This window comes from Typopeltis vanoorti, chromosome 18 (genome assembly GCF_054136105.1).
Source record: "Typopeltis vanoorti isolate ZY-2024b chromosome 18, IOZ_Tvanoo_1.0, whole genome shotgun sequence".
NCBI classification, from domain to species: Eukaryota; Metazoa; Arthropoda; class Arachnida; order Uropygi; family Thelyphonidae; genus Typopeltis; species Typopeltis vanoorti.
The window spans coordinates 70,196,836-70,268,924 of NC_143566.1; the positions used below are offsets into that span (position 1 = coordinate 70,196,836).

General features: G+C 34.5%; 1 protein-coding gene across 2 annotated transcripts; it reads left to right on the forward strand.

Moving 5' to 3' along the window:
* Positions 1 to 17,703: 17,703 nt before the first annotated feature.
* Positions 17,704 to 40,175, forward strand: LOC150096761 (adhesion G protein-coupled receptor E1-like). Of its 2 annotated transcripts, none has more exons than XM_090407860.1 (2): positions 17,704 to 17,940; positions 38,561 to 40,175. In XM_090407860.1, the coding sequence occupies exons 1-2, from the start codon at positions 17,886 to 17,888 to the stop codon at positions 39,853 to 39,855; spliced, it is 1,350 nt and encodes a 449-aa protein (XP_090263986.1). In that variant the 5' UTR covers positions 17,704 to 17,885; the 3' UTR covers positions 39,856 to 40,175. The 2 variants fall into 2 exon arrangements, with proteins under 2 accessions (XP_090263986.1, XP_090263987.1); XM_090407861.1 differs by lacking the exon at positions 17,704 to 17,940 and adding an exon at positions 33,582 to 33,709.
* The last annotated feature ends 31,914 nt before the right edge of the window (positions 40,176 to 72,089 follow it).

Genomic DNA, 72,089 nt, shown 5'->3' on the forward strand with positions numbered 1-72,089 from the left:
TCAAATTTTAGCCTGTGACTAAAAAAACTTTCAATTGTGCATTTTAATTCGAATGCATAATTAATGGTAATTCTTAGCATCAAACAATATTAATTATTCGCTGTCTTTTAAGAAAGTATCGTCAGTTGATAAAATTAGTGAAACTGCGCCTATAAATACTCATAAAGTATTTAAGAGGGTCATGGAAACATTGTGCACATTACAATCTTACTATTAAAATTAATTTTTAACGACTTCCTATCATCTAGATTTCTTATCACCTTATCCCAACGTTTAGGTAAGTCATGGTCCTTCCGTAAATAGCTATTGTTGAATTTTACAATGAATTATATTTATAAATAAGCAATAAATCTTCGAGATCTGCTAATAGGTGTTTATTTATTGCAGATATATAATATAACCAATTTCTTCAACAATCCCTGACTTGTGCTTCTGGAGTCTGGTTTTTGTTATTTTGAAGAAACAGACAAGAAGATGGATAAATTATATTATTGTAGGAAGTACTTATTAATACTCCTCCTGCTCATTCCACATGCACTATCACAGGTTGCCGTTATCACTTCTAATTTGGTTAACACTCACCAGCACTTGGAAAAATCATCTGTGTCATCTGCAGTTCCAAGCACATCCAATGCCACAGAGCAATCATGGACATTTAGTGAGGAGTTCGAAAATTGTAATTATATAGAACTTGAGAAAGATGAATACTTTATTTTACAAAACAAAAGCGTATATGTTAATGGATACAGACATATATATAATCCTGGAGATTTTTACATTGATAAAGAGAACGAGGAAAAACTTATAATATGTGTTCCCAATTTTAAAATTTCAAACGATGAAGAGAATCGATCCTACGTCAGAAATCTTGGTTTGATTATCTCCGTAATATTTCTGTCATTGCATTTAATAATATTCTGCATTGTTAGAGAAGTGAGAAATCTACCTGGATATTGCTTAGCATTTCTTAGCGGTTCTTTGATAATAGGCTTCATATCTTACCTAATGATTTCTAAAGTAAAAAAGACGGGTTACTGCGCATGGTTTGGATACTTTATCCTGTACTTTTTCTTGTGCTCTTTCGTTTGGATGAATACTATAGCGTATAACATCTATCGAGCTTTAAGATTATCCCAGAAACAATTGAGAATATCCCCGAATAAAGTACCTATAAAAAGATTAATTGGATATTGTGCATACTCCTTTGGAACACCATTGCTGTTTGTCTTTAGCGCTTTCATAGTTGATTCTAGAGACAGTGTACCAGAGAAATATCATCCTTCATTCAGAAATGACTGCTGGTTTCAATACAGAGATGCTTTCCTGGTGTTTTTTGTCACTCCTCTTATTATCGTTATGGTTCTTAATGTTTTCTTTTTTTCAGGATGCGCGTACATTATTATGAAGTCGTCCATGAAAGCAAATCAAAATCACACGATGGGTCTGAAACGTCGATTTTTGATGTACTTGAGATTGATCTGCATTATGGGTTTGGTTTGGCTGTTTGCTATTTTAAGTAGTGTTTTTGATAATATAATAGTATCGTATATGTTCACGATATTGTGCAGTTTACAAGGACTGTTTATTTTCATAGGATTTTCGTGCACAGACAAAGTAAAGAGAATTTGTTTACAAAAAATAAAGCAACAATTTCCGTTTCTATTATCATCGAACGATTCAGTCCCGGATGTGTAAAAAACGGAGACTGGTTAATTTCCATTACTTCCTGTAACAAAGAGATAGGATCCCGCAACTTTTGGTAGCTACCACCTCTCTGCATATTGCAAACATCTGGTGGCTAGAAAACTCTGAGCTGTATTGTGGTTTAAAGGTTTGTGTTTTAAGTTATTGAATGTTACAGTTGCTTGTAGAATCTGCTGCTGAAAAGGTACACGTTAACTGCTGGGCATAATATTTCATGCCAAGTGCATGCAAATTAGTTATAAGTCCTGTTATTTTCCCGTAAGTAATATTCACAGTTCTGTTTTGTAACTTGTGCCTTGTATGAACATTTTATATTAAGAAGTAATTCAAAAGAACAACAAAAAAATTCTACTCGTCGCTAAGATTATTACAAATATTCTGTGGCTACGAAATCCAGAATTGAGGCTATAAACTGCGACTATTCTCTGTCTGTTTAATACCTAGGAAAAAAAACCCAAACATCGAGAATAAAATTCTATGAAAACATTTATTATTGCTTAAAGGATACTTAGAAGAATAGTAACAATCAGTGTAAAATAATAGAAAGAAGACTAAATATAAAAAGAAGAATGGATAATGATGAAGCAGATTTGGAATAAGAAAAAATGGGAATGTGATGAGAATTATTCATCAAGAAAAGTGAAAGGAGATGATCATTTTATCCAAGTTTCAGAATAAATGTAAGGTATGAATCTCATAGCTTTCTTGGAGATTCAACAAACAGCGAAATGAATCCACTATTTTTATTTCAAAATTATATTTGATGGTAAAGAATAATTCATGAAATGTAATGATTCAACCCACTATATCTTAATTATTGTGTATATGAGAATTAAAGGTTCATCATTTATGTACTCATGCAATTGGGTTTTTTATATGTTCTTAATTTTGGATTTATTTAACTGAGTGAAGTGATAACTTAGTCTAAAATATTATGAGAATTTTTCCTTTTTCGCTTTCAACACAGGTTTTAGTAGAGAGATTATTGTTTTATCTTTTTCCATTCTATTGATTTTATTTACAAACTCATGATTGTTGAATATACCACATATTTGCCTTTGTCCTATTACAAATAAAGTGAGTTTGGAGTGAATTGCATGTTAAAAGATAAACAAATATTCATGTTTACTGTAAATATATTTTAAATAATTACAGATGATTTTCATAATTATAGAGTAACAGAAAAAAATTCCAGATCACTAAATTTTCAAAATATCGGTAATGAACATCACGATATTTAGCATGTTGGGATTGCTGTGATCTCTTAAGTAGTACAGTGCTCATCAACAAGTCTAAATGTGATCATCAGTATACAAAATTGTGCAATTGTACAAAAAAAAAGGGAGGTCATATTGCACACATACCCTGCCTAATAAAAACTGCGGAAAATAAAGATTTGCTCACATTACCTTCACTTTCAATATAGTTTTTCTATATGTGTGTTGAATATCTAATATGGGTTTTCTAAATGATAACTTTGAGAATGTGTTAAAAAATGAAGTTTGCTTTCTGTTATATTATTCTTCAATGAAAATGTCTAAAGCTTACTGAAGTCTTTGTGTCATTATTGGAGCAGAAATAAAGTTTTTTTTTTAAATCTTTTCTCCTATCGTTGAAATATTTATTTATACTGTGTGAATCCAGTATGAAAGAAAAATAAATGAGACCAAGAAGATTTCAGGTACGTTTCTTTCCACAAGTCGTCCAGATGGAGGAATCGGAAAGAAAAGTCGTTTATTACTATGCGAATATACAGAAATAAAAAACGGGTAAAACACTATTGCAAAAGGGTAATAAAAATTGGTATGCGTAACTATCAACCTACGAGTATCTCTGCAGTGAATGGGAGTATTTTAGAGAAGTCCGTAAGACCTCGCCTACGGAAATAGGTAGAAAAGAAAAGACAACATACTTTGCAAGCAACAACGTGAGTTTTATGAAGGGTCGTCATGTCCAATTTGATTTTAGTAATGTAAAAATATGCAGTGCAATCTTATTACTCCAGAAATAGTGTATTTACAGGGTTCAATAGGCAGGAAGCACGTGTGAGCGAACGATAATGGCAATCGATTCAATGTAATTGTAAAATTATGCTCTTTGGCGCGAGGAGTTATCCAACGTCATATTATATTGGCTAGGATTACGCTTGGAGTGACTGACGAGGCTAGAGCACTTCTATCAAATGTGGATAGGAAGTTGAGATGAAGGTCACAAAGTTAAAAAAGCAATTGGAACTCTGAGGATTAAAACAGGAGTGAAAGGACTGCGATTTTGAAACAATCATGAACATTGAATGATTAGGAAGGATAAGTATTGTTATTTTGCTTCTTTTCAAACCCTTGATACTACCTGAATATTATGATTAACTGGATATTATACATACTTCTTTAGTGCTTTGATAGTTCAGTCCACAGACATTGTATGGAAAACATATCACCCGTTATTCGGAAATCTCTGCTGATTTCAGCATAGCGATACATTGCTAGCGTTTTTTGCATGTGCACAAATTATCATTATGATTCCTTCTTTTTTGTCGTTAATTTATTTCTTTAATTATGTTGCCTTCATTATAGGATGCACATATATTATAACGTATTCATACTTGAAAACAAGTCAAGACTAGACGATGAAAGATGATGAAGCATCGACATTTTATCATCATGAAACTCACCTGAGTTACCTGAGTTATGGGATTGTCTTGGTTGTTTGGTATACTAAATAGCGTAATAAACAACATCGTTTTATCGTATATTTTCACAATATTGAGCTGTTTACAAGGAATGTTTAGTTTCATATGTTTTTCATGCACAGCCACAGTAAAGATCTTCTTTACACATAAAATAAAGCAAGGAAACATATATGTACATCGCCTTCCTCCAGTTCGGTCTCCAAGTATAAAAAATGAAACTATGTAACTTCTATTACTTACAGAAGTAATATTCTAGCCCCTTCTTCATCTTTCAAGCAACTATGATTATCTCTTACGAGGATTTCGTAATTATTACTGTACTAAACATGCGTCCTAACACTCATGGACAAAAAATTGGCTGTTGCATAAGAGTATCTTTTTCGTCAAAATATACCCGCCTGAAGATAAACGTTTGCTCACATTATCTTCAGTTTCATATAACAATCTGCATCTGGAAAATATGAATTAAAATATTTTTTCTATATGTATGTTAATTACGAAATATTTCTTTCTTTTTTTTTAAATGATAGTATGAAGTATATGTAATAATAAATCTGCATTTCCTTGTGCGTTATGTTTTTTGTTCAGTGGAATGTATATGTGTAAATAATATTGGAAGTTTTGTCTAAATACTGAAGAAGAATAAAGCTTTTCCTCTCGTTTTCATACTTGAAATGTTTATTTTCATTGATATGAATCCACTAAGAAATGAGAAATTTTGACAAAGAACTTTCAGATTGATTTCTTCCTGGTTCGTGTATCTCACATAAATGCCAAACATCTTTTTTGAAAACCCATGAATCTCTTCTTCAACTTCTTCAATTTCTTTACGATTCAAAGAAATTCAACTTTTCTTTGAATCGTAAAGAAAAGTTGTTCATTACTGTAGGATAGAGAAATCACAGAAATTTCTTTCCTACAAATAAATTTTGCAATGAGTTATGCATATCGCATTGCAAATGCTATACCATGATTTAGTATAAGAAAATGACAATTATCATCTTTCATATATTCAGGGATAATAAATTCAAAATATTCCATTTCTGTTGCTATGACAACTACAAAATTATAAATAGATGTTTATAATTTTAATTCTTTCACGTATAACTTTAATTCAAAACTACGATTATACTCAACAACAGCTTTCATAAACTTTGGTGACTAAAGTTGTTCGCTAGTTGACAGTCAAAAATATTCAGATACTTCAAGGATAACGTGATTGGAATTTGTTGCATGCATGCTTTTTGTATGAATGTAACAAAGTAAATCTCGAATGTAACAAAATAAATATCAATCAACGTGAATCACAAGCAGCTGTCAGGATATTTTTTACATTGCGATGGATATGTTGACTCCATAATGAAAACGATTCAACATTATCTATTAGAATGGCAATTATTTTTCAGAAAATCAGATTTTGTTGTTTTACGAGTATATCATCTTACATCGTTATGTCCCTCTATACCTGATGCTACTCAACCACTGGAATATAATCATGATTGATAACTCGAATACCAATATTTACCTCATTGATAGTACGTGTTCAACAATCTTGCTAACAATATCAGTAAATGTGAAATTTCTGACTACATGATGATATGAAGCTTGCGTCAATATTTCTATGCAAAATATGCTTTGTTGTTAAAGAACAACTTGTTTTCTTGTGCTCTCTCGTTCTGAGCAAAGGTGCCAAAATTCTGTGCTTAACAACAGACTGTTGGTTACGGATTATACGATTCAGATTTTGAGGACAGATTGCGAGTATGTGGATTGCAGAACTCAGGTTAACAGGATAAAGAGGAGTGATATGATAGAGGACTATAAACTTTGAATGGTTATTAGAAGATAGTGAATGATAAAAGTTTTTGTTATATCGAAATTGGGGAGAGAACACGAGGGCGTCCATGGAAGTTAATTTGTTCACAGTCAAGAAAGGGGTTTATAGGTGTGAAGGAGTGGGATAATTTGCCTTTAGGGGGTAGTGGGTGCATCTAGTGGGAATGAATTTAAGGGAAGATATGACAGGTTTGGGTGATTTATAGCCTCTCTCGATGAGTCCTTGACTCCCTCTGGTGGTCTTGGATAATAATAATAATAATAATAATAATAACAATAATAATAATAATAATTCTTTGGAAAATATTATTATAATGATACCTTCATGTTGCATATAACGTTTGAGCTATTCTGCGTATAAAGTCCTGAAAACGTCTTAATTGTCATGTGATGTGTTTCGATTCATGAAACAAACTTAAACTGTAGGGGGAAAATCACCTGTTCTGCTCTAAGAAACACAAGTTCAGCGAGTGCCCACGATATGAGTCCGCGACGAACTGTATAAATTGGCAAAATCATAACAAGCATACCAAACCGAAAAACGACTGCAAACTCATGGCACTAAGCAAAGACTGTCTGACATACTCCTCCTATAGACAGATATTGCTCGAGCATTGCTGAACCCTAGAGCGTTATTCATTCCGTGTTCTACGAAGGCAAGTGCAACTTCGTAAACTTGTTGAGGAATAATCAGTTTGGGTCTTCGTCCTGACCTCACTGCTAAAGATCCGCTAGTTTCGAATCAAAGAAACATTTTTCTAAGCATTGCACGTTCCGGTAAGGTGAGATCCAAAGCACTTCAGTGTTATCAGAATGACGCGAATCCGTTTCGGTCTTCCTTATATCCACCACCTCGTCAGTAGAAACAGTGAGATTATGCAAATATCAAAAGTCAGTTGTCTCCACTGGAGGTAGAATTTTTTCTTTTTTTTCGAGCAGGGGTGGCCAACCTTTACGTTCCATGTGCCAATTTGTTTCACGTACGAGTTCAGATGCACCATACAACTCAAGTACAAAACTGCAAATGTTGACAAAGAACAAACAAAGCACAACTCCGTAGAGCACGCGAATCAATTGTAAACCGACTGACAGAACGTGCTACCCACGGCTGATGCTAACGCGTGGCGCTTCAGGATTAAATAAACAAGTGAATGCGCAAAAGAAGTGCAGAAAACAATAAAAATCGCTAAAAATAATTACTAAGTTTTATATTTTTTTTCTAGAAATCGGTTAATACGTTCTGCATAAATAGGCTTACTTTATTATTTTTATCTTTGGGGTCCAATGTGCCAATTTCAATAATCCAGTGCACCATAGGTTAGCCATCTTGTTTTTGAGTGTACTTATACCAAGTCTGGTTGAATTTCATCCAATACAGTTTTCTCTACAAAGCTCCGACAACCTCCTCTCTCACTCTCTCTCTCTCTCTCTCTCTCTCTCTCTCTCACACACACACACACACACACACACACACACACACACACACACACACACACACACACACACACACACACACACACACACACACACACACACACACACACACACACACACACACACACACACACACACACACACAGAGGAAAGCTCAAAATTTCACGTAAAAACTTTGATGGAGAACATCAAAATCAACCATATTCACATAAGAAAGCATGACCAGAAACGTCGCCCGAAAGTGATAGGTGGCGCTGTTCGTTCGCCAGCGCTCCAGGTGAGCAACTGGGGCTTCCTCATTAAAGCTTTCAACGTCGTGCAAAGAACATGCGTCGTTTTACGAATGTTGAGATGGCAGACATCAACTTCGTTTACGGGTTAGCTGACGGTAATGGACGAGCCGCTGTACGAATGAATCGCGAAAGGTACACAAACAGACGTGTACCGTATCACCAAATGTTTGCGCATTTTCATCAGGATTTGTGTGACTATGGATAGATCAGGGATCGCAGGCATAATAGTGGGTGGCCACGATCGACGCGAAATCTCGCCATGGAAGAGGAACTGTTGCATGCGATTGACAGTAATCCAGAGACAGCACACGTGCCGTTGCCCCTGCTATAAGAGTATCTCGATCCAGCGTATTGCGCATTTTGCACTCAGAGTCCTTACATCAATTTCATCTGCAACGTCTCCAGTTACTGATGGCCGAAGATTATCCTCAACGTGTGGAATTCGCGCAGTGTTTTCTGCAGAAAAGTGCCGTAGACCCGGATTTTCCTGCTTGTGTTTTGTTCACGGATGAAGCTTCATTTACCTGCGAAGGGGTCTTCAATTGCCACAATGCTCATGTGTGGGCCCATGAGAACTCACAAGCTGTGCGATCACATGCTGCACAACAACGCTTCGCCATTAATGTATGGTCAAGAATTGTTGTTGACTGTTTAGTCGGCCCATACTTGTTACCACCCCGACTGGACTCCCACAAGTATCGGACCTTTCTGGAAGAAGTTCTGCCGGATTTACTGAACAATGTTCCAGTGACTGGGACAATGGCAGATGCAAATCGAACACGACCAGGCTCCAGCCCATTTTGGCATTTCGGTGGGTCAGTATTTGGACAAGTCTTTGGGGGCTCGATGGATTGGGCGTAGTGGACCCGTCGCATGGCCCTCACGCTCACCTGATTTATCGAGCATTGATTTCTTTCTGTGGGGGAGGACCCTTAAAACCATTGTGTACGAAACGCCTGTTGCCTCTGACGTTGACCTCGTGGCAAGAATCGTCATCACGGCTACTAATATCCGGGAAACTTCAGGTATTTTCGAAAATGTACCGCAATCAATGCATCGTCGGTGTCACGCAAGCGTCACAGCTAATGGTCGTAACTTTGAGCACCTGATGTGAAACCATATTATGTATCCAACTACTATTGAACTGTTCAGTTACTCCTAATAAAGTTTTTTACACTACTTACTGCCTTGTGTTATTTCTATATCTTCGTATCCCTGTTAGTACGTTTCCCGTCATGCTTTCGTATGTGAATATGGTTGATTTGGATGTTCTCTACCTCCCGTCAAAGTTTGTATGTGAATATGGTTGATTTGGATGTTCTCTACCTCCCGTCAAAGTTTGTATGTGGAATTTTGAACCACTCTGTTATATATACTCTGTATATATATAAACCACTCTGTATATATATATATATATTTGTTTTGAAGTAGATTAAATGACTAGAAGACGAGAGTTTAAAAATATATAAAAACATTATATTTTATTTGAATAATCCTCTCAACTTGTTTCGTCTTCTTAGAAGACTTAATCAGGTGCATTATATGAATAAGAGAGAAATACAAACATTGCGAGAGAATAGCTATAAATTATTACGCCAACTTATTGACATTTGAAGGTGTTCCATGTACCACGATATTGGTGGACACGTGCAGTCGTACATGATCAAATGAACGCCAAAGCCGGATAACAGAGCAGCAGGCTTTAACGTGATCACGAACAATTCACGAGCCCACCAATATTGCGGTACACGGAACACCTTCAAATGTCAATAAGTTGGCGTTATAATTTACAGCTATTCTCTCGCAATGTTTGTATTTCTCTCTTATTCATATAATGCGCCGGATTAAGTCTTCTAAGCAGACGAAACCACTTGTGCAGTTCTACCAATAACTGTCCGGACACCGCTGTTATTTGAAATTATGGAACATTCCAGATTTGTTAAGAACATAAAAACCGGTGTACAGATGGTAAGGAGCAATATTTCCTCGTAGCAATTGAACACAAGTTTGGTATAGCAACACTATGCGAACTCGGTGACTTCGAGAGAGGTGTCATCTTGGGCTGTCACACTGGTGGCATGCCACACGTGCCACCGCCGCTGAAGTGGAGCATCTGAAATCAACGTTGGCGATGGCATCAACAAATGGAGATATTTAGCACCGGTGCAGGAAAACACCCAGGCGACTGCCGAAAATGACTCACAGGGACAGGAAGGTGTACAAACGGGTGGCACCTAAAAACCGGCTACAATCGGCACACAGCATACGTGATGAATTCCAGAGTGCCAGTGTCACAATGATGAGCACTAATACTGTACGAAAAGAACTCTGTTTATTGGGTTTCCAGGGAAAGGCAGCGGTACACAAGTGCCGTGTTGTGAACTGGACAATTCACGAGTGGAAAACGGTACGCAGGAGCGATGAATTATAGGTCATCTGTTTCCAGTCTGATGGCAGGGTGTTGGTGAGGAGCCAGCCTGGTTAACTGGAGGTAACTCTTGTTACCATAGTATTATACTCACAGTAACATTTGTTGATGGAGGAGTAATGGTGTAGGGTGTATTCATTTTGGGGTGAGGGGACTACAGCCCGTTGTTCGTAGTTCCATGAAGACATCTCAGTATGTTGATATTATGAATAATCAGATATTGATTATTCAATATCTACCTACGTTGCGGAGGTTTTATAGAACATGCCGGTGTCACTATCAAGACGACAATGCCCAATGTCTACAAGTCTACAGCTGTTGTGGAATGGTATGAAGAGATGGGTATTATTCTATTGCCCTGGTGTGCAATACAACCTCCCATCATCGAAGACCAGTCGGACGAACTGGAGCGGTGATTGAGTTCCAGAGTAGCATATCCTTGATCTGTCGCTGAATTCAGTGCTGCTTTGATGGAGGGATAGAGACAAATGAGAATTGAACAGAATCGATACTGACAGTCGCATGATTATAGGTAAAATAAAAGATTCTAATTCACTAGACGGTATGTGAATTTGTTAGCAGATGTTTGTCAGTTTCGCATAAAAAACAACTACAACTACGTTGATCAATTACAAGAGACTTTCTTCTCTTATAATTGATCTCATTTGGGGTGAATGTTGCATATATCAGAAGAGTTCTTTTAAAGGAAACATATATATATATAAAACTGTTCTTCGAAAATCGAACACGTGTTATTTTATGCTGCTCATTTATCATTTAGGCAGAGATTTAGAAATGGGAATAGGAATTCAAAAGACGTCTCCATCCAAATAAGATCTGTTAAGTAATAACAAAGAAGATTTATTTAGGAAGAAGGAATGATGAAATTTTATATGAAGAAAGAATAAAGTTTCAGTCTTTGAAAGTAAGGTGTTATACAATTTTGTTGATTTAGGTTATTCACTTTTTTTCACTGACATATTTTTCATCAAATACTTCAGTCTTACCTTTTTCAACGATACTTTTCAAAGTATCACAAATATTCAGTAAAACACTTTACACATGCATGCAGCTTTGTAATGAATTAGTTTATATTCTCATAATTCAATTGAATTCACCTGAAATATGATTATGATTAATTTCTAGTACTTTACAAGAAAGCTGTTATTCAGTGTATTTCAATATTCTTGCATTCACTGCTGTAATATTTCTTCAGTGACGTGTAAAATATGTCACATCGGAAAGGAATACATCCTGTCTGAATGTTATCGGATGGTCTACTAGAAATCCGGGATGTCTTCCTTTTTTTATTCTTACGATATTAATTTAGGAATCTCTCTATTGCTGGACACAAAAATCAAAAACGATACAAAAATACGACGTTTTACTTTATTTAAAAAAAAAATTATCCGCACTTTAGATTCGCATGAAAAATTAGTGAAAATGAAGGCGCTTTCTAAAGGATGTAACAAAATAAAATATACTACAAGCAACATAGTCTAGGGCTCCAGTGTTAGAATTACAAAGTCCCATGCTTCAATGGCTTTCTTTACAACGTACGAAAGATTTAATTATGTTAGCAAATATTGAAAAAAAAAAGGAAAGAACATGATTCATTATTAGAGGATATTGTGCCGGTTTCTGGTTGGCCGTGTGGTTAGGGTACAGCTCTCCAAGCAAGAGATTGTGGGTTCGAATCCTTGCGTGAGCATAGATGTTTGCGATTGGCTTTAGGTGGGAAATGAATGTCAACGCCTGGTATGAGGGCATCCCGCTTATTGATTACCTGAAGTGGCTTGAAAAAATTCCATGTTTGATGTTTAGAGCGAGGTGTTTAGACTATGTAAAAAGAAATAAAAAAATATATATAAAATTGATTGAATAGACATAAATGATAAATGACCTTATCTCATACATGATACAAAGCATATTACAGGTTTTCAAATAACCTTTACTGGGATTGGGTAACATAAAAAAAAATAAAGAAGAAAAAATACCAAAACGTTTCTCGAAAAAATTCTCCAATTAATTATTTTCTGCCAGTGATCAAGAAAATACATTAAATAGTGATATTCTCATATATTAATATTAGTATTTCAGTATAAATATTAAACGCACATAATTATAATAATTGTTGCGCACAGCATTGTCCGCCTTCATGGCTGAAGGTATAACGGAAGGAAATTTTATCAAATGCGACGTCAAAAATATTACTAAACGAGGAAATCGCTCACAGTCGAAGATGTGGCGACGGAGTAATGATTAATACGTAGATATAGTGATCATCATTACGAAATCAGATATGCTAGTCAGAGGGAAATTTTGTTGTGAAACTGATATTGGGAATACATATAAAAAAGACTCCAGGATTACATCATTCTCTAGATATATTGGTTCCATTACAGCCTTTAGAATTGTTTTACAGCTGGTTCTATAAATTGGCTCTTTTCTGATTGTGATAAATCAAGAAGTGATAAGGCGAATTTGGGATTTGCAAGGGTAATTGTTTTTTTCACTTAAGTGCATCTAAAGTTTTCTGAAATCTTTAGGCCCATGAGGTGAAGTGTTCCGGACACCATAGGCAGGATGTGATGGTCAATCCATAAACGGAAAATTGACCTTGACTGGAGTTGAGTACTATGAAAGGTAAGGAAGATGAAAACCAAGATCTTTCTTCGAAAAATAACAGTCTTGAGTTTTGATTGGTATCAATAATGAGAATTTTTCCGATGTCCATCTGGTAAAAAGTTGAAGACAACATGCGATGACACATTCATCTCATAGTTCAAAGTGAAGTTTCTTGGTTGTTTCAACAACTATAAGATAAGTTAATAGTACCAAGAAATGGCACAATTAGAGAATAACTTTAGCAAGAAACCCTATGAGGTTCGACTGTTATTTAACGGGTCACGTTTATTATTATTTTCTTGCCTTTTGCCTTTCAAAATCTAATTTCGATTTGTTGATGATGTTTTTCAGTTCCTATGGATTGTGATGTATTCTAAATACATCACAATCCATAGAAAGAGAACATCCGTAGAGATACAAACCTTCGTTGTGAAGCGGGTTTATATTCAACCTAGTCATTCTCGCGTTTGTGTTGCAAGCAATATCTATTGGTGACGCAGTCAATTCAAGTTCTGTAAATGTTTCGGAAGGAAATGTTTCCGTTTCGAAATTCCCTTCATAAAGTGACTGCCTAAAGTAGAAGTGAGATCATTATAAGTTATTTATTCAAGCTCAAGGTAAGTTCTTAGCCAGATGTAGTTAGACGTATCCTTGAACTAATCGCATAACTGACATTACCGAATGGATACCGTTCCCACTTTGCTTAATGTTTATCATTTTCTGCTTTCGTTTCTTTATATACCCTTATGCGTATTATTTTTGAATTTACTTACTATGTTCTTGAAGAATTGTAATAATTTTATACATAAAGATTATTCATTCAAGGACATTTAAAAAAATAATATTAATAATAACTGCATTTCTGATAGTTGCAATGCTGTTGACCTTTCATGGATTTACATGCTGGAAACTTAATCCTTACAATATCATTCTAATAGGTAAAATGCGCTCTGAATTAATAAACAGGTGATTCACAACCAACCATAATGACTGTTACACAGTAGTTGTCTCATCGATTTCATGTATTTGATGATTTCATTTAGGATTAGTGGTTTTTACTGGAACGTAATATTTTTTTGAATGGAAATAAAATTTCTGTAGCTAAACGAAAGATTATAACAAACAATTAAAAACTTAATAATTCAGCATTCTTATCTTATCTTTCATTTATTTTCTTTCTTTTTTGCTCCTCCTTGGGCATAGTGTATAATATTTATTATTTTAATTTAGAAAGTAATACTCATGAAAATTCTTTGAAAGATATTTCACGGTTAATATAGACAGCTCGATTAATATTTCATTCAGCGCGTTCATAAATACCTTATCGGGATGCAAACTAACAGATGGAGACAAAAATGACAATTATCCACTCATTCAGCAAGGATCAAAAATCGCTTGTTAAATCACTGATATTTATTTCACAAAATTCATTGCGGAATTTCAAATAAATAAAATTTCTCTGCCAGAATTTAGATGAAACTGATCAGAACTCTCTTTTTTCAACAATTTTAGAAAACCGTGGAAAATTTTAAACAACAATAACCACGTGACTGCGAACGATGTACGACGTTTATCTGAACTATCGCAGAATTCTGACAAGATAAATGCTTTGTAACGTTTATTTATTAAATTTGTAATGTGTTTAAAGTATTTGTTTTAAATAAATTTGAGAAAATTAATCTGTCAAAAAGAGATAAAAAATTATATCTATATCTTAATTTAATTCATAAATTAACTCATACATTAATCACAAATTAACACATGTAATTGAATCACGATTCGAATTATCGCTCATTTGTATTTGTTTTTAATGTAATTAATCTCATTTATAAGATAAAATTACAACAATGGGATATGTTCAATAATCTAAATTAATTCACAAAAACCTTTGGTGAATATTGGCACAAATGCTGTCGATAACATATCCCCGACAAATTCAGAGAATTCTGTATAGCAATCAGTTATTATTTGCTTAATGAAAGTAGGATGGGGTAATATAATACAGGATAAAAAACGAGTTCTCTCCCGTGTGCTATTCCACATTAAGAGGCATACAATCCTTTGGCATATTTTCTAGACTCATATTAAAAGAGGCATGCTATCCATGCAATCTAATTTTTTTTTTGATTTTAAGATATATGATATTAACGTATTGAGATAATACACTCAGTATTTTCAATGATTAATCATATCCATTGTTTTATTATTTTTTTATTTTCGAATATCGTTATTGTATGAATATCCTGTCGTAAAAGTATTGCTATAACAATAACGACAAAACTCAACTGCTTAGATAATGTAAAATACCTGGGTAACCAGGTTCTTACAGTAAGACTATAAATCGCCTTTGTTCTCTGGTCGGTTACTTTATTACTCAAGATGAAAAGCTTCAGAATCCTGACTTTCCTGGCAATTTCTATGAAAGGTAAGAAACCAGAGAATTCAGAAAATATCAGTCTGTTGTTTCTTTCTCCAAGAAAAAAAAAGATATAATTATTTTATTTTTGCTAATTTTTCTATGGGGAAATATATCATTCCTTAAAATATACTTTTCAGAGCATCGTGAAAATAATAAAAACCCAAGAATAAAAATTAATTAGGCTGAAATTCACACCGAAAGATAAATGAACTGTTTATTATAAGTACCTTGTTTAAATTATATATTCAACACATTTAATAATGGTAAATAAAAAGGGAAAACAAGTACTGATCACTATCTATTCAGATGTTTTCACCAGAAAAATCACCACGATGATCTCTTCTACAATTCGTAGAAACGTGCCGACAAAAAAGGAAATCTACTTTGGAAACTTCCGTACACACCAAAATTTCCTAATGACGTAAGCCTGTGAGCGGATCTAGTCATTCTCATCTTGTAGCCAGCAATATTTAAGCACAGGAAAAAAGGTCGTAGTACTTCGAAATCCCTTGGATGACATCGAAAGCGCTGAAATAAGAGGGTCACTAACAGCTCTTGACTGTAGGTCACAAGGTAAGTCTCATGCAGACGTAGCCTCGAACTATGTACAACTGAATTTATCGAGTCGATAACGTTCAGTTTTACATGGAATTCGATTACTCGCATGAATGTCTTTGAGTATATTTAAAGTAAGGAGTATATGTCACCGTCGGGTGCAAGAACACCGACCCACTTATTAGCGGTCGAAAATGGCTTGAAAAAATTTTCATATGTGATCTCCAGATGATGAATTTTTGATAACTAATCTAAAAAATTACTTAAATTAAATGAATACGCACTCTTTATCTATACTCTTAGCCCTCGCACTGGTCTAGTAGATTTACGATCTGCCATAGGTTAGGGTCACTAAAGGAAAAAAAATTGTGTTCGCCATTATTTTTTTCAAACGCTATTACCTTAATTTCTGTTACATTTTTCACAGTTTTACTATATTTTGTAGTTAATTAGTGTGTGACATTTTTGGTCATATCATATTTACCTTTGCATAAATTATTTTTTTCTTCACTTAATGCCTTGGTGTAATTGTACTCATTTTGCACGATATTCTAGACATATTACGAATATATTTGCTCATTAAGAATACAGTTATACAGTTATTTAAAAAATAATATTAATTGTAATTACATTTTTTACCGGTTGTAATGATCTCGAGCTCTCATGAAATTAACAACTGGAAACAGAAAACAATTATTCATACTTTATATATAAAGACCATATCTTGTAATATGTGAGGATATTATGTATTCAACTGTGTAATCAGAAAAAAAATATTGTTAATATTGCGTAATGAGGTATCATGTATCACATTTATGATAATTTCAGTTTAATATATTGAATTTTTTTTTTTTTGGACTGAACCAGCAGTAAGTGTAGCATAATAAAACGTGTTAGTTTTGTACATTAAATTTAAGAATTTTTAAATTGTACTTTTGTTTATTTATCAATTAACACTAGTTTAAATTATCACGTTTTATTTAATACAACAAAGAGAGGATAATATTTCTTTGGTTTATATAAAATGTATAGAAGATTTTATAATCTCTTGCAGGGTTCTTGTTGAATTTTTGGCCCCTTCATATAATTTTAACCCGTGTTCTAGTTTTGATAATGCTATTCTAAAAACCGTGATATTTGATTAGAAATTAATAAAAAATAATACTGGAAATTCAATCAAATTTCAATTAAAGTTATTACTAACTCAAAGAGGATAACATCGAGTGAATATTAAAGCATAGTTTTTCATCAAAATATCAGAAAGCCAATTTCTAGAATCAGCATGAGCTTAATATTTAAAGGTAATCGGGCAGGCTAATGCTTTCTTCAAATGCAATCCAACACTTCTTTAAATAACGCTCTTTCTAGTATAAGCCACATTGTTAGAATCGTTAGTTAATTAAATTAGTGACAATTGTGATAATATTACTAATAATGTATTTAAGAGGGTCATTTCTAATATTCAAACACCCTAAAATCTAAACTCTGAAGAATTTCCATTTTCCAACGTTTGGATCATGCTCGTATTCCTGTCATAATTTATTTAAAATTTAATTTTAGAAGGAATTACATTTAAAAATAAACAACAGTCATGAGGCTCGACTAATATGCGTTTTTTATTTATTGCAGAATGCAGATATAACAAACCTTGCTTGCTTCAGCAATCCCGGAGTTGTGTTTCTGGAGGATTATTTATTATTAGAAATAGACAACAAAATGGAGAAATTATTTTACTGTAGGAAGAATTTATTAATAATCATTCTCCTGCTCGTTCCACTTGCACTGTCCAAGGAGGATGTCATCGCTTTAACTTCCAATTCATTCACCACTCACCAGCGTTTTGAAACATCATCTGCATCATCTGCAATTCCAACCATTGTCACCTCCACAGATCAATTAATGACATATAGTGAGGAGTTTTTAAATTGTATTAAATATATAAAACTTGAGAAAGGTGAATATGATCTTTTAGAAAACAGAAGCATATCTATTCCTGCGTACAAAAGTATATATATTCCTGGAAATTTTTACATTAATGAAGGGGAAGAACTAACGATATGTGTTCCGAATTTGTCAAAATCAAAAAATAATGATAATCGATCAGACGTCACAAGAATTGGTTTGATCATCTCGCTAATATGTCTATCATTGCATTTAATAATCTTTTGCATTGTTAGAGAAGTGAGAAATCTACCTGCATGTTGCTTGGCATTTCTTAGCAGCTGTTTGTTAATAGGTTTCGTAGCCTTCCTAATGATTCCTATTGTAATGAAGACGAGTTATTGCGCATCGTTTGGATACGTCATACTGTACCTTTTCTTGTGTTCTTTCTTTTGGATGAATACTATAGCGTATAACATCTATAGAGCGTTAAGATTATCCAAGAAACAAGTGAGAATATCCAGGAATAAATTACCGATAAAAAGATTAATGGGATATTGTGCATACTCCTTTGGAACACCATTACTGTTTGTCTTTAGTGCATTGATAGTTGATTCCATAGACAGTGTACCGAAAATATATCAGCCTTCATTCGGAGATCGCTGCTGGTTTAAGTATAGAGATGCATTGCTGGTGTTTTTTGCATTCCCTCTGATTTTAATTATGATTCTTAATGTTTGCTTTTTTTCAGGATGCACTTATATAATCATGAAATCATCCATGAAAACAAGTCAAGGTCAAATGATGGTTCTGAAACGTAGATTTCGTATGTTCTGGAAATTAGCCTGTATTATGGGATTAGTATGGCTGTTTGGTATTCTAAATAGTGTTCTAGACAATATAGTCATATCGTATGTTTTCACGATATTGAGCAGTTTACAAGGACTGTTTATTTTCTTAGGATTTTCATGCACAGCCAAAGTAAAGAAATTTTTTATACAAAAAATAAAGCAACGATTTCCATCTATATCACTGTCGAGAAATTTAGACTCAAACGTATGAAAAAGGAAACTATGACTAACTTCCATTACTTCCGATAACAAAGAGATATTCTCAGACCATTTTCACTATAGTAGAGAATCCGCAATTGATTCTTACAGATATGGGAGAAAGTGCTGCTGCATCTTGAAAACATGAATTTTCGTGTAAATGTTTGCTGTTTTCTTGTAAATGGCGAGGATCTCAGTCCTAAACGTTTGAATGTTTTTATTTAAAATATTTAAACGTTTCTTATAGAGCATCTGATCCGCTTTACTGAAGTCGGCTGTATGTATTGAAATTACTCTTTGTTACAATTGTTCGTCTGTTTAAGAAGTGAAACATAACTGAAAATTTGAGACAGTAAACGGAGTGTATTATCTTTAGTATAAAAAAAATCCATTTTTTAACTACTAAAGACGTTTAGTTGAACTACTAAAATCCAACAATCCTCGATTGTCGGATTTTAGTCGTTCCTGACTTCTCATGAAAACATTCATCCGGTGGAGTTTTTGCAAATCATCCCTGAATTTGTTTTGTGAAACCGTCTAGCATTTCTTCAAAGATACGTAGACAACACAGTACACAAAGTAAGAAGAAAACCCAAAACAAAGGTTATAGCCCTTTCTTAGAAAGAAAATACAATTGGACAAACATCCAGTCTGTTTGTAATAAGAAAAAAAGAAGTAATGAATAGCGAATTGTTCATGATGGAAAGGAGAAATGTATAAGGTATGAATCACGTAGTTTTCTAACAAATGTTTCAACAAACATTCAAATGAATCCACTCGTTGTATTTCAAAATACTATCTGAAATCGATGATAAGGAATAATGAATGGAAATATATTGACAATTCGACACATTGCTTCTAGATTATTGTGGTTATGTGAATTAAATATTCCTTATTTATGCGCTCATGTAGAGCGCATGATGTTATGTTCTCAAGAGAGCTTTCGGAACAGAGACACGAAAGCAGTTGTAAACCTTTTAAAATGAAGCAACCTAAAAAATCCATGTGTACATAATTTGAATTCGGATTGTCAGTTGAAATTATTTTTAGCATTGGTTATGTTATTATAATGAAAATAAACTGAACTGTATGATAAAGAGTGTTAATAATTACAAAATAACAGGAAAAATTCCTGATCACTAAATTTTAAAAATATAAAAATTAACGGCATGTTATTTAGCCTTATGAGAGTACGATAATGTCTTAATTATCACAGTGCAGAGCATAAATTCAAAATGTGATCACAAGCCTAATACTTATGGACAAAAAACGTGGACATTCTTAAAAAACATTCTAGAAGATGAAGATTTGCTCAAATTATCTCAGTTTCAAAGAATATTCTACATGTTGAGAAGATGAATGACAATATTTTCTTCTATATGTGTATTAAGTATCAAATATATATATATATATATATATATATATATATATATATATATATATATATATATATATATATATATATATATATATATATTTACTATGTTAGCATGGAACGTTGTAATAAATATCTACTTGTCATCTTATTTCAACTTACAAGAAAATTTCGCTTAAGGCGAATTCGATATGCGCGATAATCTGTTAACGCGATTGAGTGAAATGATACTATTTCCCCCTTTAAGTGAGTAATTAATCAGTTAACGCGATTTTTTTACGCTATGTGAAATTTTTTGTTGATAGTCTGCGGTGAGTGGCGGCACTTGTCAATGTAGCAGCAAGTGAGCAGTGGCAGAGCTGCGGGCGGTGACCAGAGGCACTCGGCATTTGACTTAAAACTATCATTGTAAGCGGACTTGCAAACTCTGTTCTTTTGCTTAATCACTTTTCCTTCATTTTGCTTTAATTTAGATATATATAAGGCTTTGTTATATGCAATCCCTGATATGGAAAAGATAAAGAAAGCTGAATAATTAAAAAAAAAGAGAAGAAAATTGATTACGGTAGAGTAAAAGCTGAAAGTCATTAAGAGACATGAAAGTAGATTTGTAATAAAATGATTGTGCGGCATTCGAGATAGAGCTAGTCTACAGTTTGGAGTACATTAAATAAGAGCAAAGAATACAAATAACAAGGAAAAGTTGCTGCTGCTTCTTTAAGCATGCAGATCATCCGAAATAGAAGCCATTAAATGATCGAGATGGAACGTCTTCTATTACTCTGGTTGAGGATTGTAACCAAAAAATACCTCTTAGTACAAGGAATATTCAGTCAAAGCTCTCAATATATTTACCTCATTGAAAGTGACCAAATTTCAAGAGGAATGTGAAAACTTTACTGCGAGTTTAGGATGGTTTGATCGTTTTAAAAATCGAGCTGGACCGCATAATGTAAGAATAACTGGAGAATCTACTAATGCTAATGACGATTCTGCGGCCAAGTTTCGTGATGCAAAGGATAATGCAGGAGGGTAATTATAACGATCGGTAAATATTCAAAGTGGACGAAATTGGTCTTTTTAGAAGCATATCCCAACAAAAACCTTCCTAGCTAAAACTGAAGCATCTCAACCAGAAAACAAAGTATCTAAAGCTCGTCTTACGCTCTTATTAGGAGGAATGCAGAAGGCGACTTTAAACTAAAGCCTATATTAGTTTATCGTGAGCAAAATCCAAGATCATTAAGAAGATGTAACCAACAAAAACTGCCAGTAATTTGGAAATCATATAAGAAGGCTTGAGTCACCAAAGCTCTTTTCGAGGAGTGGTTCAACGGTTATTTTTGTCCTTTAGTTGCAGACTACTTTAAGAAAAATAATCTTACATTTAAAGCTCTTTTGTTATTAGGTAATGCTGCTGCTCATCCAAGGTGGGCTTACCAATCTTAATGAAAATCTGAATTTTTTATTTTGCCCCGAATTCAACTTCTTTACTTCAGGATGGACCAAGGGATTATATCATCGTTTAAGGCATACTGCCTTTGTAGAACCTTTGCCTAGGCCCTTGAAGAATGAGTAAAGAGAATGCAATTTCGTTACCCGAGTTTTAGAAAAAATATGATATCATGCATAGAAAATATTCATTTAGCATAGTTGTAAGTCAAATCAAGCAATATGAGAGCAATATGTGGCATATCTCACTGCGCAAATGATTTCGCTACTTTTAATAATCCATCTGATAACATTAATGAATAAATTAGCACAATTGGAAAAGAACCTGGATTTAATAAACTGGATAATGAAGATGTTAGAAACTTGGTTGATTCCCATTCAGAACAGTAAAGCGAGAATGATCTCCTTCGACTACAACAGCATGCATATGAAGAAGAAGATGATAAGGAGTGCAAACAAGAAGAGAATGTTATGACTAAGAAGCTAACTGCGAAAGAACGAACTAGTTTTCAATCACATTAAGCATGCTAAGGAAATTTTGTTTGATTCTGATCCAGATATGGAACGAAGCTTCGAAGTCCGCCTAGATCCTGATAAAGCGGTCGCCAGCTCTCGTAAATTGCATGACAAGATGAAAACGTTGAGCACGATTCAAACATCTTTATTTGATTTGTTTTGCTAAATAGTAGCTCTAGCAAATGTTTAGACTTTAAATAAATATTTAAGCACTTGATTAATTTGATGATTTTATCCTCTAATATAGCTTATATTGTTTTTTTTTTTCAAATTTACGCTAACTGAGGGATGAATTATCATTATTCCTATTGTTTATTGTATTGGCTTTACGCGATTTCGCTTAGAGCGCATTAATTGATGGATTAATCGCGTTAAGCGAGGTTTTCCTGTATTTTTAAAACTTACTGAAGTTGCTTGAAATATTGAAGTAGAAATGAAGTTTTTTCTATTTTATTGCATTGATGAAATATTTATTTACACTAATTGGAATTCACCAGGAAACAAGGAAATGAGACTGGATAAAACCCGTAGGCATCTGCAGAAAAGTAGGTGGGAGGCAAAGACTGGAGACAAATAATTAATTTCATCATTTCTGAAAAATTCTTGTCAACAAACATCCAGAACAACCAACAAACAAATGATCGATAGCAAAAAAACCAATACCTTGGTGGAATGACAAATTAAGTCTTACGAAAACGCATCAATGCACTCAGACGACTCTATGAAAGAGTCTACAGTACTCAGAGATAAGATAGCTAAATACAGCCATCAGTACAAAATTACAAACGCGAAAACAGGGTCATGGGAAAAACTGTACTGTACGACATCGTCCAATCCTTGGAACTGTATACATGAATTAGCACTAAGCAAAAATAAATCAACAACCATTTTTTTATAAAGAACCATCTGACGAAATTAGTAAATACAGTGCACTAGAAAAACACCTGAAAACCGAATAATGCTCTACTCAAGAGCTTATTAAGCAGCAAACACTCTTCATTCAGGTCTCAATTAAGCAGTGTAGACGCTTTTATGAAGATTAAAGAGTTCATTCAAGGCAATCTCCAGCAAAAAAGTTACGTACGAATGATCTAACTCGATGTGCAAGACAGGTCGATGCTGCATGGTGGACAGCCATAATTACTCAACGTCATGTGTCCAAAACGCCTACTCTACCTTACAGAAAAACATTTCCCACACAGAGGGGCAGGTGACATACCACATCAGTAGCGAAAGAAGTCAAATGAGACTGCCCGAAGGTTCTTGCTGTGGATCTGGTTTCTGGAGCAGCCAGTACGACTGGTATCGAAAGTCAGAACCTTGGCCGACGAAGTGATGATAATGATACGATAACGCCACAGCCTTTAGTTAGACGTAACGGTCAATGAAGAGCTTTTAAAATTGCAAAGTGGGCGCATGAGAGTTACTTTGAAAAGCACCAGTCTAACGTGCTCCACACGTCTAGTAAACAATTGAGAAAACCTATAACGGCCTTCCTAACCCGCGAAGGTATAAAGGTAGCCAGTGAGTTAAAATAACTAGAACTAACAACAGACAACAAGTTTAACTTCAATAAACACATCTCATTTGTTTCAAGAAAAAACTTGAAAATTGTAAACGTTCTAGCTAAGTTGGCAAGAATAAACTGGGGTCTCGGGGAACGAGCTAAAAACAATATATAGCGGAGCTACACTTCCATTAATATCGTATGCCGAATCGCTTGAAAAGATGCAATAAAATATACGAAAAACTAATAAACGTTAAACATAGTTCAACACCTTATCGTCATAAGAATAATTAAAGGATACAGGTCAATATCGTTCTACGCAGCTTGCTTTATTGATGGTCTATCACTGGTCTGCCTGAGCGTGCAAGAGCTCTGCCTAATATATGAAGTCACTTCCAAAAGATATAACGGAAATGTCAACATTGATCCAAACCACTGCCAACTTCCTCCTATAACAAGTAGCCTTGTCCAGTAAAGAAAACACATCTTAAAGAGAAGGAAAGCGTTGAAACGACTAACTCATATACACACTGACGGAGAAAAACAGAAGAAAATATCGATTGTTCTCTCATAGTATATTACAGACAGTCCATTATAAAGACTCTGTTTTAGGCTGAATTCCATCTGTTCAAACAACCAAGCACAACAACTTGCTATAGTATATTCACTCACATATCTCCGGGAATTAAAACTGAACACCTCTCATCAAAAGACAGCAACAATTTAAAATGACAATAGAACTACTGTGACGACATAGATAAAAAGCAGAACAAGCACATATAATTAATATAGCAGACACGAAATCTGTTAAGGAATCTCATTGTAGAGAGATGGGAAATTAAGTTCTTCTGGGTGAAGCCGCATCCTGGGGTAACAGGAAACGATTTTGCGATTATTTGCCTGAAGAAGTGGCTATCCACGACCGGTTAGTAATAAATTGCCTAAAGTACTCAAAATCAGCTTACAAACACTTGTAGAAGAAATAACCTAAGTTTGTAGGTGTCAAAAAAAAATTCTTGCCACGTATCGGAAGGAAACGCTGGATGAAAATGCACGTGATCTCTCGAGGTTTAACCACGCTACTTAGGAGGACAAGGGAAATTAGTCATTAGGTAATTTGATTTCATATTCTAGAATCACCATTTTTCATCTGTTGTCAATACCTTCAGAAGCGTGTCGATCACTTACTGAATGACGTGAACTTCTGGACTCCATCCGGATACCCGATCACTTCAAGAGACCAGTGGCCATCAGCACTTAAAATTATTTAGTTTCATCAAAACCGTCCACTTCCAATCGATGTAAATTAATGTACTGCTGATAATGTATGGATTATATAATTGTGAAATATGTAGATATAAATTTAAATAAATGTAAATACGGTATATGTAAATATGGATGTTAACATGCGAATATGTACATATATTTATAAAACTTTAAATATAAATATGAATGTGAATACAGAAATATCAATATAAATCTACTACAGAGCAGGAAGACAGATTTTTTGTTATAACAGAAAAAGTAATCAACGTCGTAAGGCAGGTCAGCTTGCAAGTCGGCTCCATTCAAACGTAGTTACGCGGATATTTCTACAAATTGTGGCAAGACGTTTGGAATAAGTACGCCTATACACTCGAAGGCGTGTAGTCTGCGTCCCTTTATACACAACTCATCGTACCTGCACGTATCCAGTGGTGTTCTATCCAAAAACGTGGAAAAGAAACCAATGGGACTAATGTACTCTTTACAGATGAGACGTGTTTTAATGTTTCCTCAGATTCCAGACGACATTTGTTCGGAGCACAAGTCTTATGCTTATCATCGCGAGAAAGTCCTTGAACGCCATACATACGGCGGTGCTGAGTCAAGGTGTAGGGAGGCATTATGCTTAATGGACGCACCGAGCTACAAGTTCTGGAAAAATGACTGTGACTGGTTAACGTTTCCACAATAAAGTTCTTCAACGTCATATTTCATGTGAAGAATTCACTTGTATAGATGACAGTGCTACACCACATCGCACACACACAGTGGAGACACTTCTGGAGACCGAGGATATTAAACTAATTGAGTGGCCAGCACGTCCCACAGACCTCAACCCTCCCTGTAGAACATGTTTGGGATGCAATAAGGAGACGTGTTGCTACTCAGAATTATTCCCCTCCAGTAAACAAACAGGGCCTTATCCTTGGTCTAAAGCCGAAGTGGGCCAGTTAGCCTCAAGAACTCCTGAATCACTTGGTGCTAAGCATGGTGCGACGTTGTGAGAAATGCATCGCAGTTCGGGTCAGGCATATTCCATATTGAAAAGTGTTGACGCATAGTTTTCCGTAAGGACTGTACATTAATTCCTTAACTACGTCCTTTGGAAATTTGTAGCTTTTGTCAAAAATGTATTGTCATTTAATTTATACGAAATTTATAACATATTTTGTATAATACAATTTATTAGCATGCAGGCAATAAATTTATGTCCACATTTCAGTCAAAAATATTCTCCTATACAGGTAAAAATGTAGTTCGTCCTAAGCTCTTGTATAAAAGAAAGATATTTTAGATTTTATTACCATTCTTCAAACAGCCAACCAGAACAACTAGCTATGGCTTATTCACTTACATATTATCTGGAATTAGAACTTAACGATTCTCATCAAAAGACTGCAACAATTTACAGTGATGGTGGAAGGCAGTGAGGATGATATCTCATGTTCCTATTTCCCTCTTTTACCTTGCGGTGTCGAGGGTTTAATGATCATCGGATCTCAACCGTTCTCAGGATAAGGTGGTCAGCCCTTCGCCACGGTGTATCCCATGTCCTGTAGAGTTGGCTTCTTTCTTTCTGTAGAATTGACTTGGCTATGACTGAGGGAGATCCTTCAGCTCCTTACGTCACCGACGGGAATCGAACCTAGGGCACTCCTTCCCCAGGCATATGGTTGCGAAGCGCACAGCCACTAGGCTAACCGTGCGGACGTGAGGATGATATTAGAAATCAAAACACTCACATAGGATTAGTAGAGAAACTGGTAAGAATCTTCCTCTACTAAGATTGGAAATTAATTTCCGCTGGGTGAAGGTGCATAATTAAAGTAGCAGGAAACCAGAAAGTGTGGATCAGTTGCCTAAATAATCGGCTATAAAAAAACTCAAAGAAACTCTCAGAAAAAATAAGCCTAAAATTGTGAGAAGAAGAATGGAAAACATCTAAAAATTGATCAACAACAAAAGAATTTTTACCAAGTAACAGAAACAGTTCGGCTGAAAATAGACGGCATCTCTCTAGGTTTAACCACGATATTAACGAGACATCGAAAATTAAGACATTATCGACATCGATTCCATATTCTCCAATCGCGGTTATGTGCACGTGTTGTATACATGCTCCACGGAATGCTGATCACCTTAACTATGACTGTCGGCTAACGAACTCCATTCGAATGAAAAACATTTATGAAAATATAACATATTCTAAATAATTCAACTGATAATTATATCACAAATCAAAATTTATGTGAATACTGTTAAGACAATATAATTAGATGTTGACAACTTCGCAGGACTTTATTAACAATCATAACTATTATGACTATTAAAAATTAAGAGAGCAACACGAACCGAAAATACGTGAGCTAATCTTACAAAGCTATTGCATGCTCGCACGCTATGCAACAAATGAACATTAAATTAACACTGATTACTTTTGGTACACTATCCCCAAAATTACTGTCAAGAGAATAAATTTAATCATGGCACAGCATTTACATCATTAATTATGCATGTGCTTTCTTAATCTTATTACGCACTTATCGTCAACATTGATATAAAGAGAAAAATTTCATTAGGAAATGAATGAGACAAAAATGTTTTACATACCTTCTGTCAGTAACAGACTGTTTCTCTTCTTTGAAAGGAAACTTTCCTTCCTTCTCTTTAAACTACAGAGTAAAACATCATAACAACCGTTAAATAAATTTCACATTCTAAGAGTAATTAAAACTTCACACTGCGGAAATCGCAAGTAATATATTGTATAGCGGGCGCTTCCAAAAAATAAAGATACAAACTTGATATTAACTAGGTCTACCTACTCACTAATGAGACCCCAATGTGGGTGGAAACCGGTGCGGGGCAGATCTGGCTTTGAGAAGCTCCACTTGGAGGTAGGTTTTTTCCTGTCTCTGAGTGGGGCCATCGCTGAGATTATGGCTCTGCTTGGTGGTGGGGTGAGCCTATCACTGGGTAGAGCCAGTGCTGAGAAGTTCTTCTCGGTGACGTGGTGAGCCTGTAATCGAGTGGAACCAAGCTGATTTGGGCGATCTTTCGGGATCGTCTTATTTTTAGAGCCCGCTTCACCTATACATAAGGTTGAAACCGGTCTGGGTAGTGACCTTCTCTCATAATGTAGGACAGTAATACAGCTCCTAGAAGCTAAGTTCACATTATGGGTAAATATCAAGAATAGTGATCGGAACTTGCTCCACCTTTGACATGAGTTGCCTCAACTTGCAATATCTTAAGGGTCAGTTGCTGCAGTATCCAGGTATTTGCTTACGCTTGGAATCGCCGAACTTTATATAGTTTCTACTATATTCGGCATGAAACTCTTTGAGTTTCTTATTCGGCTAAGAAACAATATGGGATGTAATATCCCTTAACTTAAACTAACAACATCAATTGCGCACTAATCGCGCATTCACGTTCCCCGTTAGCGTCCGGAGCATGCGCGATGGAACAAAACAGTGTAAGAACGCTTCATTGACATTTATTATATTCAAAAAACACGTGGGTATATGGTGATGTAAAAACACCAAACAAAATTACCAACCTAGAGATTATCGATTAGTGATATAATTAAAATATCTAATATATATCCGATTCAAATTGTTATTTTATTTTTTCGCTCATAAAAATAAAAACCCACAGAATCGCATCGTGGGCCGCATGCGGCCCCTGTGCAGTGCTTTGGACAGCCCTGATGTAATGCATAATTATTTATAGCAACGCCATCTATATCGTAGTATTTTAAAGAGAAAATAACGGTATATAAACAAATAATAATACATTTATCAAATTCTACACACACATATATATATATATATATATATATATATATATATATTATATATATATATATATATATATATATATATATATATATATATAACTAAAAGAATTCAGCTTTATTTTAATACATCTAAACTACAGAAAAACGTAAAAGTCATTATAATAAATATATTCATTTATTTATTATATTTCTGCATTGCAACGTCCAACTTTTCGGTTATCCAAAACATGGGCACAGCTATCCAGGAAGGATAAATATATATATATATATATATATATGACAAGCTGGCAGAAATATTCTCATCACATATTGAATCTTTCCTTAAAGATAAACGATTATCACCTTCAAAATCTATTCCAGTATATGGTTGTGCCAAATTCTTTCCCAATCATCACGTATTGAATCTTTCCTTAAAGAATAAGGAGTGTCATCTTCAAAATCTATGCCAGGATATGGTTGTACGAAATTCGTTCGCCAGTCATCAGGTATTAAATCTTTTCTTGAAGCAAAAGGAGTGTCATCTTCAAAATGCATGTCAGGATATGATTGTGTCAAATTTGTTCCACAATCGTCATGTATTAAATCTTTCCTTAAAGATAAAGAAGTGTCATCTGCAAAATCAATGCCAGAATGTGGTTGTGCCAAATTCGTTCGACAATCATCACGTATTGAATCTTTTCTTAAAGATAACGGAGTGTCATCTTTAAAATGTATGCCAAGATATGGTTGGGCCAATTTCTTTCGCCAATCATCACGTATTGAATCTTTCCTTAAAGAGAAAGGAGTGTCATCTTCAAAATCTATACCAGGATATGGTTGTGCCAAATTCGTTCGCCAATCGTCACGTATTGAATCTTTTCTTAAAGATAAACGAGTGTCATCTTTAAAATCTATGCCACGATATGGTTGTGTTAAATTCGTTTGCCAGTCATCACGGTTGACTCTTTCCTTAATGATAAAGAAGTGTCATCTTCAAAATCAATGCCACGATATGGTTGTGCCAAATTCGTTGGCTAGTCATCAGGTATTGAATCTTTTCTAAAAGATAAAGCAGTGCCATCTTCAAAATCTATGCCATGATATGGTTGTGCCAAATTCGTTCCCAATCATCACGTATTGAATCTTTCCTTAAAGAATAAGGAGTGTCATCTTTAAAATACATGCCAAGATATGGTTGTGCCAAATTCTTTGGCCAGTCATCACGTATTGAATCTTTTCTTAAAGATAAAGGAGTGATAAATACAGAATCTATCCCAGGATATCGTTGTGCCAAATTCTTTCACCAGTCATCAAGTATTGAATCTTTTCTTAAAGATAAAGGAGAGTCATCTTCAAAATCTATACCAGCATATGGTTGTGCCAAATTCCTTCGCCAATCATCAGGTATTGAATCTTTTCTTAAAGATTAAGAAGTGTCATCTTCAAAATGTATGTCAGGATATGGTTGTGTCAAATTCGTTCGCCAATCATCAAGTGTTAAATCTTTCCTTAAAGATAAAAGAGTGTCATCTTCAAAATCTATGCCAGGATATGGTTGTGCCAAATTCTTTCGACAATCATCATGTATTGAATCTTTTCTTAAAGATAAACGAGTGTCATCTTTAAAATGTATGCCAAGATATGCTTGTGCCAATTTCTTTCGCTAATCGTCACGTATTGAATCTTTTCTTAAAGATAAAGGAGTGATATCTACAAAATCTATTCCACGATATCGTTGTACCAATTTCGTTCATCAATCATGACGTATTGAATCTTTCCTTAAAGATAAATGAGTGTCATCTCCAAAATCTATGCGAGGATATCGTTGAACCAAATTTGTTCGCCAATCGTGACGTAATGAACTTTTCTTGAAGATAAAGGAGCGTTATCTTCAAAATCTATGCCAAGACATGGCTGTGCCAAATTGGTTCGACAATCGACATATTTTGAATCTTTTCTTAAAGATAAAGGAGAGTCATATTCAAAATCTACGCAGGATATGGTTGAGCCAAATTCGTTCCTGATCACAGAAACGCCTACAACTGAGGTACCCATGCGTTTACATCTTATTCTTCGGAACATTTGAGTTATTCCAAAGCAAGTGGGCGCCGCCTTCTTGATAATAGTTTGCTTGAAGATGACATTCCTTTATCTTTAAGGAAAGATTGAATATGTGATGATTCAGATAAACACTGGAAGAGTATTTTATCTCCCTTGAGAATCAGTGAATCTCAAGAGTTGATTATGGGAACTGTGGATCTTATTCGTATTTATCAAGGATGTGTTCGTAGAAAAACTATTTTAAAAGAAGGAAGAAGATCAGCTAAATGTCCATGGATACGTTACTATCTGCTTTTAAAAGGGACTAACTTGTTATATTATACACCAAAATCCTTGCGGAGAACTGAATCATCTGATTCCCAAAGCACAGCAAGCAAAACAGTTTCAATAGTTGACTGGTTAGTTGTTTTGCAGTGAAAATCCTCGTCAACCAGATTCCTTCCAGTTGACAGATCCAATAAAGGGTAATGTTTATAAATTCACAGCAGACATTCAGAGTAAAGCATTACTTATTAAAAAAATAAAATTATTATTATTATTATTATTATTATTATTATTATTATTATTATTTTACTTTACAAAAATTGTTTATAAATCTGTTACTAGTGAATCAAGGTAATTCAAATTCTACCAAAGAATCTATCAACAGTCTATCAAGTATTTGTACTTGACTTGATAGGTATTCTTACATCCCCTCCCCCTCTTCAAAAAATCGTATACAGGCTGACATTCAAAGTATGATCGATGACATCTGAAGAATTAGCCATTATAGCTAGTTTTGGCAATAAAATGTTTCTATGAGAACATTTCCTTTCATGCATATCACTATGAACACGAAAAAGTTACTTCAGTATGTTTCAAGTAACACAACGTGGGATTCGTTACGCATGGAGGTTTACAAGTACTCAAAGTACTCAGTTTAACAAGAAGCATTTTCGGTCTTATATGCAATGCAATTTCCATTTTAGTAGGAACATAATACTTCATCATTCTCTTAGTTGCTAATGATATTGTGCTTTTAGAAGCTAATTCCGCCACAAAGAAACTAGCAATGAAATTTTACATTCGATAATCCCAAGCTCTGTTTGTTTCGAGTGCCTTATGTGGAAGAAAGTCTAAAGGTTTCTTTTTCTTTGAAACTTAAGTTTCCACGAAACAGGAAAACCGGCCTAAAACATACTTAAAATTAACAAAGATGAGGTATGGTCTCATGGCCTTAGTTTCGTAGCCTGTAAATACAATCAACGACAACCCGCACCCATCCTACCCTTTCTCTCTCTCTCTCTCTCTCTCTCTGGATGGTCCCTACACAGCCCAGAAATTGATCATGAATAGCCCTTAGCACATTTTCGTCAGAATGCACTTATGTGGAGAAATTTCAAGGCTTTGTTATAATTGAAACAACCATTACTTTGGTCTATTTTCCTTGTATCCTCTTTATAAAAAAAACAGAATATTCCTTGAATCCCCGCTATGCAGTTCTTGTCAAGGGTGGCTATTCTAATTAATTTTTCTATTATTTTGTCCATAACATCTTAATAATGTCACTGTTACTCTGTTATAGACAAAGTAAGATAAAATTAATTAGAAATCGTATCAGGACATTCTTAACAGAATTTCACATAAAACGTACTACCTTGTAATAGCCTACTTTATGTAATGACACATCATTCGAATTCAAATAACTCTTGTAAACTTCCAATCAATAGGAGCTTTTCTCAATGTTAGTAACCCTCTGATAAAAGGTGTATTCTTTAATACTGACATTCATCTGTTTATAGCATGTCCCATGCATTCTCAATAAAGTTCACATACGGGCTTTATGGTGATCAGGAAAGATGGTGGATGTCGCTGTCATCACTACACGCCCATGTAGTAAGGATTAATACGTACATATAGTGATCATCATTACGAGATCAGATAATCTAATCAGAGGGAAATTTAATGTGAAACTATTATTAGGAATACATGTATAAAAGGCTCAAGGTTACACAACTTTCTATAGATATAACTGGCTCCGGACACTATAGGGAGGATGTGATGGTCAACCCGTAAATGGAAAATTGACCTTGAGTGGAGAGTTGAGTACTATGAAAGGCAAGGAAGATGAAGACCAAGATCTTTCTTCGAAAAATAACAGTCTTGAGTTTTCATTGGTGTAATAATGAGAATTTTTCAGATGATCATCTGATAAAAAACGACGAAATGTTCATCACATAGTTCGAAGTGATTTTTCTTGGTTGTCTGAACAACAGCTATGAGATAAGGATGAGACCAATCTTAGTCGACGCTATCATGGCATCTACAGGATGACAGTACCAAGAAATGGCATAATCAGCGCAATAACCTTAGCAAGAAACCCTATAAGGTTTTAATGTTGTTTAACGAGGCAATTTATTTATTTATTTATTTTTATTTTTTTTGCCTTTTGCCTTTCAAAATTTAATTTCGATTTGTTGATGATGTTTTTCAGTTCCTATGGATTGTGACGTATTCTAAGTGAGTTCGATCTTGATCACAATATTTCTGATATATCTTTTATCTGTGATTCCGCGACATTTCCTTCCCAACGGGGAAGGAAATGTCGCTCAATACTCAGAGAAGCGGAGGAAAGGTAACATCCGTAGAGGTACAAAACCTTCGTTGTGAACTAGGCGTATCTCGTCAACCTAGTCGTCCTCGCGTTTGTGTTTCAAGCAATATCTAGTGGTAATTGAGTGAATTCAACTTCTGTAACTTTTTGGGGAGAAAATATTGCTGTGTTGTTCCCCTTGATAAAGTGACTGCGCTAAACTAGAAGCGAGATCATTATAAGTTCTTTACCTAAGTCACGAGGTAAGTTCTTAAGTAGATGTAGTTAGACGTAGCCTTGAACTAATCACGTAACTGACATAATCGAGTAGATAACGTTCCCACTTTACTTAATGTTTATCATTAAGTAAAGTGGGAACTGCTTTCGTTTCTTTATATACTCTTATGGTTATTATTTTTGAATTTACTTACTATGTTCTTGAAGAATTGTAATAATTTTATACGAAAAGATTATTCATTCAAGAGCAGAGGATAATTAAAAAAATAACATTAATAATGGCCGTATTTCTGCTAGTTGCAATGCTGTCGACCTTTCATTGATTTACATACTCGAAACATATTCCTGCTAATATCCTTCTAACAGGCACAAAGCACTCTAAATTAATAAACGGGTGATTCATGCATCAAACCATAATGACCATTGTTACACAGCAGTTGCCTCATCGGTTTCAAGTATCTGATGATTTCATTTGCGTTTAGTGGTTTTATTTGGAACTTAATATTTCTTTTAGTTAAGTGTAAATAAAATTTCTGTAGCTAAACGAATAATTAAAACAAACAATTTAAAAACTTAATAATTCAGCACTTTTACCTTAACTTTAATTTATTATCTTTCTTTTTTGGTCCTTTTTTGAGCATAGTGTATAATATTCATTCTTTTAATTTAGAAAGAAATTAATTTAATTTAAAAAAATATGTAATACGCATATTAAAATTCTAAAAGATATTTTACGGTTAACACACAAGCACAGCTGAATTTAGTTTTCGCTCAGCGCTTCAGTTAATGCCACAGTAGGATTCGAACTAACAGCTAGAGAAAAACATTGACAATTATCTGCTCATTCAGAAAGGATGGAAAATCGTTTGTTAACATCACTGATATTTATTTTCATCGTTTGACAAAAAAACATGGATTTTTGCGAAATTCAGCGAAGAATTTGAAATAAATAAAATTTTTCCTGATAGAATCTGAGATGAAGTTTGAAATAATCTGTTTCAACACATTTCATCCTTCAATAAATGAACTTCGTAATTTTTAATAAAAAATTCATATACAGGACCGGCATAATGGCTGGGACGTACTCATGACTGTAATCTATGTGTTCACTTGGCCTTTACGCCTGTTTTCTCGGGGGGGGGGGGGGGCTGGGCGAAAAACCCGAGTGAAAAAATCCCCTACCTCTATGAGACCGATAACTCACCTTTAGCCGAAAGAGACCAGATAAAGGTTTCCTCACGTCACTGACGGTAATAGAGCCCAGGTCTTTCCGACCAAAGGGCGTCGTCCATACTGACTGAGCTACGAAGGCTCTATATGCTCAATAATCTAAATAAATTGACAAAAAAACCTTTGGTGAATACTGGTGCAAATGTTGTCGATGATATATCCCCGACTAATTCAGAGAATTCTGTATAGCAATCAGTCATTATATGCTTAATGAAAGTAGCATAGGATAATCTACACCCTCTGTCCAAAAAGAAAACCGAAGTTTGATAGAAAATAAAATACAGGCCAATTATAATTATTCAAATCATTTATTTCAATCGGTATACTCTCCTTTAGCTTCGATACAGCGTTTGGCACGCACGTTCAATTAATTCGTTAAATGAGTTTTTTATACAAGTTTTTGGAATACTGTTGAGGGTCGTGGTTACTGCAGCATGAACGTTTTCAATGGTGTCGTGTCGCTTTCCTTTCATCGGCAAATGAAGTCGGGGGAAGAGAAAGAAGTCACAGGGTGCTAAATCAGCTGAATACGGCGAGTGATCCAACACACAAACTTAGTTTGTTTTTGCTCACAAACTATCTCACAATGTTCGAACGATGAGATGGTGCGTTATCGTGCAAAAGTGACGCTGCCTGCATCACGATATTCATGCCGTACGCGACGAATTCACGCTATCAATCACTTCAAAACTTCGAGATAAAACTCATCATTGATCGTTTGGCCAGGCGGAACGAATTCTTTGTGGATAATGCCCTTGGAATCATAGAAACAAATCAGCATTATCTTTATATTTGACTTTCCCAAGAGACTTTGTTTCAGTTGGCCCTCTTCCGGTGGTCTCCACTCAGCACTCTGGCGTTATGTTTCGGGCACATACTCAAAATCACGTTTCGTTCACCAGTAACGATCGTTTCAAGGAAATTTGAGTCCTTACGAGGGGTTTTAATGAGGTCCTTGCAGTGTTCAATTCGATAAATTTTTTGGCCGTCAGTCAACTTGTGGGGAACAAATCAGAAATTCAATTTAAGAAGGCCCAAATTCTCGGTCAAAATGATGTGCACAGTTGATTTTTAAATCCCCAATTCATTTACAATCAGGACGATTTTGGGTTTGCTTTGATGAAATCACTCACCTTTTGGATGTTAACTTCACTCAGTCCAGTTTTTGGACGGCCCATCTTTTCGTCGTCCTCAAGCGTCTCAAGGCCAATTTGAAATCGCTTAAGCTACTCTTAAACTTGAGTACAGGATAAGCATTCATCACTGTATGCTTTATGAAGCATTTGAGGCGTTACAGTAAAGCGTTTACTAAGTTTAACACAAAAGTTAATCACAGCTCTCTGGTAGAAACTCATTTTCCGACCGTCCGTCAAAAGACACTGCTACTCTTGGCAATATAACTCGGCTTCTAATGAAACAAATGTCATAAACAGTTAACACAACACTAATGTAGGTTGCGGCTTTCTACAACAAAAATATACAACAGGTGGCATCACTAGTTTCTTATATTTTCGAAAAGATTTTTTTATTTTTGGACAGAGGGTGTATTATAAGGAAAAAACGAGTTCTCTACCTAGTGCTATTCCACAATTAACTCAGTATTTTTAAGTAAGGACGGTTATGAAGCCCTAGTTTCTCGCTGATAAGCCATATCCATTGTTTTATTATTTTTTTTATTTTCGAATTTTCTCTGGTCGGTTACTTTATTAGCCAAGTTGAAAAACTGCAGAATCCAGACGTTTCTGGTAATTTATATGAACGATAAGAAACCAGAGAATTCAGAAGAAAACAGTCAGCTTTTTCTTTCTGCAAGATAAAGAGGATATAATTATTTTATTTTTGCTAATTTTTCTTTGGGGACATCTATGATTCCTTAAAATATATTTTTCAGAGCATTGCAAAAATAATAAAAACGGAAGAATAAAAATTAAGTAGTATTTGACCGCGATCTTACAAATAATACACTTAGATAAAGAAGCAGCCCTCTTTCATTCAGAAAAAAGAATGCAAAAACAAATTAAATTGAAAGGAAAAATCTGATAAACTTGTTCTATCTAGACAGCCAGAAACATATGAATGTCTACCTTGCTGGCAGATATTTCGTTGAGTAGACAAATGTATCCACTTTTCTTGAATAAAAAGTAATAATCAATCAACAGATAATGATGTTTTGACGCACTATATCCAAATTTTTGTGGTTTTGGGGTTATAATTACACGTTCTTCATTTACGAGCACATATAGACTGTTATTTTGTTTTGATCAATGTATATAATTGTATCATTTCGAGTAATTCTTAGAAGTTATTACTGCGTGTAATATTATCTCTATTTTCTTATTCAGGAAAGTTCATGTGGTTAAAGAATAAATGGACATTTCAAAATGATTGCCGAAATCCAGATGGAAAATTTTCCAGTTAGAAAATATGCATTTGATCAAAAAAAAAAAAAAAAAACATGCGATTACGAAAGGCATCCTGATAATCAATTTAAAGTTTTAAGATCTTTATTCTGTTATAAGCTTCTAAATTAGGCTAAAATGCCCGCTGAAAGATAAATGTGCTGTTTACTATGAGGATCTCATTTAAAATATATATTCTGCACATTTATCTCTAGCTATCTCTAGCTATTCAGATGTTTGCATCAGAAAAGTCATCATGATGATCTCTTCTGCAATTCTTAGAAACGTGCAGACGAAAGGCAATATACATTGGAAAGTTTCGTAGATGCCGAACTTTATTTATGACGTAAGCCTGCGAGCGGATCTAGTCAACCTCATGTTTGTGTTACCAGCAATATTTAAAAACGGGAATTTAAAAGAATCTTCTAGAAGTCGGACTTTCCATCTGTGTTTAACTAGCTAATCTTCTAGATTAACTAGTTAAACACAGATGGAAACTTGCAATTTTCTAAGGCAGAGTTTCAAGTTGGTAGGACGAGTATAATGTACTATCACCAGATAATTTACGGATAATATTATTAGAAAATAGGAGTCAGTTATTTATACATTTGTTCGAAGATTCTTACTTATATCTACTCTTTTATATGCAAATTACTTTCTTTCAATAACTACAGTTCTAATCCATAATTTGCAGAATATATGATTGAATTTTTAAGATCTAACAAAACAATTTTCCAACGTGTTCGAACATATCCTGTTTTATTATATGGTTCTATAGATGGTTCTACCCATTTCATGCCACCAACAACTGCTCTTTAGAAGGAGACGTGGCTTGCCCAACGATTACAACATTTAGCCTGTAAGGAAAAACTTTCAACTGTGGGCATTTCCTTTCGGTTGTCTACAAAAAGTTTATTATATTCATTATCCCGAACTGATAGAATTGTCAAGCGATTAAATTAGTAGCAATAGAGCCAGCATTAATTCTTAAATACATTACTAGTAATGTATTTAAGAGGGTCATTTCAAATATTCTGCATATTATAATTTTTCTATTAAAAGAAACTTTAAGAATATAAATTTACACGCCCTGAAAATCTAGAATCTGATTTATATCGATTTCCCAATGTTTGGATCAGGCTTGTATTTCTCTCATGAATTTTTTTAAAATTTAATTTTAGAACGAATTACATTTACAAATAAACAACAATCATGGGGCTCTGCTAATTTGCGTTTTATTTATTGCAGATAGAATAAACCATTCACGTGCTTCAGCAATCCCTGACTTGTGCTTCTGGATGGTTCTTTGTTATCTCGTGGAAACAGACAACAAAATGAAGAAATTACTTTACTGTTGGAAGAACTTATTAATTATCATTCCCCTGCTCGTTCCAAATGCAATATCCAAGGATGATGCTATCGCTTTAAATTCCACTTCATTTACTACTCACCAGCATTTCGAAGAATCATCTGTGTCATCTGCAGATCCAACCAGAGTCACCTCCACAGAGCAATCATTCCCATATAGTGAAGAGTTCTATAATTGTTATTATTTGGCCGATGAGAAACATGCATTCTTTCTTTTAAAAAGCAGTAGCGTATCTGTTCATGAATACAGAAGTACATATAATTCAGGAAATGTTTACATTGTTGTTAAGGGGAAAATGTTGATATGTTTTCCCAATAATAATGATAATCGATCAGTCGTCACAAGAATTGGTTTGATCATCTCGGTGATATGTCTGTCATTGCATTTAATAATCTTTTGCATTGTTAGAGGAGTGAGAAATCTACCAGCATGTTGCTTGGCATTTCTTAGCGGCTGTTTGTTAATAGGTTTCGTAGCCATTCTCTTAATTCCCATCGTCAAGAATACAGCTTACTGTGTATGGCTCGGATACATTATCCTGTACGCGTTCCTGTGTTCCTTCTTTTGGATGAATACTATAGCGTGCAACATTTATGCAGCTTTGAGATTATACAAGAAACAATTGATAACATCCACGAATAAATTACCGATAAAAAGATTAATGGGATATTGTGCATACTCCTTTGGAACACCATTGCTGTTTGTCTTTAGTGCTTTGATAGTTGATTCCAGAGACAGTGTACCGAAAATTGATCACCTTCCAATCGGAGATCGCTGCTGGTTTAAGTATAGAGATGCATTGCTGGTGTTTTTTGTATGCCCTCTGATTTTAATTATGATTCTTAATGTTTTCTTTCTTTTAGGATGCGCGTACATAATCAAGAACTCATCCATGACAACAAGTCAAGATCAAATGATGGTTCTGAAACGTAGATTTCGTATGTTCTGGAAATTAGCCTGTATTATGGGATTAGTATGGCTGTTTGGTATTCTAAATAGCGTTCTTGACAATATAGTAGTATCGTATATTTTCGCGATATTGAGCAGTTTACAAGGACTGTTTATTTTCTTAGGATTTTCATGCACAGCCAAAGTAAAGAAATTTTTTATACAAAACATAAAGCAACGATTTCCATCTATATTGCTGTCGAGAAATTCTGACTCAAACGTATGAAAAAGGAAACTATGACTAACTTCCATTACTTCCTGTAACAAAGAGATATTCTCAGGCCATTTTCAGTATAGTAGAGAATCCGCAAATTGCATCTTATAGATATGTGACAGAGAGTGCTGCATCTTGCAAACAAGAATTTTTGTGCAAATGTTTGCTGTTTTTCTTGTAAGTGACGAGGACTCTCACTCCACACATTTGAAGTTTTTGATTTAAACCATTTACGCGTTTGTTACAGAGCATTTCATCGGATTTACTGAAGTCTGCCATATGTATTTGAAATTATTCTCTGTTACAATTGTTCGTCTGTTTAAAAAGTGAAAATTACCTGCAAACTATATCATGTATTAATTTGTTTTGTTATAAACATTTTTTATTCATCAGAATTAGTTTAACAACACTGACGAAAACATCACCTCGTTACTTAACTTATGCCAAATTATTTGAGAAAGTAAATACAATGTATTCTTTAGTTCTGCGTGCGCATGAAAAAATCATTCGGTGGAGTTTTTGCAAGCTATCCGTTATTTTTTTGTCAAAACATCATTTCTTTAGCGATACTTAGACAAAACAGTATCGGTCAGCAACACAAATAATAGAAAGTAAGAAGAAATCTAAAACAAAGGTTAAGGCCCTTTCTTAGAAAAAAATACAATTGGACAAACATCCAGCTAATTTGTAATAAGAAAAAAAGAAATGAATAACGAATTTTTCATTATAGAAAGGAGAAATATATAAGGTATGAATCACGTAGTTTTCTAGGAAATGCTTCAGCAAACACCAAAATGCATCCAATCCTTGCATTTCAAAATACTATTTGAAATCTATAATTTAAGGAGTAATCGATGGAAACGTAATGACAATTCGACACACTTATCGTCAATTATTGTGGTTATGTGAATTAAATATTTCTAATTTTTGCGCTCATGTAGAGCGCATAAAAGAGAATTCCGGATCACTAAATTTTAAAATATCAAAAGTAACGTCATGCTGTTTAGCATTATGAGAGTAATGTGATATATTAGTTATTACAGTGCAGAGCATAAAGTCTAAATGTGATCCGAAGTCCAATACTTATGGACAAGAAAATGTCGGCGGTCATATCACAAACAGGTGTTCGTAAGAAGATCCCAGAAGATGATTTGCGAAAATTACATCCGTTTCAAAGAATATTCTACATGTGGGGAATATGAATGACAGTATTTTCTTCTGCATGTGTATTAAATATGAAATGTTTTTTTTTGTTTTTTTACTGTGCTAGCATGGGTCGTTGTAATAAATCTACATTTCATACCGATAAAGTTCTTTAAGTGTTTAAGTTCACTTTTAGTAAGTTTCAAATTATGCACTTTGGTGTGAGGAGATATGTATATATTGCTTTGAGGAACTGATGTGACTAGAAAACTTCTAGCTATGGTGGATAGGAAGTTGAAGTTCAAGGGTGACGTAGCAAAAATAGCTAATACAACTGAGAAGATATTCGAAATTTTGAACGAATGAAAGAGAAGTTTGTGTGACATTAAGAAAGTGGTATGAGATAGATTTCCTTATTCTAAAGAACGGTGAGCGAGGAAGTAAAAATGTAAATTTTTACTTCCTCCCTCACCGTTCGAGGAAGTAAATTTTTCGATGAGATGTAATAATACGATGCACAAGTAGATGTATGTATAGATCTAAGTAATGTATCGAGATTCTATCTTGATGATGGTGAACTCTCTATCGTCATGAGGGTCAGTATCCAATTTTAAAATAATTTTAATTTTGAATGAATAAATAAATTTTAAACAAATTTTAAATGAATTTGAAATAAAAAAATTCAGATTAACAACTAAAGGTTGGTTAAGAGTGATACGCCTTTCAGCAACTAAAGGCAGAAAGTTAGCATCGCAGGATACTTTGGTAAATAATATTATGATGATATCTTAACGATACTTTTGTATAAAATCCGAGATGGTATCTGTAAAATACAGAAGTATTTTCATTTATTATATCTGGGGTGTTTTCGAGTCATGAATCAAATAAAGACTAACACCAGCTTTCCGGAGAAGTAAACATGAAATTCTGATTTTTGATCAGAATTTCTTGCAGTGTAAAAAGATTGATATGTAGAATTCTAAGAAGAACGAATATCAAAAACAAAATGTATTCTACTGCTTCTTTTAATACGTAGATACTATCTAATAAAAATCATATTGTTTATTGATGATCTTTAGTAGTTAAACAAAATTGCATAAATAATTGTTAGGGCTTCTCAATGCACTGTAGCGAACGAGTCCTGACTAGCAATTCCTATCATGGAGCATGGAAGACCCCCAGTATTAAAGGCAACACTTTTGACTGAAAAGAACAGGAAAAATACGGAATCCAACCTACGTAAAGAAATTGCCTTTAGAGTCTGAAGCAATATTTAGATAAACCAACCATTCCTGTTAACATCACGATGTTCATTGGAAAATAATATCATGCTGATATCTTGAAGATTGTTATACATATAAAATTAAAGTTGCAGAAACGTCTGATGTGTGAGCAGAAATTTCTTATAATTGAAGTATATTTATAGAATAAGAATATTTATAATAATTCTTAATGAATAAATTGAAGGGATGGTCCTCCACGCGAAGAGGCAGTCTATATAAAGTTATGGTAAACTCACTTCACGTGCGATTCTTTGTCGGGGGGGACATTCGGTTCGCAAACTTCTGTGCTTAACAACACACTGTTGATATGAACAATCGGGCTTTCGTGCATGATGAATTTTATTCGTGAACGACTCAGAGCAGAAAGTTATCACCACGGTATTCTTTAGAAAATAATACCATGAAGATATCTTCATGACAGTCGTATGTAAAATTTGAGCTGATATGCGTATGATGGTCATGATGACCGCTCTGTTGTTATACACGCTGATTTCGAATCATGAAACAAATCTAGACCAGCGTTATTTAAACTGTGTTTCCCAGAACCTTAGGCTTCCTTGAGAATCGTCCAGGAGTTCCGTGGGATTCACGAATATAAATAGATCGTTTTTGTTGAATAATTAAATAATCTTTTAATATTTTAAAATAATTTAAAAACGTGTGATTTGTGAATTGGGGTGTCTACCTCCTTTTCCTTTAATTCCATGTTGGATTGTTTTAGGACACTAGTGTACCTGCTCATGCCCCGTGCTCTTCTTGTTGAATTTTTAATTGTGTGTTTACTTTTATGATCATAGTGAAATTGTAAGGTCTTCATTCCTTTAAAGAGGAATGAAGATTTAAAGAGAGATCTGTGACAAGATAATATCTTCATTCATGTTATTTTGTTTATCAAACGGAATAGATTTTTGACCTGTGATAATTAAGAAACTAATTTAAGAATTTTAATTAATAGATATGGATTTGCCCTTCACTATGGACGTTTGGTTAAAAACGAAAAACTGAACCAGAAAGCTGAAGAAACAGAAGAAACGTATGAAGAATCTTCGGCTACGTCTGCAACTGATTTACAATCTGCTTGTGGAATCTCAACAGAAATTAAATCAAGCTAAATCTAAAAAAGAAAATATGGTGAAGGTTATTTCATTTTAGGATTTATTTGGTCATTAAATGGAAGCGAGCCAAATGGAGTATGCGTCGAATGTGAAACGTTTGCTAATAATAATAATAGTCTACATCCAACAAAATTAAGGAGATTAAGCACCCACATTTGATTGGTAAAGAACATTGAATATTTTAAGCGTAAATATGAAGTGCTAACAAGAATGAAAAGTTAGTTTTCAAAATTTATGTTTATCGTTAATGAAAAATCACTTGAGGCTTCGTATCTCATTGGTTTTCGTACTCCTAAATACGGAGAGTCATATACAATTGGAGAAAATTTAGTAAAATCTTGCGACAGAGATCTGATTACCTGTAAAATTGGTGAGAAATATGCGAAAGAACTTAATATCTCACCTATCTCTGATACAAGGGAATTGTGAGGATGAATTAATATCTCGTTTATGATCGTCTTCCGATAGTTTAATAATTCAATTAGATGAATCTTCGGACGTTACTCGTTTGGCTATTTTGATTGTTCTGGTACGCTATATTTTTAATTGATCTATCGAAGAAGATATTTTATACGCCAGCCTGTAAATTAGAGCCCCTATTGAAAATATTTTTGATGACATAAATATATACATGAAGAAACATGGAATATCCTGGAATTTGTTTTAAAATTTTTACCGACGGAGACAAATCTTAATTGGATGCAAAAAACAGATATATGAATATTAATATTAATAATTTTTAATATATGAATATTAAAAATCCCCAAATATTCAACATTCGCATTTCTGTCTGCATCGTCATTCTCTACTTGTGAAACGAATTCTAGAGAAAATTAAAGATGTTTTAGATGACGTTGTGAAAATCATTAATTTTATCAAATCCAGGGAGCTAAAATCAAGATTATTCTCATGACTCTTCAAACCGCTTTCTAGTTCAATGTGTGCTGGTTATCCAGAGGAAACTTTTGAGTAAGTAGGTGTTATCAGCTGAAAATGTGGTAATTTGTTTAACTGAACTAAACCATGATTATTGCTCAAAACTACTCGTAAATATATGGACCCAGATTTTCGTTTCTTGCAGATATATTTTCAGTTTTAAATGAACTAAATATATCCCTCCAATGAACTAAAACGTATATCTTTAAAGTAAATGAAAAATGAATTCTCTGATTCTGAAATTCGAATTACGTTTCCTTGCGTACGTCAGGAACGAGTCTGTCAAAAAAAGTCTGTAAGGAACGAGATCGCTGTAGTTTGAGAAGGCTTGTATGAACAAACAGAACTTCCTGTTTTTCCGTGCAAGCAATTGTACAGACAAACAGTCAATTGTTTGTCCGTACAAAAAGCAATTGACCGAAGCATTTCATTAAGGCTGTTCCCTCCCAACCCATATTTCACCGAACTATGCGAAAGGAATTGAGGAGGATCGGTATTGGCAGTCACATGCCTATACGTAAAATAAAAACTTCAAATTCAGTGGCTGGTATTTGTTTATTACTGATATATTAGAAACTTTGTTGACTTGTCGAAAAAAAGTTCGAAATAATTCAACCTTTATTTTCTATCTTTTTCAATCAAATCAAAATTTCAAACAAATTCAAATTTAAAATTCCAGTAGAATAAATGCAAATATAATACAAATTAATACAAAATTCAACTATACTACAAATTCGATATTTTTTTTCTATCTTTTACATGACATGAGTCCGCACGGTTAGCCTAGTGGTTATACGCTACTCAATTATATGCCTGGGGAAGGAGTGTTCTAGGTTGGATTCCCGTCAGCAATGTGAGGAGCTTAAGAATCTTCCTCAGCATCGCCAAGTTAGCCGGTCTTGCGCATGGACAGCTGCGTTTTTTCCCCAGTTTATCTAGCTACCTATTTTATTTAGTTTACCTCGCGTCCTCACTGGTATTTCTCTCTTGAAACTCTCAGTGAAAAGTTGTCTAATGCACAAAAATGCTCCTACCTTGTGTTTAAGTCATTTAAATACTTTTTCATTTATACTATAGTTTATTCACTGACATCACCATTCTTGTTTCATTAATTTTGTGTGAAAATATAAAAAAAAAATAATACAAAAGCAAACAAATGTAAAAACTCCCATTACATATCATCTACAGTGGTTAATTATTCTATAGTGGTTTATTGTTGGTTAATTATTTATTTCATTCATATAATTATTTTTGTCTAACAAATACGCATCCTTCTTTCATTGCAGATTATTAACTATTGTAATAAGAAGTCTTAAAAAACGGCATCGCGTCACTCTTTCACAATATGTTATTATGGCCGGAGTGATGATAGAAAAGAATCAAGAAAAATTATGTGTTCTTTAACATTTTGTATTACTAGTAAGTTTTCTTGATGCATTGTTAGTACGAGTTGAAAATATTAGCGATTAATATATGATTGAATAATCATTCATTTGATAAATTCTCTTGTGAAACGTAAACGAATATCTGTGGATGAGAGTTTGTCACATACATAGTTTTATGGTCCATTTAAGGATCGAGTTTCAAAAATGTCGCAGTTCGACCTTAATAACCTTATTTCTAATATCTCTTATATCTGTGATTCCACTACATTTCCTTCCAATTGACGTTCGACCAGTTGGAAGGGAAAAGAACATCCGTAAAGGTACAAACCTTCGTTACGAATTCGGCTTATCTCGTCAATCTAGTCATCCCTGCTTTTGTGTTGCTAACACTTTTTAGTGGTGATGCAGCGAATTTTAAGTCGTTTGTAACATTCAGGGATTTGCCGCTTCTAATCTTGATGAAGGGAATTCGCTAATCTACAAGCGGGGGATCATTATAATTTCTTATAATGATCCCCCGCTTATAGATGTAATTAGACGTAGCTTTGAACTAATCACACAACTGTGATTACCAGGTGGATAAATTTCTCGCTTTCCATCGAATCTCAATACCAGCCTGCATGTTTGATAATATCTTGGGTTGCTAGACCATTGATTAAACTTACTAGAGGTCTGATATTGCTGTGAATTGTGTTAAATTTAATCATCACGTGTCCATAGCTCATAAATCTAATATGTTATAGGTGTACGACTCTTCTTGGCTTCGAAGCATAAAAGAAAATAAAGTTAAACATTTGCCATCTATCATTTTAAAACACAAAATAACATAGTTTCCTACAGCATTCTGAAGTTGAACTACCAGTTATGATCTTCTTAATGTTTATCATTTTATTTCACAATGTTTTAATTTTTTAATGTTTATCATATCGCTTTCTGTTAATTTTTCTTTATAATATATATATTATATTGGGCCCATATACGAGAGGTTGGCTGGTCAAACTATAGTACTTTAGTACCGTATATGGGTAGTGGGTTGGGAAATGAAAATCTTGTTCATATTTGATTTAAAAGCCTGTGTGTTGTATTCCTTGGAAAATACATCAGGGGGAAGACTGCTCCACAGTTTAGAAGTAGCATGGATGAAGGAGGAGGAAAAGAAACTTGTGCTGTGGGTTTCGAGGTGTACTGTGAAGGGATGTTTGGCCGTGGATGTACGTGTTCCAATGGGTTTAGTACAGAGTTGGGGAATTATTGATGCTGTTTCAGATGAGCATTTTCCATGAAAATATTTGTAGAATATACAAATTGCAGAGACTAAACGTCTATGTGAAAGTGAGTCGCTAAGAGATGGATCATTTATCAGTCTAATTGCTCTCCTTTGTATTAAGTCAAGCATTTTGACGGAGCTTTTAGGAGCCCCACTCCAAATGTGAGAACAGTATTCGATAGTTGGGCGAATTTGTGATTTGCATAAAGTTACCAGCTGTTTTGAAGTGAAGTAACGTCTTGAGCGAAAGAGAAAGCCTAGTTGTTCGGAAGCTGAGGATGCAATGGTTGGGATTTGTCAGAATTACCATGACACCAGGAGAGGCCTGATGTCATGGTAATTCCGAGAAGAGAGATTTCATCTTGTCTGGGAATCTGATTGTTATCAAAAATAATACTTGGGGAAAATGGTTCTTTTTTGTGGGCAATAAGACAGAACTGTGTTTTACTAGCGTTGAAGTTGACGAGTTTATCTGAGCCCCATCAGAGGATGTCCTGAAGGTCTGAATTAAGGGAAGTTGTGGTTGATGTTCTATGGGTTGAATTGAGTTGTGTATGGTCATCTGCTGATTATATACACTGATGTTTTTCTATTTTTGTCATTAGTTAATTACTTCGTCAAGAAGTGTAATTATTTTATATGAAAAGATTATTCATTTAAGAGCAGATGTAAATTTTTTTGTTTAAACCGAATATCAATAATTACTGAAATTCTGCTGGTTACAAAGCTGTCGATTCTTAATGGATTCTCGTACTGGAAACTAATCCTGATAATATCATTCTAATGAGCAGAATGCAGTCTAAATAAATCAGGGTGATTCACTCACGTAACCAAATAATATTAGTGTTATTTTTGCCTAATTTTGTTGCAGTAAATTAGGATAAAATTGCTCTAACTAAATGAACGAATAAATCAAACAAGTTGAGATGACCTTATGTTTAATTTATTTATTTTTATTTTTTCCTTTTTTGAACATATTGTATAATATCATTCTTTTGGTTTAGAAAGTAATCCTCATATAAAAATTATTTGCAGGATGTTATACCTTTAACACAGAAAGCTAAATTAATCTTTCACTCAGCGCTTTCATAAATGCCACAGCCGGATTCGATGTAACAGTTCGAGACAAATATTGAGAATTGTCCACTGATTCAGCAAAGATGAAAAATTGTTTGTTAATTCATTGAAATTTCTATTCATCTTCTAACAAATAAATGTGGCCGAGAATTAATTAGATAATTTAATTATTACGAAATTCCCCTGAAATACGAATAAATATGTTCTGACAGAATGTCAAAAAAATTTGAAATAATTTCATTTTAAAGTTTTTAATCAAAATTCAGCAATTGCAACGTGCTCCACTGAAACGTATGCGTAAATACAAGTTATTTAGAAATTGTATTTAGCATATTTCAAAATCGTTATTGGTGGTTTGTGTGACTGAAGTGGATGACTGCACTTCTGTAACAAACGAGAAAAATTATTAAAACTATATTTTAGAGAAATATGATCTTAATTTTTAGCACAACGTTTTGTTTTTGTTGAAGGCCTTTGTTCGTGAGTTCGCTGTTCTGATAGGTCTTGTACAGACAAAGAGAATTTCACCATTTCGGCAATTGATCGAAGCATCTAATGAAGGCTGTTATTGGCCGATATCTCAACGAATCCTGGCCTTTACTGAATAAATGCAACGCATTTGCTGAATTTCACCATTTCGGCAATTGATCGAAGCATCTAATGAAAGCTGTTGTTGGCCGATATCTCAACGAATCCTGGCCTTTACTGAATAAAGGCAACGCATTTGCTGAATGTACCAAGAGGCCACTTGGTACATTCGGTTTGGTGTTTGTTCTGTTATCCTAACTCGGTCACCGCATTCCTCCCTTGAAAAAATCAGTGACAAGTTATCTAATTCGCAAAAATAAATATATGGATCAAGGGTTGATACGAAAACTCACTACTGCCGCTAAAAACAATTGTATTGACCACTGCTCCTACCTTGTCTTTAAGTCTTTTTGACAGTTTGTTATTTATACTATACTTTATTAACTGATATAACCATTCCTTTTCCACTTACTTTCAGAAACATATGTGAAAATATAAACAAAAAAAAGAACAAAAATAGAAAAAAAATACCCACCCCCATCACATATCATCTATAGTGGATTTTGACTCATCCGAAAGTAGCTGTAGTAGAGTAAATGATTTATTTCATCCAGCTAAACATTTCTTTCTAACAAATACCCATCCTTATTTCATTGCAGATTATTATCCAATTTTAATAGGAATTATTTACAATACTGCATCACATAACTCTTGATTAGTTTTTATCTCCAACAGTACTACATTATTAGTGGAGTGACGATGGCAAACATGTTAGAATAACTTCTGTAATTACTGCGATAAAAGTGTTGTTTGATATTTCACATTACTAGTAATTTTGATTGATACATTTTCAGTGAGAGTTAGCAATATTGATGGTTAACATATGATTGAAAGATCCTTTTTTCTGCAATCGTATAAATCTATTTTGAAACGTAAATGAATATCAGTGGATGAGTTTTCATATACATAGTTTTTTGGTTCATTTAAGGATGTTGTTTCAAAGATGTCTTGATAACTTTATTTCTGATATCTCTTATATCTCTGATTCCGCTATACACCCTCTGTCCAAAAAGAAACCGAACGTTTCGAAAATAGAAGAAACTAGTAGCGCCACCTATTGTATCTTTTGTTGTCGAAAGCAGCAACCTTCGTTAGTGTTGTGTGAACAGTTTATAACATTTGTTTCATTAGAAGCCGAGTTATAGTGCCAAGAGTGACAGCGTGTTTTGACGAAAGGTCGGAAAATGAGTTTTAAACATAGAGCTGCGATCGACTTTTCTATAACTTGGTAAAAGTTTTACCTAAACGAATCAAATGCGTCAAAAAGCATACAGTGATGAATTCTTATCACGTACGCAAGTTTACGAGTAGTTTAAGCGATTTCAAAGTGGTCGTGAGACGCTTGAGGACAACAAAAGTCGGGCCGTCCAAAAACTGGACTGAGAGAAGTTAACATCCAAAAAGTGCGTGAGATAATTAAAGAACACACGAACTCGTCCGTGAGATTGATTAAAGATGAATTGGGGATTCCAAAATCAACTGTGAACAACATTTTGACCCAGAGTTTGGGCCTTCGTAAATTGAATTCGCGATTTGTTCAAGTTGACCGACGACCAAAAATGTATCGAATTAACACTGCAAGGACCTCATTAAAACCGTTCGTAAGGACTCAACTTCCTTAAAACGATCGTTATTGGTGACGAAACGTGGTGTTTTGAGTGTGAGCCCGAAACAAAGCGCCAGAGTGCTGAGTGGAGACCACCAGAAGAGGGGCATCCGAAAAAGAGTCGCTTGGAGAAGTCAATAGTAAAGACAATGCTGATATGTTTCTACGATTCCAAGGGCATTATCCACAAAGAATTCGTTCTGCCTCGCCAAATGGTCAATGGCGAGTTTTATCTCGAAGTTTTGAAGCGATTGATAGCGAGACATCATCGCGCACGGCATGAATATCGTGACGACCGACCGTTCGTCAAAACACGCTGTCAATATTGGCACTAAAACTCGGCTTCTAATGAAACAAATGTCATAAACAGCTGATACAACACTAATGAAGGTTGCCGATTTCGACAACCAAAAGATACAACAAGTGGTGCCAGTAGTTTCTTCTATTTTCGAAAAGTTCTCTTTCGTTTTGGACAGAGGGTGTATTTCCTTCCAACTGGCCTTCAGCAATACTCAGAAGGGAGCTGAAGAAATGGAACATCCGTAGAGGTACGAACCTTCGACATAAAGTCGGCTTATCTCGTCAGTCTAGTCATCTACGAGTTTGTGTTGCTTTTCTGTAACTTTGACAGAATCAACGTTGTCCTTTCAAATTTCCCTTAATAAAGTGAATGCTAAACTCCAAGTGGGATCAAAATAAATTCTTTATTCGTGGTTACGAGGTAAGTTCTTAGATAGATGAATTTAGACGTAGTCTTGAACTAATCACGTAACTGGGATTACCGAGTGGATAAAATTCTCGCTTTCCTTCGAATTTCACTACAAACACTAGTAGTGAGATCCGATAGAAAGAAATTTCACAAAAAACTAATACAACCTTATTGCAAAGGGTAATAAAAGACTAGTATATGTAAGTAGTATCAACTTATCAGTATTTCTGCAATGAGTGCAATTTTTCGAAAAAGTCCGTAAGATCTTGCCTATGGAAATGAATAGTAAAACAAGACAAGATATATTTGCAAGTAATATTGTGAGTAATAAAAGTGAGGTCATGTCCAATTTCCTTTTTATGATCTAAAGTGCAATCATATTGCTTCCGACATGGAACATTTACAGGGTTGAGTACGCCGGAAGCATGTGTGGACAAACGATAATGACAATCAATTCATTGTAATTGTAAAGTTATGCACTTTGGCGTAAGGAGATAATCAACGGCATATTATATTGGCTGGGAATACGCTTGGAGTAACTGACGAGGCTAGTCAACTTCTAGCTACGGTGGACAGGAAGTTGAAAAGCAAGGTCACGAAGTTAAAAATCAATTACAACTCCTAGGATAATTGCGTTTTGAAAAAAGCATGGCCATTTAAGAAAAAGGAAGGATAAGGATTATCATTTGCTTCTTTACAAAGCTTCGATACGACCTCACGTAGACTACTGCGTAAATATATTTGATATCCTATTATACAAAGGATAAAGACGTTGTGGAAAGACTGCAAAGAAGGTTTACAAAGATAATATGGGATTCATAGAATGTATATTTCGATGATATATTGAGAGTATGTGGGATGCAAACACTAGTAGACAGGAAGAAGAGTGGTGGTGGTGTAAAGATCTATAGACACATCGCAGAGGAAGATCTATTGATTTGATAAAATTTTCCATTACTTGGGAAGTGAAATCCATGGAAATCAAGACTGTGTTGAGTTAAAAAATGGATGAGAGAGATTTTCCTTCCTTAGAGAACGATAAGTGTAACAGGTTTTCTAATTGAAATTGGAGTTCTAATAATATATATTTATAATGCACATCTATATAACAAACAGATGTGCATTTATAAGGATTCAAGTAATGAGTGACCATCCAAGAGTGACGATGGACTATCCCTGGATGAGGATCATTATCAGAGTGAATTTTAGATGCAAAATTCTGTGGTGGTGAACAACGACATGTTGGTTATGTGCAATATATCCTTTGTATATTAAGAGTTTCATGCATCAATAACTAAAGGGAAGACTTATCATCACAGAATTCTTTGGAAAATAATATAATGATGACATCCTGACGATCATTTTATATACAATTTCAATTCTTATGCCTAAAGCCCAGTATTCTCATTCTTTATAACTGATTTTTGAGTCACGAATCAAATCTAAACTAACACCAGCTTTCCGAACAAGTCACATAAATTTCTGATCAGGGGTATTGACACTTTATATAAAAAGGAGAACATATACTATACTCCCTCCCTCCACATGCAGACAGACAGACAGCACGGCAGGCATGCACACACATATACGCAATCCAGATATTTAGAGAAATCTCAAGTTCCTGTGTCAGGTAATAATGAATAAATTCGATCATTACTGTGCTAATGATTGTCAATTATACAGTCTCTTTCTGCATAGTCAACGCCTTGATATGGGGAAATAGGTATTGTCGCATATTTTCACATATGGTGAGGGGGAGAACTCCCTTGAAAATCATATCTTTAGTTAGAGGAAATGAGCTCTAGTTTGGTGAGTCAAACTAGAGCACTGTATGAAACAAGATGAGTCAATTTACTCACCTCGTTTCATACAGTGCAAATGACAGTTTTATTAGGTTTTCTCAAAGCAGTTTAATTAACGAGACCTGATAGGATATTCCTATCATGTATCATGGAGCAAACATAATATTACAGACGAAACGTTCAGGCTCTGCAACACTCTTGATTTAAAATAAAATTAAAAATAATAAAAAATGAGAATTCAACCCGAGAAAAGAAATGATGTTCAGAGCTTGATGCAATATTTGGAAGACCCAACCAGCAGTTCATTCTACGAAGGTCTGCTAAGGTTTCTGACGACGTCTGGCGAAGGAATTTGTGAACAACCAAATAATATGGAAATAGATGAAGTTGTCACCTCGGGCGATTTGTTTCTTAATGAGCATTTAACCTTTTCTATACCTTTTAGTGAAAAATAGATTATTTTAAAGAAAACATTAATACCGTATTTTCTAAAAAACAAGTACAGTATGTGGTAAATAAAGAAAAGAAATACACTGAAAATTATCTCAGACAATTACCGCCATTACGTAATACTAAACTCTAACAATCGTGATTCCTCAGGCAGACTCTTTGAGTTGAATAGCAAACCTGAGTTTACAGAAGTGAAATAAAGACTAGAAAAATTTTCTCCAATTCAGTAACAAAAGTTATTCACAAAAGATCAGAAAAAAGACTAGTCTTTTTTTCTGATCTTTTCTCATTATGGTGTAAAAAGTGTAGCCATACGAAAATTTTAGGGGAATTATCCTCTTAAGTATGCACTTAAAAATCCTTAGGGAAAAGTTGAATGCGCCACTCCAAATATGAAAACTGTATTCAATGATTGGGGAGATTTCACATTTATGACCTGTTAAGAGTTAAGAAGGAGAAGCAGTAATTATACCGAAAAATAATACATTTTGTTTGCTGAGATGGCTATTTGTATATCAGTGGCATGATGCACTAAAGCACAACTTAGCTGCAGAATGGTAAACTGATGATGAAAAATATCAGAAGAGTATCAAAAATAAGACGAAGTAAAATAGGATTTCGTGCTAATTTCAATGATTTCAAAAAACAGGTCTGTGTTTTAATAGCATTGAAATGCACTTGTTTTCATCCCAGTTGAGAATGGCGAGGAGATCTGTGTTAAAAACACTGGTTATGGTCTATCTTGAAGCTTCAGTCATATAAGAAAACCATAGGGCTTCTTGAATGAAGGAGGGTAGCAAAACAATGAACAAGGTTTGAGAGAGAGAGAGAGAGAGAGAGAGAGAGAGAGAGAGAGAAAGAGAGAGAGAACACGAAAGCATTATTTTTGACACTAATTGAGAAACCATTGAGGCTACCGCAGTCCAAAAAAAATGGAGAAGGGCCGTCATGTGACGGTAGATTGTTGAGAAGACATCGACACGATGAAATATCGAAATATCAAGAATATACAACGATATTTATATGGTTTCTCATTCTGTCGTCGTTATTGCAATCTCTGTCGACTGCGGAATATCATCGTTTCTAGCTATAAAAATTTGTAAATTGAAAATGTGGATGGAACCCAAAGATCCATAGGATCATGTTATGCATCGTGATAGTGGCGTTTGTTTGTTCTGCTATAAAATTGTTAATTAGCCTAAAATTCGCGTGAAAAGAAAAACATCTTGTTTAAATATTTATCAAATATTTTAATAATTACAAACTAATAAGAAAATTTTTTAATCACTAGTTATTTAGAAGCCACAGCGATCAGACTTGTAGTAATTTAGACCTTTCTAAGTATTCATGTAGACTCTGCAGCAATATTTCAAAGCATGGTGTAACTATCCCTGACACTTCCGTAGTTACGTCATAACCACAAACGTGGTTATAACGTAACTGTCCCGTTGTCTACTCATCCTTATATGAGTTTGTACTGCTAGCGATATCTAGTGGCAAAGCACGCGAAGTTAAAGGAAGATTACGGATCTAGGACAGAAGAAACTGTTTCAGCACTTCGAAGTTCCTTGGATAAACAATTTGCCATATCTTTTATCTCCATTTTTTATAGTGTGACCATCTGTTTTAGGTAATTATTGCTTGCCATATTATCTTTATATATACCCTTATATGCATTATGTTTGCTGTTATGTGATATTATGGTGAATAACTGCAATCGTTTTGCACGCAACGATAACACATCACGAACTGAGGCTTATTTTAAACAGTAATATGTCTGTTGGTTGTAATGTTGCCCACGTTTCATGGAGTTCTCTAATTCTAAGAGAAAAAGGTATTTCTAATAATTTAATTCTAGTGAACATAATAATGTTTAAATGAACAACTGTATGAAACTGGAATAATATATTTAATGTTTACTAATGATTTGTCGTGTATCAAGTTTTTGATAATTTGTTTTTGTTTAGTTGCCATTATTGAAATTTAAACAGACTATTTCGATAAATAGATGGAAACACCCTCAGAATTAAAACTTTCTTAATGAATTAAAGTGTAATAAAAAGTAATGTAAGAATGAAATATTTTGTAAGAACGATCTTGAACTTTTATCCTTTGTACATTCTGTTTAACATTTATTCTTTGAATTTAGAAAGTAATCCTCATAAGAAATTTCGACGAGACTATGTTACCATTAATATTGACAGCTGAAGTTCATCTTTAATTCAGTACTTTCACAATCTCATGTTTGGTGAGAAATTAGTGAATCTTCCACTCATGAAGCGATTATGAAGAGTTCTTTGTTTGCTCACTATTATCGCTTTCCAATTTTATTAACAGTGGCCGACACTTAATTAACTGGAATTTTATAAAATATAGTGTGTAATTAGTAAGATTTAGTGTAAGAGCTAATCGTTTTCTTCTAGAACAACAAATGATGTTCAAAAACATGTCAGAGTCGTAATATCTTGATAAAATAGAAACAATGAAAAGTGCTTCGTTTTTTTATTAAAACCCGTTTTAAGCATATATATATATATATATATATATATATATATATATTCGTAGCAAAATTTGTAGCAAAATTGTATAAAACATTATTAGCCACGTCAAAATTTATGATCAAAAACACCTATGACGTTGGTCATCTGAAAATGGCAATCGGTACCCTCAATACTAACTTTGGCAAGAGACTATAGAATAGATTTATTAATCAAAGAAATAACCAGTATCAACTTAGATATCGTGCTAGTGAATGAATCAAAAAGACTGAAAGAACTGACAGCAACATGGGATGCTCCAAGGAGTATCACAGATACTCCTTGGAGCATCCTCGAGCAATGGCAAACAAGGTGGAGTGGGCTTCATTGTTAAATGTAAGCTCACCAAGTCGATCATTTCTTGTAGCATCATATCTAAAAGAATAGGTATACTTCTAATTGGAAAGAGAACAATATAACAATAAAATTAATACCTGCTACGCTACAACATCCGTAGCTGATAATCAAGAAATAAAAACATTTGGACATGAATCTTGAACATCCATTAAATTACAAATCAACATAAGCATTCGTTGGTAGTGACCGTAATGCCAAAATAGGATGTGGAAAAGAAATCGAAACGTTTATAGGTCCATATGGCCTGGGAGAAAGAAATAGAAGAAAAGAGAGAGATTAGCCGAATTCGCTGCAGCTGAACAACTCTTTATCAACAACGCCCAGGAAGAAGATGGACTTAGCAATCACAAAATATGAAATTGAATATATTTTAACAGACTGTAAAAGACTGGTACAAAATGTTGGTACAATAGGCGAAACATACTTCCACATAGATTTTGAAAACAGACTCCTCAGAGCCATTATAAGAATAGACCACAAAAAAGAACAACATATAAGAGCAACATCAAACCACAAAAGACAACCAAAACAAATAGACTACCACAAGCTGAAGAAGTACATAGAAGAGACCGAATGGGTTATTAATATGACTACACTGAATTTATTAATAAATTAAACGAGTGCAAGAAAACCTCATAAATTCCTGTGAAATAAAAGAAACGAGAACGCCTCTAACTTCAAACTATTGAACTACTGAAAAAAAAAGATAAAAGAACTGAAGACATCTGACGGAAAGTTTCTGGAACACAAACATATTTGTAATTTACTAAGGAAAAGAATCCCAGAAGGCTAAAAAGCTTTAAGAGAAGCAGAGCAGGCAAAATCAGCCTAAACAAATAGAGAAATACTTAAATTTTAAACAGTCGATTCCATCTGTCCTACAGAAAAGAGATACAAGAAATTGAGTAGAATTTCTATAATGATCTTTATTCAACTAAGTGCCAAGTCTCAGAACCTATCATTCCAAAAAAAGATTCATTTCCAGAACAAACAGAACATGCCCTTAAGCAAATGAATAAAGACAAAGTATCAGGACTTGATCCTGTTAAGGATGAAGGAATCCAATAAGGTAGACCAACTATATTCAAAGCCTTGGCTACCAGATTCATTTGGTACTTCAAAGAAAGAAAAATTCTAGAGGAATGAAAGACATCACAAACCATACGTCTATTCAAAAAAGGGAACAAGGAAGACATAAAAAGCTATCGTCCAATCTGTCTACTCTCTCACATATATAAAATCATGAATAGAGTAATACTGAACAGAATCCAAAACACTCGAAGACAACTCTAGTAGAGAGCAGCCAGGATTCAGAAGAGGCTTCTCCACAATAATTTTTTTTAATTGATCTGTTAAAATCTTTACACATACAATAAACATCTTGAGTGACATTGCAACTTATAGTTTTACAGAGTTCAGCACAAAGTGCTACATTTTCTATATTGGATTTCAATTAAAATTTTTAAAAATACTTTTTGCCTCTATATTATGTATTTACAACACATAATATTTTGTATATTATATATGTTGTAATATATATAATATACAAAATAATACACATTATATATTGTAATATATACTGGGTGTTCGGGATAAATTTGACATATTTATAATTAATTATATTTTTCCGTAAGTTACATGTATTAACACACACTTCTCTTCATTTAAAAGTTTGGACCCTTCTTCATTCATATACAAGATGTCAGAAAGGATGGATAGCTGGAACCCACCTGAATCATGGAAGAGAATAACTTGTATCATGATGATTCGTGCCCGCCATCAAAATAAGGATATTACGACTGCTGCTCAATGCTCCCTGGATACAGTAAAACCAATCAGGCATGAACTAGAGACTTGCAATGGTGACTACGAGGATGTAGCAAGAAGAAAGATCCCTAGCAGACGATCTGATGGCGTTCGTACAGCAGAATTCCTCGCAAATCTGCAGGAACAGGTGTTGAAGAACCCTGGCATTGGAATTCGGGCTTTGTTCGTGGAGTTGCTAACTGTAGTCAAGCCCTGGATAACAAGGGTAGCCAATGGTAGGCCGTATGTATGGCAGCAGGATTCGGCCCCTTGCCACACCTCTGGGAAAAGTCAAAAATGGTTGTCTGAAAATTTCTACGACTTCACCAGTCCAAATGTTTGGCCTCCAAACTCCCCAGACCTTAACCCCATGGATTATTTTGTATGGGGCGCAGTTGAAAAAGACACCAATCGCACTTCCAGTAATACAAAAGCCCAGTTAATGGATAAAATTAAAACAGTTTTTGCGGCCCTTCCCAGGGAGACTGTAGCATCAGCTTGTTCGAGGTTCCGAAGCAGAATTGAAGCTGTGATCGATGCTAATGGTGGTTATTTTGAGTAAATCTTGTTGATAGTATTGTAATTAACTCTGCCTGTAATGTTTTTTTGTCAATTCATTAAATTTAATAGATACAAAGAAGATTTTCTTTTTCCTTACGAAACTGTCAAATTTATCCCGAACACCCTGTATATATATATAATATTTATAACACATTACGATTGTGAATAACAGATACTTGCAAGTTAATAATTTTCTTCCTCGAAGCTTAGCAGAGCTCTTATCTGAGGAAGATAATAGTCGATAGATGGTGGTGGTTTCTTGGTTATGTTCCTAAACTGGTCACAAGCCGGGTGTTGATTTTACTGTTTGTTGGTACGTGCTTGGAAGACTTCGACTGCTATTACAGTTTAACTTTTTTTTTGTGCAGATAGAGTTGGATTTAAACATGGTATGTTTGTTTCTCTGTGTTCTTGTAGTGATTTTTTTTAGTGATTCTTGTAGTGATGCAGAGATTTTTTGAGTGGGGCTTTGTCATAGGTTTGTGTATGCGTGCGTGTGTGTGTGTGAGGGAGAGAAACAGGAATTGCTCTAATTTTCATTCTCGCTATAATATTTATATAGCGCCTGTTTCAGCTCTCTTATGTTCCTAGGTTTTTGTTGTTGAACGGCAGTTTGTTTATCATGTCAGGTACGTAGAAGTTTCGGGTGGCTTTCCCGTTGTGATTGTTGTACTTATATGTTATGTAGTTTGTTGACTGTGGTCTTGTTATTTGATATGTTGTTCTGGTTACTTTATAGGTTGGGCTGTAGTAATGTTTTAACATGACTATGTAGTGGCATAAGTGTTTCACCTTAAATATTTTGTGTTTTGTTCTTGCTTCCTGCATAAGAGTGGGTTATTCCCAGAATATCAGTTTTACCATTTCATCTTGCAACCATTGTAGCCTATTAAGTCTGTAGTCTGCGTAGAATGCGTATGATGTGATTGCCTATCTTAAAATGTTTTCACATAATGCTTTATAGATTAGTATTTTTATGTGGGTTGGGGCAATATCTTTTAATCTGTATAGTTTGCTTGCTATTATCCTAAGCTTGGTATGTAGGTAGTTTGTATGGCTATGCCAACTTTGATCAGCATCAAAGTGAAGTCCGAGATAGCGTGTTAACCGAGATAACCTAAATTCACAACCATCACCTATGTGATGGTTGTGAGTTTAGGTTCTGCGCTTTGTCTACTTGCGGATGAATGTCAGATAGTGAGATATTTAGTTTCTATTGGCAGGGTTTGGGGGTTTTTGAACACCATTAGCTTTGTTTTTCCATGGTTTATATATATGCCGTTGTCGGTTAACCAATTAGTGATTTGATTGATGTCTTGTTGCATATTTGTGTAAGCGATTGTTGTGAATACATAGTATCCATTCACAACATTGTTGTGAATGGATACTATGGCCGTGTCATCTGCGTACTGGAAGATTTTACTTTTCAGGGGGAGTTGGCTTATGTCGTGTGAGTATATGTTAAATGAATGGGAGATAGGACAGCCCTTGCGGTACTCCACAGGTTACATGTACTTCTTTGCTGTATGTTGATCCTATACGTGTGGTGTGCTTTCTGTTTTTCATGTATGATTTAAACCACTGGAGTAGACGACCTCCAATTCCGATATGGGTTAGTTTCGTTAACAAGGTTTTGTGTGTTAGTGTGTCAAATGCTTTTGTTAGGTCAATGAATACCACTAATGTTATTCTCTTTTTATCCAATGCAGCGTTTATTAGATCTGTGAAATCTTCCAGGAGTGTTGCTGTTCCTTTATTTTTTTGAAAGCCATACTGTGTTTTGGGTATGATTTGAAATTTTTCAACGTATGTGGAGAGTTTCTGATGCACGATACGCTCCATGATTTGTTTGATTACAGACAGCGTGGCCGTGGGTCTGTAATTACTTATAATGTTTCTTTTTCCCTGTTTGTGTATGGGTTTAATTAATGCAGTCTTCAGTGTTTCAGGTATGTGTCCCGTTTTAAAGATTTTATTTAACAGTTTTTATATAACTAGAAGTAGGTTGATTGAGTGTTTTGTTATGTCTTTTGGTCTGATTCCGTCTATCCCCAGTCCTTTGTTAGGGTTAATTTGTTGAATTGCCAGTGATAGTTCTTCTATTGTTACTGTGGGGAACCACATCGACTGGGTTGCTCGTGGACCTAGTGGAGAATGTTCGTTTGTGTGAGGAAAGGTTGTTTCTTGTAGCTTTTGGACAGAGTTCAAGAAGTGCTGATTAAATTTATTTGCCAGCTGTTTGAGGGATTTGGCGTCGCAGGCAAAGCTGTGTTTTATTGTTTCTGAGGCAGTGGTTCTGTGTATATTGTCCAGCATTTCATTAATCAGGTGCCAGGTTTCCTTAATGTCATTCTGAGCTGTTGTTAATTTGTTGCTATAATAGTTTCTTTTTGTCATTCTAATCTGTATTGTCAGGAGATTCCGTTTTCGTTTGTATTGAGCTTTTAAAGCGATATTGTTCGGCGACTTCTTAAGTTGATTCCATAGGGCATCATTTCATTGTATGTCTGTTAGTATGTTGTCTGTTATCCATGGATTTGTTTCGTTTTGGGGCGTATTTTTATTTTTGTTAATGCTTTGTTATATTTGTTGTTAATGCTTTGTTGTATATTTTGTTAAATGCAAGTTTAAGATTATTATATGCAGCTTCAGCAGGGTCTAAGGATGCTATCTGCATCCATTCTGTTTTTCTGATTTCATCGTTTACTCTTGTTTCGTTTAATATGTTATAATTCTGTTTTGTTGTCTCAGTGATTTTTATGGGTTCTTTTTATGTGTAACAGCATTACAGTTACACACTATTTCAGAGTGTAACTGTAATGCTGTAAAATAATGGTCTGCCAGTTTGCATGTTATGACGGCTGCTGTGTGGCTGTTTGGAGGGGCCCTTATATTTATATGATCAATTCAGGATGAGGTTGTTGAGTTTCCGACTATCTCTTCTCGTGTATACGACTGTATGGATGGGGTTATGTTATATGCCGATAATAGGTCTAGGTATTGTTCTGTGTTGTTATTTATATTCCTAATGTTTATATTAATGTCTCCTATTATTATCAAGTTTTCTGAGGTACCTACTTCCGTGGTTGAAAGCTATCTGTTTAGTTCCTCTAGGAATTTTGTGGTGCTTAAGTTGGGTGGTCTGTATATTGCGTTTAATATCAAGGAGTTTTCTTGTTTGATGTTTTTAATTTCGATGCGTATGTTTTCTGCGTATTCTAATTTATAATTTATTTCTGTTACTTCTAGTTTATGTTTGGTAAATATTATTATATCACCGCCTCGTTTTGTTTGTCTGCAGTGTTTGTGTTGTTGGAAGTGTGGCATTTTGTAGGTGGATGCCTCTTCGTTTGTCGTAGATACTTCAGTCATTATTAAAATGTCTATTTCGTCAATATCTTCCTTCAGATAAGCTTGCATGGTCAGCCAGTATTTTTGAATGCTTCTGATGTTGATGTGGAAAATAGATAGTCGTTTTTTGGGACTTGTCACTTGTGTCCATTCCGTTATTGATTTCAGAATGGGGCAATTATCATGTTCCGGATGATTACGTCTGCTTGATGGTCTGCATTCATGTTGGTTGCTGTGCTGTTCCTTCTTTACGAGTTGTCAATATTCCTTTCAGTATGGCAGCCTGTTGAGGTCGTCTACGGATTGTATTTCGATTGGTTTTGCGTCTTGTGTTTTTTCTAAGGAATATTTTGCTGTCTCTTATCCATATAAACTGGTAATTGTTTTCTGTTTTTACTTTCCTTGCTTGGTAGAATATTTTCTGATAGTATGGCGTTAAGTATTCAGACAAGTATATTGGGGTGTTGTAGTGGTCTCCTTTCAGATCCTTGACTACTGGTTTTTTAATCCTGCTAGCTTTTATAAGTGTAGTTTTTGTTGGGCTGTTGGTGAGTAGCACTACGACGGGAGAAGGACGGGTATTATTTTCTCTTTTCCTTTTTTGTGGTAACCGATGCACTGACTGTATGTCTCTTGATTCAATGGCATAGCCTATTTTTTGGCTTAGTTGATTTACGGTGTCTCTTAGATGTTCCGTAGCTATTGCTGGGAGACCATTTATGAGGAGATCGTTTTTGTGCTGCTGTTGGTTTGAGAGTTCGTACTGTTGCTTTAATGAGTTTAGTTCTTACCGTAGATCCGTAGTCTCTTTAATTAAATTATGCTGTCTTTCCGTTAGCTCTTTGACGCAGTTTTTAATTTCTCTAACGGTCTGTAATACACCTTCTACCGAGTTATTATTAAATTTAATAAATTCCTCATATTGGTTGAATTTTTCCGTAATTTGTGCGGTATGTTTTTTAAATAGTTCTCCAACTAAGTCGATTAAACTGTCTTTTAGGTTTTGTAATCTATTTTCAAGTAATGCATTTAAAGTTGACTCACCTGGGTTTCTGTTGTTGTTTTCTTTGTTTTTAATTCCCTCTGTTGTTGATAGCTGTTTACCCTGCGGTTGTTTTCTGCATGTGCTGTTTTCCGCTTGCGGTCGAAGGCGACATTCCTTTGTTGTCTCTGCAATGGGGACACTTCCACTCGTCACGATTCTTGTTTGATTTTCGCTGCCAAGTAGCGTCAGACAATCCTGAACATAGAAAATGTTTCTCTGGCAGTTCCTACATGTTACGTGGTTTTCGCCCCCCGTTAAATCTTCTTGGCATTTGTAGCACTTCATACTTCTTGTTCGACATCTTGCTGGAATTTCTAACATGGCGACTTCCTTTGTTCTCTTCTCGCGTAGTTGACCAACGTATACTTCGAACTTTGAATACTTATATTTTACTTATTACTTAACAGATACTTACAGTTTTTACATCAATATGTTCGTCTTGAAGAAGAACAGAATTCATTGATGTACTTTAAATTTTAATTCACAAGGAAAGATCTACTTTGCAACTTAAAATATGGAAGCATCGAAATAGCGTCCTTGCTACCGCTTGCTGCTAAAGCGCCCTCAAATCATATAATAATAATAATAATAATAATAATAATAATAATAATAATAATATGGTTTGTGATGAAAGACATCACAAACCATACGTCTATTCAAAAAAGGGAACAAGGAAAACATAAAAAGCTATCGTCCAATCTGTCTACTCTCTCACATATATAAAATCATGAATAGAGTAATAGTGAATAGAATCCAAAACACTCTCGAAGACAACTCTATAGTAGAGAGCAGCCAGGATTCAGAAGAGGCTTCTCCACAATAAATCATATGCAGGACATTTCACAACTAACAGAAAAATATAGAGAATACCGAATCCCTCTATGTTTCCTCTTTATTGATTTCATAAAAGCATTTGATACCATAGAACACAATGCCGTCATCAGTGCCTTACTGGAAATAAATGTGGACCCTACTTATATCCACACGATAAAAAAATCAGACCACATAGATAATCCTTTTGATCAACCTCTAAATATAGATATAAAGGGAGGGGTCCGTCAAGGCGATGTGATCTCTCCAAATCTATTTACCAACACCTTAGAATATATTCTGAAAACAATAGACGTAAACGGAGGAATAAGCATAGATGGTGAAAAATTACAACTCCTCATGTTTGCCGATGATCTAGTACTGACATCCTACAAACCAAAACACCTAGAAGAAATGGGTGCAAAATATACACAAAGAGCAGTAAGATACTTAGAAATGGATCTAGAAAAAAATGGGCTAGAAACATCCACACAAGTGACAGTCAACTATGTATTAATAACATCCGTATAGAACAAGTTGACTCTCACAATTACTTAGGACAAACAATAAAAATGAATAGCGATTTATCTGAGGGACTCGTAAAATGAAAGAAACCCGCATGGCTACAACAGAATAAAGGAAACACTTACTGACCCAAATCTTGACATCTCTGCGAAGGCAGAACTATTTAATAGTGACATTCTTCCATCACTCACATATGGATCAGAAACATGGAACACTACAAGAAAAGAAGAAGAGACTTTCAGAATAACTCGGGATTTGTAATATCAGCAAAATGGAACGTTTTAGAAACACGGAACTAAGAAAGAGATCAGGCATAAAAGATGTGGTAACTGCAGTAAACGAAAGCAAGATGAGATGGGCAGGCAACATAGCCAGACTAAGGATAAAAGATGGATATATAGAATACTCAATTGGCAACCAAGAATAAAGAGAAAACCAGGAAGACCACCTACGGAAGATCCATTAGTGAAATCTATGAATATAACATGGAAAAGAGAGAGAGAGAGAGAGAGAGAGAGAGAGAGAGAGAGAGAGAGAGAGAGAGAGAGAGAGGTTCAAGATCGAGATCGTTGGAGGCATCTTTGTGATTTGCACTCATGGAGAAATCCTGAATGAACACAGGTCCATCAAGGTAATCAAGGTAATACAGTGCAACTTATTAAAACCTTCCCTTCCCCTTATCATTACTTTTAATGGCCGATATGTGGATGACTTTTTATGTGTCGGAGATCCAACATGTATAACTACCTTACAAACCTCACTAAAGTTGAGAGACTAAAATTAACCATAGAATCAGAACACGAAAAATCCATACATTTTCTATATTTCACGTTAATGTAGCTACAAAAACATTCCACAAACCGACCCATATCTGGAACTACCTGTCGATAACTCCTATTATCGATACTCCATAAAAAATCAGTTACTCTCTCATAATGTATAAACCAGTGCAAATTTTCTACTAAAAACAATTATCTTAATAAGGAAATTAAAATTACACTTTTAAAACCCACCAAATGTCACTCGCATGAGATTTCCGCGAATGAACAACCACTAAATTTTCCTTTAGCTTTCATTAATTTTCCTCATCGTAATATTTTTGTTTGTTGATTCTTCGTGGAGTGTTGTCACGGCTTTAGTATATGGCTGAATTTATATAATTTGTTTTAATATTTAATCACAGCAATAACCATTATTTCTTCACCAGGGGATGCCCCTTAAGAAAATATGCACATTTGCTATATTGTACTGATATCGCAAATTTCAGACAAGATACTTTTTAAATACTTTATAATACTTTTAAATTATATAATTCTTTTTAAATTACTTTCTAAAGTAAAATATCAGCATAGTAATTCTGATAATTATTTAAATTAGTTAATATCTTTTTAAACGTTGATTCAGTTCAAGTATTTTACAAGGGCAATATTTTTTAACGATGTATTAGCAAATATTTTTAAAACAAAAACGAATAGGCTTCCTAGTTATTAAGACGTACGTCAGCTTTCGTTTTACACCTTCAAAGAGGCGAATTAACCTGTGCAACGCTTTGGGAATACGTACTCATTATCTTAATTCCCACAGTAAACTGATCGCGATGTTTTCTTCCCCGATCAAAGGGTATACGAAATTTTGAATGAACAGAAAACCAAACTTTGCAGAAAAACAAACTTTACGTCGCAAACATTAAAATGGATGAAATGTTGAATTAAATGCATTCAAAAGTAGATTTGTTTGTTTCTTTGTTGTTTGTTTTGAGATATACTGCACTTCAATATTCTGTAATGTTAATTTTTCAACTTTAGTAAATCGATAGTGGATGATCACTGACGTACTCTTCAGATTCAGAATAATAGACGCCACTGCTGCCATTTGTTCCCACCTGTGCTTTTTATTTTGAAAAATAAAATTTTTGTAAAAATTTTATTTTACAAATTATTGTAAAAATTGTAAAGAAAAACACAGTAAATTTTGTAAAAACATTCAGATACGAGGGTACAAGTTCTAGGTTTAAATATATATCGTTGTTTCTGTAACGCAGAAACCAACGGGAGACACATCAGATTTGGAATGACATAAAATTCCGTGCATTACAATGTCACCATTCGAAAGAGAGAGAGAGAGAGAGAGAGAGAGAGAGAGAGAAACATTAAGATTTCATATTCATCTTTCATTTACTAATTGTAAAATGTTTGTAACAATATCATTATCGTCAGTCATTTTGTTTTCACTATTAGATGATTACATCGCCCAAGGTCTCCAATCTGAAATACTCTTCTATGCTACTAAGTTCACCATTCTCTTTAATTTCATTCACTGTCTCTTTGGTTTACTTGTAGCTTTCTTTCCATCTCTGGGATACCATTCAGATGCCATCTTTGACCATTAAAAATCCAAATGATCTGACCATTATCATTTGGATTTTTAATGATTGTTACAATATCATTCAGCCTGGTATGAGCTCTGAATCAAATATTCCGCTTCCTGTCTTGAATGGTAATACTAAAAAGCAGTGATGATATTTTCATTTTCTTCTGTTACTCCTGAATTTGTTTTTCGGTTTTTTAGACAAAGTCCACGTTTCGCATCTAGTCAAATACAAATGGTGATAAAACTCTTCAGTATATCCTGGAATTTGATTTTGATATACAAGTTGAAATAGGTTGTATTTTATACACAAACGTATTCAATGAGACTTTTACTTGAAATCTTCGTTGAACGAGACGAGGTAATATTATTCTCCACTTTCCACTTAGCCTGTATCAGAACCGTCTAATCCACACATCACATTTTATTTGTCACACTTCTTTGCAACTAACGATTACAATTTCCTAACGATTACAAATTTCTGGCTCTTCAAGAAACATACATTTCATTCTCCGTCTTTACAATTTATTCAAACATGACGATTTTCCATTGACTGTGCAAACATTGGCACAGTTCGTTTAAACTGTTGCCTTCCTTTAGTCTTGGCACACTCTTCTTTGTTACGACGATCTGTATAATTAATATCAAGCGGGTGATTTAAGTAATCCGTGATTATCACAGGGAAATTATATCTCTAAATATTCATAAAGTACTTGCTAAGGTAAATAACAAGATTATGATGTGCAGTGCATCTCGAATTTGCCTCATTTCTGTTTCCCCAAACTTACGTTTTGTATACCTCTCAACAAATCATTTCTTTTAATATTACAGTGAATTACATTTACAAATAAGCAACAATTATCCAACTCTACTAATATGCGTTTTATTTATTGCAGCTAGAGAGAATTAGTGCTTCCTTCGAGCATCTATAATTTGCGCTTCTGAAGTGGGATCGTTTGATATTTGACAGAAATCGACAGGAAGATGGGAAAATTAGTTTACTGTAGGAATTACTTATTAATAATCACTCTCTTGCTCGTTCCACGTGCACTGCCCCAGGATGACGTTATCGCCACCACGTCTACTTTATTTAATTCTCAGCAGCAATTCGAAGAATCATCTGTGCCATCTGCAGTTCAAACCAGTGTCACTTCCAATGAACAGTCAGTGACATATAGTGAGGAATTCTTAAACTGTAATTATATAATCCTCGAGAAAAGCGAGTATATTCGTTTAGAAAACACAAGCGTATATATTCCTGCATACAAAAATATATATAATCCTGGACAATTTTACATTAACGAAGAGGAAGTACTTACCATATGTGTTCCCAATTTTAAAATTTCAAAAAATAATGACAATCGACCTGAAGTAACAAGAATTGGTTTGATTATCTCCGTAATATTTCTGTCATTGCATTTAATAATATTTTGTATAGTTAGAGAAGCGAGACATCTACCAGGATATTGCGTGGCATTTCTTAGCGTTTCTTTGTTAATAGGTTTCGTAGCCTTCCTAATGATTCCTATTGTAATGAAGAAGGGTTACTGCGCATGGTTTGGATATATCATACTGTACGTTTTCTTGTGTTCTTTCTTTTGGATGAATACAACAGCGTACAACATCTTTAGAGCTTTAAGAAGATCCACGAAACATTTGACAATTTCACCAAATAAATTACCAATGCAAAGATTAACCGGTTATTGTGCATACTCCTTTGGAACACCATTGCTGTTTGTCTTTAGTGCTTTGATAGTTGATTCCATAGACACTGTACCGAAAATATATCAGCCTTCATTCGGAGATCGCTGCTGGTTTAAGTATAGAGATGCATTGCTAGTGTTTTTTGCATGTCCACTAATTATCATTATGATTCTTAATGTTGCCTTATTTTTAGGATGCACATATATTATAATGCATTCATCCTTGAACAAAAGTCAAGACCAGACGATAGCTCTGAAGCATCGATATTTTATAATCATGAAACTCACCTGCATTATGGGATTGTCTTGGTTGTTCGGTATACTAAATAGCGTAATTAACAATATCGTTCTATCGTATATTTTCACGATATTGAGCACTTTACGAGGACTGTTTATTTTCATATGTTTTTCATGCACAGCCACAGTAAAGAGCTTCTTTATACATAAAATAAAGCAAAGAAAGATATTTACATTACCTTCCTCCAGTTCAGTCTCCAATGTATAAAAAATGAAACTCTGTAACTTCTGTTACTTACGCTGACAAAGGATGTACCACTTTCTGTGGTAAGAACGTTTTTGCATCTTGCTTAGCCCCTTCTTCATCTTTCAAGAAACTATGATTATTTCTTACAATGATTTCGCAATTATGAATGTACTAAACATGCAGTCTAAACCTAATACTCATGGGCAAAAAATTGGCTCTTGTATAGTAGTATATTTATCGCCAAAATATACCCTCCTGAAGATAAACGTTTGATGACATTATCTTCAGTTTCATATAACAATCTGCATCTGGAAAATATGAATTAAAATATTTTTCTACATGTGTGTTAATTATGAAATATTTCTTTTTTAAATGATAGTATGAAGTATATGTAATAATACATCTGCATTTCGTTGTGCGTTATATGTTTTGGTCAGTAGAATGCATATGTGTGAAGCTGACTGGAATTTGTATCTAAATACTGAAGTAAAAACAGTTTTTTCTTTCTTCCACTTGTGCGAACCTACTAAGAATTAAGAAAATGAGATAAAGAAGGTTATTTTCTTCGTGGTTCATATATCTCACATATAGGTTATAAATGCCATGCATATTAATAGAAAACCCACAAATTTCTTAGCTGTAAGAATTGAAGGAATAAAGATGTCTATTAATGGAACATACAGAACAGTTGTAGTTGCAACAAAAGTGTTGTAACTACAAAATTATAAGCACATGTTTAAAATTTTAATTCTTTCTCGTATAACTATAATTCAAAAGTACGTTTAAATTAAACCATAGATATGATATACGTTTTACATTGTATATCGAATTCTTCATTAGTTCACATTCAAAAATATTCACATACTGCAAAGATAACGTGATTGGAATTTTTTGTGTTCACACTTTCTGTATCAATGTAATAAAATAGATTTCAATGAATGTGAATGACAAGCAGCTGGTCGGTGAATGTGTCGACTTCGAGCAAAATAGGTTTTGTTCGAAGTCGACACATTTTTTATACAACCTTTTATAGATAGCCGTAAGGAAAAGGATTTCTCGTTATCTATTTTTACAGCTTTTTTTTTGTTTGTTTTTTTCAGAAAAGCAGATTTTGTATTAGGATAAATTCTATTCTGTTCTCTCAGTTCTATTCTGTTCTCTCAGTCATACGGACGGTGGGGATAGCTATATGATACCGAACTAGGGAAATGATTATGAGAAAGGTGGCTTCCCGTTGCCTTTCTTGCAGTACTATGTCTTATGACTATAGCTTGTGTGTTCAGGGGGCGGGTTTGTCTGCTTGCGAGTTGAAAATTCCCAGACAAACTAATGGGAAAAACCCTGCTATCCAAGACCGGCTAACTTGGCTATGGCTGAGGAAGATCCTTAATATCCTCACATCGTCGACGGGAATCGAACTTAGGACACTCCTTCTCCAGACATACAGTATGGTTGCGAAGCGCATAGCCGCGCGGATATGATAGCAATATTATGTGGAAAATAATATTATTATGATCTATTGATAGTTGTATATAAATTCCAAGCTGGTCTGCGTATCAAGTCCTGAAAACGTCTTATTTTCCAAACGTGATGTATTTTGATTCATGAAACAAATCTACACTAATCCACTTTCCGGATAAGTATCATAACATTCTTATCTATGTTATGATAAGAAGGTTATCATTCTTATCATAACATATGAGGGTTATGATAAGAATAGAGATGAGAGTTATCTCATCTCTATTCTATAAAAGAGTAGAATATTTGAGAGTGAGAGTTATTTTATACTTTCAGCATATACTGTATAGTTCTCAAAGATAGAATTAATCTTGAGGAGAAAATGTAATCTACTCTCTCGCTCCTTACTCAAAGAGACAGGCAGGCCGGCAGGCACCAAGCTACGCACATAACTAAACACACATATGCACAAAATCTGGACTTTATCATGGAGTTTTCAGTTGCATAAGAATTTTTATAGAAAATCTTAGTCATCTGCCATAGATAAGATTGCGTAAATTTCGCCATTCATGGACTATTGATGGGCAATTATATAGTGTCTTCCTGCTTTGTTAACAACTTAGTATAGTGATATAAGAATTGTGAAATATTTCTACACATCGTGAGGTGAGCACTATCTCTCGAAAACCATTCCTTCCGTAGTTGGAGGCAATGAAATCTAGGCTTCCATATGGGTAATTTGAATTTATCTGCGTCGTGACATGCAGAACAGATGAAAGGTTTTACTTTTGCTGAAACATCGTAATTGATTGAAGAAGGAACAGTTCTTCCACTTGTAGAGAAGGCGGACTTGCAAACTGGACGCCATATAATAAAGATGATGGTAAGCGGCTTGCTGCCACTTCGTGATTTATATTATTCATTCAGCTCACTCATAGAGAGTTTGACTATTGCAACATTCAAGACAGAAGTTACAGCGATATTGCCGTTAAGAAAAACAACCTGTTATCGCTTGTAATTACCAGAATAATAATAGCGACTTTTCCGATTGAAAAGAAAAAAACGGAAAAATCTACAAAAGTACAGCAACAACTTCTCGTAAACAGAGAATTGCTTGAAAAGAAACCTCTTACACCAATTATCGACGACTGTAGTTTACCTCGGCTATCCCGACCATCCTATGCTGCCTTGCATAAGCAGGGAGAAACGCATACATTCTTCAGATCGCAAATATACAGGCCTGCGATTAAGAAACCTTAAAATTATTTTCAAGAGTGATCTGCTCATGTCATAATTTCGTTATATGTATATATATCTATGGATGATTTGCAGAAAATTCATCGAAAACATTTCATTGAAGACAATTAACCCAACGACAATTCACAGAGAAAGAGTTGCACAAAAAAAATTCGACGATCGGCAATTGAATCAAAAAACAATTTATCAAAATAAAATTGATCGAAAAACAATTTATCAAAATAAAATTGATCGAAAAACAATTGGTCGACAGGCAATTAATCGAAAACCAATAATTCATCGAAACTGCAATTCAGTCATGCAATGAATAGTACTCGGAAAATAATTTAAAAGGCATGTGAAGTCTTCATCATAAATAACTTTATTTTTATCGAGTTAGCTGTGATGGTGACGAAGTTTACCTACATATTATTCCCGATTTCTTACTGCTGATTAAATTTAAAACTATCTAGGTGCTGCCCCGCATTGTACGCGTGAAGCAATCCTATACGTGGTTATAGCCAATTCACGGCTCCAAACAAAGTAGGCTGTAGGTGTTTATTGGAGCATGTAAAATTAGTGGAAACCCACAACAGCTTGTTTATTAGTTATAAGAGAAATTCTGTGCATTTGAAAGCACTCAGA

What these genes read in the sequence shown, in the direction of transcription:
- LOC150096761 (XM_090407860.1), top strand. Translation starts at nt 17,886, where the DNA reads ATGACATATAGTGAGGAGTTTTTAAATTGTATTAAATATATAAAACTT. An exon ending in ATATATAAAACTTGAGAAAG is followed by an intron (nt 17,941 to 38,560) that starts GTGAATATGATC and finishes TATTTATTGCAG; the next exon opens with ATAGAATAAACCATTCACGT.